A 72089-nucleotide genomic window follows, 5' to 3' on the forward strand; every position below is an offset into this window, starting at 1 on the left:
GAGAGAATGGCCCAGCCTATCTGAGCCCTACTGAGTGGGATGATAGGACATCCAGGACCTCTTGTCATGTGCCACTTGTGAACCTCTTCATGAGTTCCTCATCCCCTCTTTGGGGTCTTGGCTCAGTGAAGATTTGTGTAGATGGTTCCAGGGATAAGGGAGGTTGGACTGCTGCATTCCTACACATTAGATTTTACCTGTGGATTTAGAAAAGGGTACGTCATGCTCTAAATGCTGGAAAAAATCTTTTATTCAAAACAACACATAGAACTCCTTCCCACTCACTTGAAACACAGAGTTAGTAGAAGGGAACCAAGGATGAAAACAATTGTAAATATCCCAGAATAGCTGGGATACAAATGGAATAAAATAGGAAAAAAAAAGCAACATAGCTAATCTGAAGCCTCCTTAATCCTGTCAGGGTTTCTGTATGAATGAACTGCAATTGCTTCAGGAATACAGGTAATGCCAAAATCTTTGCCAGCCTTAAGTAATATATTAGAAATTAATGGGAAGGGATTGGAAAGTTGGGTGTGAAGCAGCTTGGAAAATTTCCCTGGTGCCCACAGTATGTTATTTTGAGGCGTCTGGTAAGTCTGCTGTGTGGAGGACTGCTGAAGCCCCCACTCCCGAGTCATTGCAGGGGCCAGGCCACTGCTTGGACTCACTCCACAGCCCCTCCATGCAGAACCCCTGCCTGTCAGCACACATACCATGCACTGGAATCTGCAAGGTCTCTACAAAGTGTACTCCACATTCTCTACATCAAAGGAATCCTTTTGCTGCAGAACTGGGACTTTTACAACTCCATTCCACTACATTAAAAGGACTGTATTGAGGATCTTTGCCATTTGTGCGGAAGACTTCCTTTTTGTCTGCTTAGTTGGGGTTAAGCAAACAACTTATTTTTATATGGCCCTCAAAACCAGCTTGAAAGCACCAGAAAATCAGCTGCAGTGAGCTGTGTTCTGCTACCAGCAGCAAAACAGAGGGAGACTTCAACATCTGTGATTTTATTTACAACAACTGTGCCTAGGACAATTGCTACAACTGCTGGATGACAAGCACAGAATTCTCTTTTGCCTGTTCAAATTCAGTTCAGCAGTCCAAAAAGACTGGCGTGATCATCTGATGGTCACCCACATAAAAGAGGTTTGCAGCTCTAACAGAGACTCTCCACCATGCAGACTGCTGTCACCAGTACATCCTCCTGGCTGTGTGGGTAGCAGAGAGCATCCCTGTCACAGCTGCAGGGCTTTTTCCTTTGGGACAGACACACCTCGGGTGATTACTCACAACACTGCTTTATTTTGTTGTTTATTTATTCCATGGCTAAATTCACAAACAAGGTTGGGAATAGTACTTGTAAGAAAGAAAACAACTCCCTGATGAACTCCAATCTCATCTGTCTAGTAGAGAAACACATGTTCTTGGGGATGGGGATTGGCTTCAATATGTCCCCCTTTGCAGCAGCAGAAAGATCTCTTTTGTTCTTTATGTCTTAATTGATGTCAGGCTATGACACAAACTGCACACAGCAGGTTTTGGGACCCAACACCTTTTCTATAGCAGGATTTAGAATGTTTATATAACATGGGATTGCTCATTCCTAAAGTCAAGGAAATTAGTAGAACTTTAAAATGCAAAAGATTAACCAAAACATAAAAAAGAAAGAAAAACCTTGTATTCATTAATCCCTTCTGGTGTTTGTTTGATGTCTTTCCCAAGACCTGTTCTGGCTGTCTGTGCTTTCTGATTCATGTTAAGCAGCAAAGACACTCAGTCTAGATGCCCAAGGTTAGCAAGCTGAGGGCCACCAGCACCACCTCCCCCTTAACAGGTTTTCTAAAGAATTTTTTGAGTTGTGGATATTCCAGCTAAATTCTACCTGGAACCGGCAAATTCCCAACTTTGGATGAGAAGTGCAGGCTTTGCACTTTGCTTTGCAGGGCAGAGTCATAAGACTGATTTAAATCTGTCTAGAAATGATTGTTTCACACTTGTCAGCAATCTGCTGCCAGGATAGACTGGACTGAGTGTGTGTTCAAGTTGGAAAAACCACACAAAACACAACTGGCTCCCAAAGTGTCCCTGCTGCTGTTCTCATGGAGTGCCAAAGCTTCTTGCTTCAGCGCTGCCACTATTGATCTATGCAGGCTTGTCACTTGAACTGCAACATTTTTAAAGCTGAATTTAAACAGCTCTTTGCTGTGATGAGGAGTGTTCCAAAGGTCCCCTCAGTCCAAAGGGGATTTGCAGAGCTCTTAAAATACCTTGTTTTATTAGACAGATATAAGATACTGCTCCCTGTAAACTCAGGCAAGTGTCATAACCAGCTCTTTAGGAAAGTTCATAGATTAGGGAGGAAAGGAGATGAGCACAAAAGGAACACATTCTTGTTTATGTTGTAGTAACAAACAACCAGCAGTTCCTTTTACAACTTGCTAAGGCACCACAGACCAGCAGCCCTGCAGGGCTTGGCTGGTGACAGCTGTGGCTGTGTAATGACCTACCAGGGCATGAATGAGGGGCTGCATTTTGCTCCCCTCCACCTTAGTTCTGGAAGGAAGATGATGTTAAATCCAAATCCTCTCCCATCACTGCTCTTTAATGGCAGGTGCAAGCCCAGAGGAAAAAAAAATACTTCATAGGAGAGGTGGGAACCTGCCTCAAAATGCTGTTTGAGCTGAAATATGTGGATTTGCTGTGGGTGTTCAGCAACTTTCACAAAATCACAGAATTTCAGAAAAAGACAGTATCTTACTCTTCCACATACCCTCATTCAGATCAAATAACTTTCCTGTAACAGCCCAAAAGCTTGATTCTGTGCTGCTTATTATTGAGTCTGCCTTTCAAAACCAAAGCTTGTGTCAGAGTATTACTGGGCCATCTACTTGCCTAAGGCATTGAGCATCTTTCACCTCTGCACACAGTTGTCATGACAAATCATTCCTATTACAAGCTTCTCATCTCCTAATTTGCATTCTTCTCCACTTTCTTTTATATTAAGTGTTCAGACTCCTGCACACGGGAGCGGTTCCAAGTGGTGGTGCCAGAGGGATCCATCTGAAGAGGGGCTGTTGCTGAACAGTGGCCCCAGGCAGGAGGGCTCCTGGCATATTCCTGAGAGGATCACCCTGTGTGACATGGATTGCTGCGACAGACCCAGCCCAGGCTCCTTGTCCCCCTTTCAGTGCAGTGTCCCTGGTGGGGGAGCGTTACCCTGTCACTTGGGACTGCCCTGGCAATGGGAAACATCTCCCATGTGGAACCAGATGATGCCATCAAACCTGTACATGGACACCATGGCCTAAATCAACCTCCAGGGACAAAATCCAGGGATAAAGGGGAGGAAAGCATAAGTTCCATGATGAAAAATGTTCCTCAATGTGACCTGTCCCTAAGAAGGGACCAGAAATGAGTGTCCATTTCCGCAGCTGTGACTTCCCCAGGGTTAAAGAGGGATAAAACCCAAACGCACCTGGGCTGGGCACTTCTACCTTACACCACCTCCCACATCCTCCCTGAATCTCAGGCAGCTCAGCCCGCTCGTCCTTTTCTACAGCTGCAAAAACGTCTACAAATCCCTGTTCAGCATTCCTATCACTTTTCTGCTCCTAATTTGATTTTCTCTTTGCCCCGAAATTCAATTTTCCGGCAAATTATCCCAGCTGCTCGCAAGCGTCCCCCGAGCGCTGGCAGCGAGCTGCGTTCCTTTGTGGCACACGCGGCTCAGAGAGGAGCGACGGACACGCGGCGGCGGGGCCGCCCTCTCTGCGAGGGAGCTGCCACGCCGGGGCTGGCGACGGCCGACCAGGGGCTGCCCAAGGGCGGCAGCGCCGGAACCCCTCCGGCCCCGGAGGGTGCGAGCTCGGCCGGGCAGCGCCGCGCCTGAAGGAGCCGCGGGGCCGGGCGGGGCCGCGCAAGATGGCGGCGGCAGCCCCGCACCGCCCCGGCTTTGTACCGCGCTGCGCCCCGCGCGCCGCCGCCCGGCAACAGCGACACCCAGCGGCGCCTCAGCGCCACCGCCGCCGCGCCCGTGCGTCACACCGAGCGTGACGTCACGGCCGGTCCAGTCCGGTCCGGCAGGGCCAGGCCCCGCGCTGGGTCCGGGTCTGGGCCGGGCCCGGGAGCCGCCCGTGAGGGCCCGGGGTGGGCTGCCGGCACTGCGGGGTGTGGGCCCGGCACCGGGCACCGGAGAAGGGCCCGTCGTCACCGGGGCGCTGAGCGTTTGGCTTGGAAGGGAGCTTTAAAGCCCCTCGAGCCCAACCGCCGTGCACTTCCCACCAGACCAGCGTGACCACCCTGAATGTTTCCAGGGCTGGGACGTTCGCCACTTCCCTGGCCGGCCTGTTCCAGTGCTTCACCACCCTCATCATAAAAACTTCCTTATATCTAATCTACATACCCTCCTTTTGAACCCTTATCCTTTGTTCCTTTGTTCTTCATTGCAACAGGCCCTGCTAAAAGGTTTCACCCCATCACAATCTGCAGCTCTGAAGTGCAGTAGGTGGTGGGCTAATACAATGTGACAAGCACAGGATTCTTATTTCTATGCTTTTTACAATTCTGTTCCTTCTACTGACAATTTTGAAATTCTCTGTTTTTGAAAGCCTAAGACCTTTGATAGGAGGGCTATATTCCTTCATCTGTTTAGGTATTTGCATTTTTTGCCCAACAAAAATATGTTTACAGTTGCATATTTCTAACTGCACATTTCATGTTTGCATTTGCCTGACCCTATTTATGTAATATAAAATAAAGACCAGTGCTGAAATAGGAGTCGATCTAATGGATCAGGTCAGGGATAATAACCAGTGAAGGCTGATGAGTCTGCAGAGAGTATTAAGAGGATGTTGCTAGAAAATTAAAGGATCTCTTATATGGCAATTACTGAAAAAAATACACATCTGCAATTTCCAGGAAACTCAGAATCCCCATGAAGTTTAGTACCAGCTCTCATTCCAGGATGAGATAGATTTGACAGCACTGAGTTTGACTGAATTTGCTTTGCTGTCTCAGCCTCCATTTTTACAAGTCCCCAGTGTCTAATAATGCAGCTAGTCTGGGTTTCTGTTTTCTGCTGGAAAAAGTGTCCTCAGGTGACAGCTCCATGTGTGCTCTGAAACTCCGTTGTTCTAAATACAGATCAAGCTCTGATTCTGTGTGCTTTTCTATAAGGTCTTTATTGGCACCTTTTCCTACTGAAGTATTAGACTGGGAACTTTATTATAATCAGCTGAAATATTGTCTACTGTTATGCCAGAGTTCACTTGGATTTTTAGTTTTTATCTTCCTGTGCTTGTCCTGCCAATGGCTCCAAACATTTTCCTGGGATGGCACCTCCTTTATTGTCTGCTGCTCATGTCAGAGCAATCGCTCCTGTAAAATTGCCTTTGGATGAAGTGTTGTCTTTTTCTTCATGACAAATTATAATTTAAAACATTTAAATGATTCTTTTACTGTTCCACTGAGATTTTTGTTCCAACTCACAACGTTGAAGTTTTATCAGTGACTCATCCCAATCAGTCCTCTGTACCAAACTGCAGCAAACTTTTGCAACCAACCTTTTTCATTCCCCTCAGAAGTGTGCACAGTCCAAAGGGAGCCAGTTTGCCCTCTCAGCCCATCCTGTGTTACACAGGCAGGTCTCCAGCATATGTTTGCTTCTGCTGCATCCAGCTTGCTCCAACCAGCACTAAGGTGGACCCACGGCATGGCAGTAATGGATGAGGTTCCACAGCTGCAGCACAGGGATGCAGGATAGGGATTAATGGAGGGGAGTGATGGAGGCCATCATGTCACATGGTGAATCCATCACTGATTTTTATAACACTTTCTTCTTATAATATCCTTGTAAAAAACTGTAGCCCGTATCTTGGTCTCTTGGTGGAGTGTGCAGTCTTCACTGTCTGTCTGTGTGGTCCGTAATTAGCCGTCTTCACCTAGAGTAAAAGGAAAGCTGTTAAGAGTATAGGAAACCAAACTCAGAAATAAAGCCAGCCTGTCTTCCTTGTACTAGCAGGGAAAATTCACTCTATTGCAGTAAATTTGCATGTGTGGGGAGATGCTTATTGCTCCAGTGCTTCAGGCTGAACACTTTTCTTAATTCCCTTTTACTCATGTAACCGTGGCTATTTAAGCCCAATCTTTACACCCCTTGGTTTGATGTGGAAGAAGCCCCCAGCTCTGTTGGAAGGCCTGAGGTGTGATCTGCAGGTGGTTTGCTGCAGCCCCACTCTCAGTGCCGGGTGCCCACTGCAGTGGTGGGGAATTGCCAGGATCACAGGCTCGGGGCAGCTCACCCCATACCCCTGAGTGCTCATCACCCCTCTGCACAGCACAGCTCCTGCAGCTCTTCCTCAGCCCAGAGCCTGCTCCAGCCTTGCTGCCGACGCTGAGAGTGAGGGATAACAGTGTCTAGTTCTGGTAACTGGTGCTAGCTTTCTAAAACTATTTTAGTACAATGGGACTTGATGCTACTGCAACTTGATAATAATAGAAACCAGTGATACATGCGAGTGTTTGAATTATAGGGCTTATTTCAAAACAGTAGGACAGAAATGGCCCTTTTCTCAGCCCCTCCAGCTTATTGAAACTGGTTGTCTTTTCTCGCTTTACTTAGTATACCATAACTGCTATTTACATATAATTTATTATAAGCACATGTTGAGTAATAGACCATCAAGCTTTTGGAGCTTCTATTTTCAGTTACATTGTACTGCTGCTGAATAAGAAATGCAACTGCTGAAATTTGTTTTCAATGGTATGTTGATTAAAAGCTGCTTGAGTTTAAAATTTCCAACCATCTAAAATGAAAACCTTTCATATGCTTCATCTCCCTGGCTAGCCAGAGAGTTTGTTTCCTACAGTGTATAAATTATGGATTTTGCTGTTTATATGTATCCATCATCAAACTAGGTTAAATTCTCAATTGGCAGTGTGAATTGTCGTGCAGTGAAGCTAACTAGCTGGAACTAATTTTGAAATGGGTATAGCGCATAATTATGGTAACCTAGTGTACAGGGACTGATCTACCTGAGTCAGTCATATCTGATGAGGAAAAACATGAATAAAAATTACATTGAAAACATAACTGCCTGCATATAAACTAAATCCTTTTTTTTTTTTTAAGGGATTTAAGTTCCTTTACTAGGTGGAAAACAAGTGTCAAAGTTGAATATATTTCACGCTAGGTTCTTCAGTGAACGCTTTAAGCAAAACCATTGGCAGCAGTTTATGGATAATTTTGCCTCTGCAGAGGGGAAAAAGATGTCCATGGAAAAAGTGAAAACCTTCAAAGAAATTTCATGGTTTTAAAATTGGCTTGGTCAATTCTTTATTCTTGGTTATTCTTTAAATAATTTAGGTTTCCAGTACTGGGAAAAAATTTAGCAGGAAAGAAAATGTTGATTTCCATAATGGGGAAGTTTTTGATAGAAAGGAGGTTGCCAGCAGAAGGATTCAGCAAGGATGAACTCAGCAGTGAAGCATAGGAAGGAAATAGGTGAAAGACATGGAAGGAGGTATGAAGGGGAAGATAATTTAAGGGGATTAAATACAGAGAGATTTGCCAGTCGTGCTGGAGTTTGTGGATATCTGAACTAGGGAGGGACTGGGGGAAGGGATGAAGCCTTTGAACACAGAGAAATTTATGGACCTCTGAAAGCAGAGATAAAGATAAGACCTTTCAGAGATGGCTGAAGATGAAAGATACACAATTAATCTAACTTTGGGAGATATATCTAGCTAAGGGAACTGCAAGATTTAAAACTTCTGTTGCTGCTGCATGACACGTGTTACAGCGTTGTGTCTCCCTGGGAAACAGTCTGTGGCTGGATGAAGAAGGATTCCAGTTACCTTCCAGCTCCATGCCTTGCCAGGTTCATACTGTTTTTCCAGTGTTATTGGCCAACCATGAGCTTTCTGACAAACCAGAGTAGTCAGGCTTTGCTATACTGTTATTTTTTCACCTTAAAAAGAAAGGAAGAAGCACTTGCATCTAATATTTACCATGAATGTTGCTCATCAAGAGCCCAGTCACTGAAAGGCTCTGTAGGTGTCTGACTGCTGGTTTGTTATTTGCATGCAGTGGTAAGACAGGTGCTGAGACTTTCACTGGCCCTCAAGTAACAAAAGTACTTCTCCAACAGCAGTTATTGTTTGTTTTAGTTTTATGAATGCCAGGGTAGCAAACAGCATGGGAAGAAACACAAATCAGAATGTAACAACTGTACAAATATGCCCAAATCATCCTGGGGAAGAGGGAATTATAGACTGCATGCAGCTTGGCTGAGCTGGAATGGATCAGAGAGTTCGGAGTTCAAACTTTCACAGTTGTGGGTACCTAGGTTTCTTGAGGAATTATTCACGGTTGTGTTTGAAAGTCACAAGTAAAAGCAACATGCCTCTCCTATGGAGGAAATTATTCCTCAGATTATGATAATTCATGATCAGTAAGCATTTCTTGATACTCAGTATGTGTTTTTGCTTCTCAGTCGCTCTCTGAACTCTGATGTTTCATGAGAGTACTGCTGAAAAATGCCTTTCCTTCACTGGTGGTCTTCTTCAAATATAGGCTGTTATCATATCCCCCATTAATCATTTCTTAGCCAAGCAATTTATATTTTTAACTCTTCTAATGTCTCCCCATAAATCAATCCTCTTAGTCTTTGGATCATGTTTGGTGCTCTTCTCTGAACTCTCAAATTTGTCAATATCCAGAAATGTGTATGGTATTCCAGATGGAGTTGTACCAGCAGCATGCAGAAAGTGGTATTTGTTCCTTCCTCAGTGATGTGACACTATTTACCCTGTCCCATACTGTACTGGCCTTTTCACACCATAGCACATTACAAATTCACGCCATTTAGCCTGAGCTATCTCCCTACATCTCTTTCATCATTATTGCATCTGAGATTTCACCTTCCTGTAATTCCTTCTCAGATGCATTCCCAGGCTGCATTATTTTCCAAGTTTATTCTCCTTTGATTATTTTGTTTTCATGGTTCTATCTTTAGGAAATTCTCTATTATTTTCTTTGTACACTGTCTTTCACACTCATACCTGTGAGTTTCATCAAAGTGCTGTGCATTCTCTTTTCCAGATCATCAACAAAGAAGTCTAACAATCTCTATTCCTAGCAGTCTTCCACATGGCAGCCAGGAGACAGTTCCCACCACCTTGCTACATTGCAGCTTATTTCCTGTAATTTCATTACCTCAGCAACTTGAAAGCCACATGGAAATGGCTGAGCCAATGTGAATTACTTTCTCAGCTAAGATTCTGTGACATACAACATTGTGCCCCTATTAAAGCCCATCTGCACTAGGATAGTCCACTGTCCTTGCTCAAGGCCCAGCACCCAAGGCTCACTGAAGACAGAGTGACCATTAGGGACAGAAACTGTCTGCAGTACTCTTGCTGTTGTTTAAGGTGGTAATGTTAATATTTCCCTCTACTTTATTTTTCAGTTATTTGCCTTGTGAAGATAAAGGAGTTTAGCTAATTCTTTAAAGTCCTGTAGAATGCATGTTTTCTAGGTTTTTTAATTTGTTCACATTTCCCCAATGTGTTTCCCTATATGTCCTTCATTAGTTGTTGCAGTTTCTTTCACAGAATCCTCATCCCACTCTCCCTCAGTGCTTCCAGCATTTCTTCCTTTTTTTTCCCACTGAGGAAATACTTGAAAAGGAACTTAATGTCAGAGCCATTTCTGAATCTTTAATTTACTCTTCTCATGTGTGAAAGGATCTGTTCTCACTAGCATTCCTTTTCTTCAAAGAATACTTATTATAGCCTTTGAAAGAACCAAGGTCAATCTCCTTGAACTCTTTGCATAACATGAGATTTTGTAATATGTTTTTTTCAATTGGTCTGGGAGGTTTGAATGTTTTGGGGAGGGGTGTCAATTTTGGGTTTGGGATTGTGTTTAAGGTGTGTTTATATTTGACTAGCAATTCTTGATTGATCAGATAGTCAGAAGAAAATAATTTATTTATTTAGTTCCACATTTCTGTGAGGAAAATGAAATCCTTGTTGTGAACAAACTTTTGCTCCATAACTTGATACCAGGTTTTTTTTTTTTTTTTTTTTCTGAAGCACTGGAGAACTTACACTGTTTGAAATTAGCATAACTGACCTGGATTTCTTATGCTAGACCTGAAAGTGGATTAGAGTATATCTGGTTTTTCTTCATTTCATAATTTCCATGTATAATTACAGTTAGTGATCTCCAGAATAAGATGAAATTGAATGATTTTGCACTCTTTAAATTACACAGCTAAAAAAATCATTAGAAACATAGCCTTGGATGACAGTAACTTCTTCAAATAATTGATGAGAGAAGAAGTAGAACATGATAGCTATCAGAAATGAGTCTTGGCTCTCAACACAAAAAGGAAGTAAGAAACACAGTGAAAGACAAATTTATGTCTCATATTGCCTCTGTGACACTTCTTTCAGTTTGAAAGATTTTGGAAAGTGATAAGCAATCAACATAAATGTCTTAAGGAGCAGACAGGTATTACTATCTCTCCTATTAAAGGTGGGAAAGCAGAGGGATGGCAGTGAGGCAAATTGACCACGTGGCGTGAACAAGACCTATAGTGAGGTTAAAAAAAAAATCTCTTTCTTATTCTGTTTACCCAACATTCTTTGCCACTTAGTGTGATATATTAAAAAAAAAAAAAGCACACAAAAGAAATAGGAAATAATGTTGCAGGGGATTCCCCTGCTGTCAGGAGACTGATCTAATAATTCACATTTCTAATACTTACCATTCTGAGTTATATTCCTGGATAGAGCAATTTTTTTGAGATGCTGTTTGGTTCTATCAACATCTAAGTACGAGTTATTAGGGATATTCTTACAGTGACTAATTTGATCACTGTGGGGCTGAGGTAGGGCTCACTCTCTCAGAAGTTCATGGAATATGCTGTAATGATTGCCTGTAGTCCTCCCAGATGTGGCAGCAGTGCACTGTAGCTGGGTTAATTGACAGAACCATCATTTCAGCCCAATGCATGTTGTCCTTTTCCCATACTGCTGGATGCAGCTCAAGTTCAATACTGTCTATGCAAAGTCTGCTCTTGATTTCAGTGTGCTATGAATCCACTCTGCTTAGGCAGAAAGGACTCAGAGCAGCATGTTTATTCTGAGTGTCTCATCTGATGTTCTGCTGCAGCCTTGTGCCTTAAAGGTGAATCTTACCAAAGAAATTGATAAAAAGTGTGAAAAGTACCACACTTAGCAGGTCAGGTCTCTGGCTTTCATTTGGTTCCTTTTAAACAGAGGAATGTCTAATTTTATATGGAATGCAGTAAATATCAATGTTGAGTTAGAAATACAATTAAAAATACTATTCTTGGCTTACTCAGAGATGAGAAGGAAAGAGATGTCAATTAATAGTAGTTAAGAGCCTACATGTAATGAATGGCTAATTTCAGTCATGTTGTTAGAAAATAGGTGACTTCCTTATAAAACTTTATCATAGTTGGCACTCTTTCTCTTATTGAAAAGAAACAAAAGAATGGTCTGGCATGAAGCCTATGCTGCATTTTGCCTTTAATGGAGATCTCTTCAGATCTAAGTTTTAGGCAGACTCATGAGTTACATTGCAGCAAACTTCCATTTTTATTGCTTGTTATGAATGTGAGTTTTATGGAAAACAGGACTCTCAAGCTAACAGCTTTTGCTCTTATAAAATTTAAAGTTTTTTTTAAACCTAGGACTAGCAGAGTATTATTTTCACACAGTGTGCAAGCTTGAGAAATGAAAGCACCTGAAGAACAGCCTGCATTTAGGTGACTAAGAGCAAATGTGTGTGGTCTGAAGATGGAGCAGGCAACGTTTAGGTGTTGGCTGTTTTGCTGGCTGCCTTCATTCAGAATAGGTGTTGTGGGGGGCTCCTCTGCCTTTCCCCTGCACAGCTGCTCAGGAGATGCCATTGGTGTGTACACAGCCATAAAGGTTTAATGCCTCCCAGGTGTGGACTGCTTGAACCTCATGGCTGGTTGGTGCCAGCAGCAATATTTCAGCCTTGTTCTGTGCTGGGTCAGGGTTGGTGGTGGCTGTGGGCACGAGGAGCAGCTGGGGCAGAGTGAGGGGGTCCTGCCTGGCCCCAGCCCAGCAGCACAGCTCTCATGGAGGTGTGCCAAGCTGATTTTGTAGGTCTGCAGTGGCTCTTCTCTTCTAGTCTTCATACAGTTGCCTATGAGTTGTCTGAATTTATTGTTAGAAAAACCCCTCTGTTACTTGAAACATGTTCTTCATGCTTTCTGATGTTTTTTCATTACACTGGAAAGGAATGTGGTTATATTAACATTTGATTATCTCTGGTGGTTTGCCTCTGCCGTTGCATTTCTGTAGCTGATGTTTTCCTTTTTTGGGCTGAAATGTTTTCCCCTCGTTGTGCGGCCCCTGTCCCTCGCTGTGTGCGCAGTAACCCCTGGCAACACGCGGGACCTCGGCACAAACACGGTGGCTGGAGCTCCCCGCGCTCCAGCGCACGTCTGCGGCGCCCATCCGGCTGGGGACACCGCTCTGGGCTGTGTGGCCTGACACGCTCCCTCTTGAGCTGCCAGGAGCCCTTGTCCCTGGCTGGGCTCTGTTCCTCAGCAGCAGTGCAGCGAATGAAGGTGCTGTGAGCCTCTTCGTGGTTCACACCATGGGCGGTTTTCAGACTCGTCCATCACTGGGCTTATTTTGTTTCAGCATGTTTTGCTGACATCAGTAATGACACAATGAGGTCAGCACTGAATTCTTCTGCAAATCTGTCCTTTAAGGAATTTGTTTTTCCCCAGTAAACCAGTAAATAAATAATCTGGTACTCTATAGTGATTTAGTTTCTTGAGACGCTTCAGCTCAGCGGTGCTGTGTGGCTTTCAGAGAAGACCTGGTTTGGGTGGCTGGGTTGGCAGAGGAGCAGCAAAGTTAGGTCATCTGTCAAAGGGCTTCACCAGCAAAAGGATGGATTTAGGTTGGACCCAGGCACGTCCTGGATCTGCAAATCCAATTCAGTGAGAAGCGTTTTGTTGCTTTTCCCCTTCTGCTTACGCATCCAGAATGCACTGAACAGCCATGCTGGTTTCCAATAATGCTTCTGATAGTGAGGCAAGGAAAAATGTGGTGATCTTAAGGAAGGGTGGGTGGCGATTTCTGTTGTTGTCTATGTCTGTGCAGAGACAACTCGAATTAGTGGAAACCCCTGGGAGTGTCTGAACACAAAAGTTGACCCACTGAGTATTTTGCCATCTGCTTTCTTTTGGAAGAAATATTCCAGAGAAAGTTGGGAAAAAGTCATGAGTGCTTAGAGCTAGCATTGTGATATTATTTCCTGAAGATTTATTGCCTTTTGATGGCAGTCTTTCAGCAGAAACTCATGAGTAGTTATGTTGTGAAGGAATTAGGAACTTTTGTGGCTTGTCTTTAATTTACAAATCAGCAAGAGTATATCTCTCTGAGGTGACATGTGATCTTGAGTAATTTACATTATATGACACGGCAACTTTCTCCTGTGTGCAAATTGCCTTCCAGGAATGTGACAAAATGGCAGTCACTCACATTTAAGTGTTGGCTTATAACACAAAGTTTAGAGCCAATTCAAAAGTTTTTTGGACTTGTGAGTGGTCCCATTAGAAAAGAAGAGATCCAAAAACTGAATTTGAATCAAACTGGAGTATCGTCTGTAATTTCAATTTGTTTGCTCATCTTGTCTTTCAATACAACATATATTTAAAAAGGCATTTTTGTGTTCGGTATTTCTTTGTTTAGAAGCACCCTTTTGCATATTTATAGCCTTCCATATGTCTGTGCACATTTAATTTTTGTTACATTTTTTGTCTTATTTTATTTTCCTTCAGGATTGGAACAATATGTTAAATATGCATATTCATGCTGTTTCTCTCTACTCTTATTGCCTAATTAGGAGAATATTTTCCTATTTGTGCCGGGAAATAGAAGATTTCTAAAACAGTTTCATAGATCGAGACTTACTGTTAGGTTCTGTTTTGGAAGGAGTTATTCTCCTGATGAAAATACAACCATTGTATCAATTTATTATTCAGTCTAACTCCCTGAATCCAATGTTTATGGCAAAGGATCAAGTCAATAAGGCTTTATGACTTTGTCACAGTAGAGTCCTTTCCTCATTCAAGGAATAAATCCCAGGCCACACAGAAACCCATTATGTATTCTTGATATGTAAACCATTCTAGAATAAAATTTAATAACAGTAATGAAACTAAATCAACGTGACAAATTTCAAATAATGCAGTGGAACATTTTTTTATCCTCCAGCTGTTAAGACTAACTGAAATGGCAGAATTATGATGTGCAGAGTTCTGCAGAAAAACGCTGTGGATTTTGCTGCTGCTTCTGCAACAAGAAACAACCTTTATCAACGAAACATCTGCTGAGTTCCTGTTGCAGTCACTGGCAGCTGAAACTACTGCACAGTAAATTACTCTCCCTATTCCATCAAATTTATTTTTTATTCCTCTGATACTGGTGGTGCATGCAGTGCACCACCAGTAGTTTTTAGAATATTTGTGGTGCATATATGCTTGCTCTTATAAATAAAGAGGTAAACAATGACAGGCAAAAGTCCACATCCAAAAGGTTTCTGTTTCCTACCCCTTTCATATGTTTAAAAGGAGATAAAAACTAGATTTTAGGAGTGTCAATATCATTTTAATTGTTGAAATAATCTGCCTCAGATTCTACGGCAAGAAAGGTCATCTCGATAATAAGCAAATATTTTTGGGCACATTTTTGATTGATTCAAATCAGTGCATAGTTTGGACCTGGCCTAGTTTTTGGTAAGTTCTTTCTTGTCTATCGTTGTCGGCAATGTTGTGAAAGGTGTAGATCTCCACCAGTGAATGCTGCTGGAGAGTGAGCTAGCAAAGGCTGTGTTAACTCACAAATCATGCTCCCAGAGCTGTGGAGGTTGCTGACATGATGGATGGTGCTGCAGTGTCAGGTAGAGCCCAGCTTAGCCCCCCTTCAGGGGCTCCTGAGGCTTCGGAAGGCCTTGTGCATTGGTTCCATGTCAGGACTTCCTATAAAGTCAAGTCAATCCCAGTATGAAAGGCCCATAAAAAGAGCCAATTAAAGCACAGCCTTCCTTTGTGCTGTCAGATAGCTGCTGCACATCAGACCTGGCTGCTGTTGCAGAGGGCTGGTACACATGGCTGGGTTTGCTCCACCTGTGGGAGTATGGAGAAACCAGATCCTCTGGAAATAAAACAGTCATGGTATAGGTAAGGGTATAGTAAGTAAATAAATAAATATGTAAGGGGGTGGGGACGTCATCCACATGTCCCCCCCATGCCCATCATTCTGGCAGCTCTTGCTCCACTGCAGAGGGACTGGAGGGGGCAAGAGCCCCCTGGGACTGGGTGGCTTAGGCACACGATGCTGTTGGATCTGCAGCTGTAGGAAGAGGACACATGGCTCACGTGCTTTTAGAACAAAGTTTTGACACAAGTTTGTTCCTTCCTTGAGGGGAAGTGGGGAAGGTGGACTGGCCTCAGGGAGAGTTTTGCATGTGGACCCTTGTGCATTTACCCTTCCTGTTTACGCATTACTCCCATTGGCACGACAGTTAAAAACAATTCAGATCCTGGTAGTGTTTTTAATATATATGTCCTGCAACTGTAAAGGGATATTCCCTACATATATGATTCAGTATTTTTTTAATTACTTGATGTACTTTTGCCTCTGTGGAGCCTTCAGCTTGTTGTGCTTGCAGAGCTATTTATATTCTGTCTTGCCTTGGGACTACTTTCAGAACAGTTGGTATTCAACCTTTCTGAAGAAAAGCCTTTAGGCTCTGGAAGCAGGCAATAAAAAACTAGAAGTCACACAACACAACAAATAATACTAGTTGCACCAAATCCTATTAATTATTTTTAAGTGTCCTTCAGCTCAATTGCAGAGGAAACTATTGCCTCTTGGATTGGAATAAAAGCAGAGAGGCTGCATGATGGGCTGCTGTAACCCTTCCCCTGCGCCCTGATGGGAATGGAGAACAGGCTTGCGTTCACTGCCCTCACTGTGGACATAGGGTCAATGTATCAGAAAATAGCCAGTCAAGCTGCTAGTTTCAAGGATTTTCATGCCCTGATTGTGATTTTTATTTAACTGTTAATTTTCCTTTTAAGATTGATAATAATCTCCTTATTGTATTACACACACAACACAATTTTATTTATTTATTTTTTAAAAAATCTATAAAGGAAGAATTAAAATACTCCTGAACCATCTACCCAGTTCACAGAAATGTTAAGCAATGCACCCAAATGTGTGACAGGATGGGAATCTGCTCTCTCTAGGATTTCACAAGGGGATAGGGAGTCACGTGTAGTCACAATGGTATGTTTTCTCATAAAACTAGTGAGTCATTGCAACCAAAATGATTTCAAGGAAGGGTCATAGTTTCAAAATTGTTTGATTTAGAAAGTAGTGGGAAAATTTTTTAATTTTTGAAGGACTTGTGTCAACATTTTCTTAATGGAAAACAAAAATTGTTTGAGGTTACATTTTCCTTTGAAACTCAGGCTAACTCAAGACAAGCTTAAATATCCAAAAAGGAAATGTTAGCCTTTGGAAATTAGTAAAGATGCATTTGATTCCCTGTCATGTTTTATTTTCAATTTTGCGAATTTTGATAGCTCATATTTTTTTAACACAAGGAAGCCTTTCTTGGCTTGTTTGTGATTATACAGAATCTGAGACAAATTAATTGGGAGTAAACATTCAAAATGTTATTAACCTGACTGTGCTTTGAATGAGGTCTCCTATGACTGACTCCAAAGTAAGAGACATTTGTTATTCATATTGTCTGCCTCTTCCCTGGGGTATCTCTGGGGTAGCCCATGGTCTCATGCATGCATGTTATCCATCCCTCAATGACATTTTGGAAAAAATGAATTCTCAGTGAATCCTTTTGGAGAGTTCTGAACATCCTGAACTTGTTACATCATCTCTTGGTTAGCAGAAGCTGTGAAGATGCTGTCCAGCTCTCTTACTTTCACTAGATAAGTTTCTGTTTTGGGAGATGAAATAGGCACATTGTAGTATTGTAGGCACATGGTGTATTGTAGATCAAGTAGTAGGAAGTCTAAGAAAAGGTTGGGCTTAACTGTTTTGAAACATATATATATCTTAAAAAATATGTTTATAATGAGATATAAATTGCATCTGTTATGTGCCTAGTGTTCTTGCAGTCTAACCTGGCAATTTTTAATATTCTGCTGCTCTGCTTGCTCATAACTGTTATCCACTCAGACTTGTGTTGCAGTGCCAGTATAATGCAAAATAAGCTGTGTGCAGGTACAGGGACCTCACTGTGACTGGTGCTCTGGCTGAAGTGGAAAAGGCTCTCGTGAGCTGGGCAATATTAGTGTATATTTTGCAATCCTTTTTATAGCTCAGCATTTTGGTTTTACTAATCTTATTTCAATTTCCATGGCACAAATCCACAGGAAGGCGGGCCTGTGTTTTCAGGAGGTTGCCTGGGAGCTTTCCCATGCCACAGGAACCACCAAACCTCTGACCCAGTCACAGCATACTTGTGGTGGGGGCTGTGTGTGACTGTGGCCTGTGACAAGGACAAAACTCGCCCTAAGTCCCACAGAAGCTTAAACTGCAGGGTACTAAATTCCATTTTGGAGAAGGCACCTTTAAATTTTGATTTCCAAAGATGTAGGACAGCCAAAGTGTTTTGGTTGCAAAAGAGCATGACATCCCTGCCTGACAGTCCCTCAGAAGAAGGTCCATGCTCAGAAGTAAAGGTACTCAAGCATTCCTCTAGCTATGAACCATGAGGCCAGCAAAGCCAGGCATTGATTCCTGGACTCATCCAGCCCTGTTCTATAGTATACCCAGATTTGACTTTAAAATTAACTTACTGACCAGCAAGAGATCTTTTATAATTTGTAGTTAAAGCTGTGCCAGCTAGAACTTTCATTTATTTACCTTTTATGTAAAAGTGAGGCCATGTGAATAATAAAGGTTAAAGAAATCCTCATTATAGGAACTATTTGTATAGCTCATTCTATCATTTTCCCCACAAGTATGAGGTAAGAAATCACCCTCTTGTGACAGCTATGACTAAGAGGACTCATTTGTTGCAATGTCTGAACTGCTTTGCAGGTGTCATAGCAAACCAGAATAATTTAGCAGGGTCTGGTAATATACAGCCTTTTCTTCAATGACCTTCTCTAGAAAATCCTGATTTTCTCTAGAAAATCAGGATTTCTGACTATACATTCTCATGTTTGAAAAATCCAGACTAATAGATTTTAAAATCCCCAAATGTTGTAATTTTTGTTATAATAGTCATTAAAGAATGGCTTGAGGTTTTTTGATAATTATACTGTTATTAATCTTTGAACTTTTATGTGGCTTTATTGTTCTCTAACCAACTGAGCTTATAATTCTATTGCTATATTTGTGGTTGGCCAGGCATGACACATTGTACCACACTAACTTAAATTTTTTTTCCAATCTGTTATTAACGGTCTAGTGGCTTTTTTTTAATAGCAGGAATCCTATAACATCTTGTAGTTGACTCTTAAAGTACAGAGCAGAATTAGTATGTGGTGGTAAAGTTCCAGCCTCTAGCAAAACCAGGAATATGAAATACGAAGGAAAACTAGTGTTTCTTACTGACAGTCTTCTAAGACAAGGAGTTAATAATTGTTAAAAACATAAAGGAAAGTGAATAAATTTGTGGTTGGCATTTAAATATGCTTGCCTAAGTAATGACTACATGCAGTTTAATGTAATTATATTAATTATAACAAATGTTTTTATTATTGCCATGATGACAAGTACACATTCTGAAGTGGGCTGAAGTTCTCAAGAACTTTCTTCTGCGATTTTCACTTTAGACAACACTGGCACTAGTGTAGCAGTCAAATTTGCAGCAGTGACAATTCAGCTGGACATTTCAATGTCAGTGTGAATGCCCGTATCTCTGCTAACCTGTTCTTAGGTGCTCCTGAAATTGCAGGGTTCTGCAGTCGCACAGAACCCCCTAGAGGCTGCTGAACAAATGATCACGGGTGGTGGCGGGTGCTTAAAAAATCAGTTGCTTCCAATTGTCGTAAGAATTTAACATCCTGTTTTTGTCTTTCTACAGCCTCGGTTCTCTCAGTAGTTCCAAAGTTGCATTCCTGCATGTTTTTAACAGGATGCAACTGCCATTTCCTTATTTTGTATGGCTATTTTTATTAGATTACAATTACTTTACGTTATGATTGATTGAAGGCTAAAACTCAGCTATTCATTTGATGTTCATACCATCAAAAATATTTCTTTGAAGTTAGAATTCTTCTAAAAACGATATTTCCCCTCAGTTTTGAACACAGTTTGCAAAATTAATGAACAGCCCTTGTAGTGGAGTGCTGTGTTCTGTTTATGCACAATCTGTATTGCTTCGCATGAATTAAGCTCATGTTAGAAAGGGATGAAATCACTTGAAATTGTGTAAAAAAATCTGCTTTGTTAAAAAGACATGCTTGCTTTAAAGACTACATAATGCAATGTATGCACACCTCATTTATTACTCCATGCTTTTCTGCTGCTGTAAAACTGCTGTGAAAACAGATCATGCTAGCAAAAATTTTCTCAGTTTCTCGGTAAAGCTAAATGAAATCAAATATAAAGTTTGTGATACATTAAATCACAAATATAAATATATTCTTTACAGCCAGCTGTTATGTCTAATGTGCACATTTTAAAATGGAAACATTTATCCAACATGCTGATTAGCAATTTCAGTTCTGAAAAGCCTGATTACATTTAAGATGCAAAAGATTAAAATGACTAAACAGATAATGTTAATAGTTCATCTTCCTTGATGGGTTTATATGTTTAAAATCACAAAAGTTACACCAGAACTTCTCGCATAGTAAACTCACCAGAAATAGTGTGGTTGTAATGCCTCTCACTGCAAGTTGTAATTTCTTATGGCCACTGTTTGAAGGAAAGTTTCTGGCTGAGAATGCCTGTCTGTGTTTCTTTTATGATATTTACACACACACACACACACATGTACATCTAATTTAAGCTACAAAACTACATAATAAATGGTTGCACTAAAAATGCCTGAAAAGAATAATGAGCAGTTATCTTAATTAGTAGTAGAACTCTAACTCCTGTAGAAGTTCATATTTGCTGTTAATAATTCATTTTTCAACTATTGTGCTCTGTGAATACAATTAATTAGAAGAAAAAACAAAGTCTGGGTTTACATTTTGTCTAATCCAATCCTGGTTACAGCTTAATTCTCCTATTTTTATTATCTATTTCTTATACATTTGAACATGCAAATGCAGAGATAAAAATATTGCTGGCCTTTTTTTATATGTTGGCAATCAGTGGTTCAAAAGTTCATGCAATACCATATGTCCTAAGAATATTTATCTAAATCTAAAATAATATGGAACTGTCAAATAGGATCCTACATGGTAACAAATGATGGAATGCAGGGGAACTCTTAGATTTAGCCTTTTCTTTTTTATCCTACAAGCTAATGCAATAAGACCAATAATAAAAGGTTGTGTAGTAGGCCAAAAGTCTGTGACAGATAAAAAAGAAATGTTGGAAACTGATGAAGCTTTTGCACAATTAGATTTTTTGAGGCAGTGCTGTAAGGATTGTCCAGGGCCTGTTCAGTTCTGATTGATGGTAAAATCATAACTACATCATATTAGCTGTAGAGTTCACTGACAGGTTACTGCAGATTAATATTGCTACTGCTGCTCCCTTACCATCAAACCGGTGGAAATATGAATTGAGCTGCTCCTACAACAAACCCTGCATATTAAGAGGAAGAGTGTTTTACTGAACCATCTCCATTCTGTCCTTAGGGAAGGGGATGTGAACAACATTTATCTCCCAGGTATGCAGATATATAGTAACATACTAATTAGTTTTTCCAGGGGACTTTGATGATGCTGACCACTTAGCAATCATGCACCCTTAGTGTTGCTTTGAGGTTTAGTTTATGATTAAAATGATAGTTGCAAATTATAATGAATGGTATTTTTCAGTGATTGAGATATTGAAGTCTCAAGCAAAAAAGCAATAGCATGTAGTAGATACATGCTTGTTGGGGAAGATGAAATAAGAGATATTTTAAGGGCTCAGGCTGAGGGAGATGCTTCACCCCTTCAGTCTTGGCTGAAGAGATAAGGCTGGGGTAAACTGGAAGTCAGCCCAACGTGCCTGGCTCTGGTTGTGAAGTGAAGCCCAGGACTGTGCATCCCCAGTTGCCATGGTAGAGGCAATATTCTGTGGGTTTGAAGTCACAAAGAGCTCTCTGGTTTTTGGTTTTTTCTCTGTTATTGGGACTTTATTCTGTGGGATCTCCTCCCACCTGGCACCTCTGACACCCTCCAAGTACCAAATTTGCTCTCTGCCTCACAGGTCTTGAGAGATAAACTCTTTTTCCTAGGAGGAAAACCCAAATCTGGCCATTTCCTCTGCACACCCTATAGGTATTTTCTTCCCTTTCCCATTGCCAACGATTGTGACAAGTACTGTTTCTCACCATTTCAGATGTGACAAAAGCATACTGACATCCCGTGGTAGGCACCTCTCACCTGCTCCTATCCCAACTCCTCTATATATTTAATAAAAATCTGCCTAAACCTGTCTGTTTCCTTCCTCATGGGCCAACACCGTTTCAGAATGCCTCTGGCTGCTGAAAAAGGTACATTTCCATAAAAATAATTAAAAAAAAAAAAGTCCACTTGCTTCTGCAAAAGGGCAGCTAGAGGAAAGGTACTGCTGGTGGGTAGTTGCAGAGGAAGCAAGGTACCTACTGTTGGAGCTGGCAACCATGGGAAACATGGGGCACCAGCTGCCCAAAGCAGCATTACTTCTGCCCTCTGCCTTGAGTTTTGAACTTTGCTTCTCCCCTGACCTCCTTACTGAGCTCCTCTGCCTCAGTTACCTTGTGCAAAGTGAGAATAATGCTGCCAGGAGCGTGGCAAGAAGCAACTCCTTAGTGCTTTCTGGGATTTGGAACAGGAAATGTACCACCAAAGTGCACAGGTCTATAAAAACAGTTCCCCAAGTGTAACGTGGGGAATTTGTGATTTTAAAAATGTAGCCATGAATCTTAACTGCAAATCTCAGCTGAGTTAAATGTATTTTTTGTCAAGGAGACATTGTTTTTTTTATGATAGCTACTCTGTGATTCATGAGTCAACGTGCTATACAAATACCAGAAGGCATAAGTGAATTATAGGCATTTCTCATGAGTGGCACAGCAGTTCTCTATTACCCAATTCAGTTAAAATATCCTATTTATCATACTTTTTTTTCCTTTTTAAATGGATGAATCCTGCAGTTTTTAGTTAAGTGAAAAATCTGTGTGAGGGAACATGCTCTTTGGCTGGAAATGAGTTTGGATAAGAACTGCAGCTTATGTTATAAAAACAATTTAAGAAAATTACATATATATTAGTCTCGCTGTAAATTATACATCTTCAGTGACATTTAATAGCCTGTCATTTCTATCAGTTGTACATTTATTTTGTAAGACATCTAGATTCTTATACCTATGTGGTTTTGGATATTATTTCCCCTTGACACAAATAACATTTAAATTAAAGTGTACTAGTCCTTTAGAAAAGTTTTGAATGTGTTTGTCTGAGGGTATAGGAGGTTGGCAAATTTGTGATGAGGCACTGTTCATTGAAAAATACCTATCTGTTAATATGAAAAATGCTTTGTGAGTCTGCAAAATCTTTCAGGGGAAAAAAGCCAGGTGCAGAACAGAATTGCTACTTCAGTCCAGAAAGAAGCCAGTGTGAGGTTCAAGTCCCTCCAGGAATTTGAACCTGGGCTTTCTACATTCAGGTGGGTGCCCTGGCAATGGGACAGGCTTAGACCATGTGTCAATGGGTTTTAAAAAAAGTCAGTCTATTTTGCTTTTCTTTCCAGGGCAGCATGAGAATTCTTTGGGTTGTTTGAAATTTTCCCGGACAGATAAAGCTGTTTCTTTGAAATCACTTCTCTGCAGTCCATATTTTCAAAAATTTTTAGGAGATGGGATAAGCAGAGTCTCTTGCAAGTTAAATGCATCACAGGGGCAAATTTATCCATGACATAAACTTGTTGACTTCCAAGTTGGTATTACTACCAGCAGGATTGAATTTGGCCAGTAGACAGTATTTATGCAATAAAGAGCAACATAATTAGTAAGGAGAGGATCAGATGTTCATGTGGGGACAGGGGGAGGAGGACATATGGGGGTGAGCTGTAGAGAAGCAAGGGGAAGGCAGAGAAAGGAAAAGGTCATAGCGTGAAAGGGTGCTGTGAATTCCAAAAGTGTCTAATTAGGTTTCTGGCTGTGGAATTTGCCTTTGCCCCAAGCCAATAAGCCCAGCTGTTTTACAACAGGGCTTTTGCCTCCTAGCAATGACTGCAGACAATGTGTGACCTAAACTGCAAGTGTATTTATAAGGACAACTTCCTTCACTCTTCTCAACAGATTCCATAAAATATGTTCAAATGTTATTTAGAAGGTTGCATAACTGTTTCAGTTTTTTATGCACTTTTCTTGCTTTTGTTGGGCATCTAAATGCAATTTGGAAAAGTCCTAAAAAGTGGGGAATGGCTCTCATTAAAGGCACTCTTCTGAACTTGCAGTCTATTGCATTATTTTTAAAAAGTGTCAGTCTTCAAAATTAAATGTTTGATGGAATATTAAATTTGATGAATCATTGCCAGTTTCCATGTTTGTTAGCTTTTATATACCACATTAAAGCATTCATTAATGTCACACAACACTGCTTTGATTGAGTCCTAAAAGGTTAATGACTTGATACAGGCTGGTATTCTGAGCTTTACTGTTTGCAGGCGGCTTGTGGTGAATGCGAAGTGCTTTGAAATTCTAACAAAGAGAAATCTTTCATTTTTCTCTGTTTCAAGTCCAGAAGGTCTTCTCAAATGATCTGGATTTGCTAGACAAACTAGAATTAGCACCATTAAACTACAATAATTTTTTTGTCTTCTTTTTTTTTTTTCTCCTTACAGGACTTAAATAAATTTAACAGTAAAAAGCTTCATATTCATACAACTCCTCAGAAAAGGGTGGAGCAAGGTACATACAGACCCCATGTTTGCTGTCCATCTACTGTTGGTTATCTTTAAGCTGCCTTGTCAGTTGATTTGGGAGGCTGCAAAGTGATGAGCCAGTCCAGAATTATTCCCTACTCTTAGATATGCCAAATATTTTACAAATTATCAGAAGCTTTCAGAATAAAGTTTTTTTAGTGTGGTTGCTGTGGACGCATCCTTGAGGTTATGCTTTGAACAAGTCAGAGTGCAGGTTGGAGATTAAATTTATATTTTGCCCAGTGCCCTGTTGGCAATGGCCGAGCTGGGTAGGCTGGTCAAGTACAGGCAGTTTTATACACTTCAAAAAGCATTGCCTTTATGTCACCTGAAAAATCCTTGGGTGAGTGGCCAGTATAGGCAGAACAAAGAAGGAAATAACATTTCCAAAGTCTGTCCTCCTAACTACACTGTGTCCAGATTTCATGAAATTTGAACTCTCCTGAGATGGAAATAAGCTTCTTGACAAAGTCATGTGTGAAGTTAATTTTGCTTTAAGATGGTATTGAGGTTCTGCTCTGAGGGGAGTTGTTAGTAAAACAAATGACTCTAACTGTTTTAGTATGGAAGACAAATCAAAGCATTTCCATGAAGTAACAGGGGTGACCAGCTGTAACTTAACCATTTCCTGAGCAAATACAAGCTGCTCTATTGGAGGGAGAATAGTTCCCATGTTAGCCATTGTACGGAGAAAAATAAAAGTTCATATAAAAGAGCCCACCAAGGGTTATATGGCTGCAATTGTTTCCAAACTGAAACAACTTAGTATCTGTTTATGATTGTCAGTATCATGTTATATTGTTCTTGTAGAATCCATAAAACATAAAAGTCTGCAGTATTGCCTCTAAACACCCAGCGTCTGCAGCCAGAAGACTTCAGAGCCGATGCACTTAAACAGAGGGAGGATAAAAAGCAAAAGTTAATAAAAAGTGGACCTTGATTTTATTTATAATTGTAATGTAATTTTGATGAGGTGCTTCATTTGAACATAGAGGAGCAAAAAGCCAAGCCAAAGCTGATGAGATTAAGATACTTAAACTTGCATCCTTTAAATGTTTCTTTATTTTATTCAAGCAATGGAGATGAGAAGAAAGAAGCAATAAATCTGAATTCCAACTTTTTCACCATGGCTCGTGTTTCCACAGTTCAGAATGGTGCCCATTAGTTTTCTGAGCCACTCCAATGTATAGCATGCTATCATATTAGCACCACTTACAGGAGAAAATATTCATCAATATTCAGAAAATATTCATTTGCATTTTCACAGTTACTTCCTTTGCATTGTGTATGGCAAACGATGCAGAAACAAGTGGGCAAAGATGTGATTCTCCACATAACTAAACTATCCCTTGGAAGAAACTAAAAAACCATTCAGTGTCTTAGAGACAGGGATTTTGTCACTCAATACAAATATAAACTATTCTCTTTTTTTCAGATAATGCCAAAGTGTTTGAAAAACAATACATACTTGGACTTGAAAGCAAGCTGATGGAAAGACAGAACATTCGTTTCTTGGTAAATCAGATATATTTTCAAGCTCTTATACTGGCCAACTACAGTGGCTTTTAATTTTCTGATTTTAGCAGTTCCAGATTTCTCTATGTTATTTCTGGCAGTCCAGACATTTAGGTTTAAACACATTTAGTTGTAAGATACAGACAAACTGCTCACAAGGTATACAGATACCACGTGGGTATCTGCAGTCCACAAACACTTCTGTAGGAACAGGACCACGATGCTGACGACAACACCACCACCACCAAGAGAGACAGAGGGAAAGAGGGAAAGAAAAAAAGAATACATCATCTGGTTATTTCTATCTTAAGAGATACTTCAAAGCAAATTATGCAGAATAGCTCTTATCAACTGCAGCTGCTTAGTAGGATTGTCATGTGAGCAACACAGTTTGTAGGATAATGGATTTATGTCTAGCAGGAAGTCAAATGTGTGGCGACTTCATGCAGATTCTGTTAGGAATCATGTTGCTAATATTTCTTCCCATCCTGACAATGTCATAGAAAAACAATGAAAATTTTATATTTGAAGCCCGTATCAGATGACACAGGGAATGCAGATGAGAGTAAGCTTTATTTCAAGGGCAGATTGCATTAGGAATGATTCCTTTTAGAGTTGTCCTTGCCAGAAGCAAAGCTCTTAGCTTTCCTGATTCAAAAATAAGGGGCATATCTTCACATGGAGGAAGTGTCACTGTTCTCTAAAAGCCAAGTCTAAGATGATAATTTATGATTTGGCTCACATACTGATGAGTCTGATAGATGAGTTTATATTGCTCACTCATAAACAAACCCAGTTTGTTTCAGTTCTTAAATTATTAGTTCTGTATAATCACAGGTGCTCCAAAATTGAAAGAGAAAAATAATCATACTTACTGAACTTGGAAAACTCAGCACTTCCTATTTTAAACCAGTCGTTATGTCTCTCATAATGATTTAATATTTTATTATCCTTGCCTACAGTGGTCTTTTACCATGTCCATATAAACTTCATTTCTAATGGTCTCAAGGGACATACTTGGTATTTCCAGAGCAAAACAAAATTAAATCATACACCCAGAAACCACACACATGCACACATGGTCCCAAAGTACTGTAATGCTTAAGGCTTGATCCAAAGCCCATGGAGGTTTCTGTGTGGGATCTGGGCTGTGCTGACTGACAGATAGGTGCTGTGACATGCTGAACAGCAGCTGAGCCTCTTGCCTTCCCCCTGGCTCCTCTAGCCAGCAGCACTTGTGGGGTAATTCAGAGCTGTTCAGCCTCTGGAGATGGCACTTTGTGTCAGCCCAAAACAGCCTCATCTGGCGACCATCACTGGTGAAACACACACCCCAGGGGGTAAAAATGCTGCTCAGCCTAACAGCAGGCTTTAGAAAAAGGAAGACTAAAAATGACTTGTGTGGGGAGAAAAGCCATAGAAATTGTCTTAACTAATTGTTTGTTTTTATAAGCTTATGGAAAGAGAAGAAGTGATCCAGCAATGTAAATGGCAAAGTATGTGAAATGGCTGATGAATTTAAAGATTGACAGTAGGAACTGCATTGAATTGTTGCAACTGATTCTTATTTGTACTGCAGCAGGTTTTCCAGGAACAGTAGAGGTGTGGACCACTTACTCCAGAGAGGTCTGAGTTTGAATTGGGAACCTGTCCTGCTGCAGTGGGGGCTGGGGTGCACATGTGGCATGCACGGTCCCAGAGCACGCACACCCACGCAGCTGCGCCGCTGTGTGCCTTGGCATGCAGATAATCAATTAGCAGCTATGTCCCTCTGCATTTTCATTTCCTCATGCCTGTCTCCAGCCATGCTACGTGTGTTACATATGCTTAGGTCACAGAAGGGTTAGGGACATAACTACTGGATCCCAAAGGACAGGTGGAGCAAAGCTAGCGTAATCTCTGCATTCAGCTCTTTACTATTATTCTCTGATCCTGAAAAGCCCAGTGAACTTGGAACACACACTTCTATCCAACAGCTGTTTGCATATCAGAGGCTAAAATCATTAAGAAAATTTCAGAGAAAGACTTCATGCATGGTCAAAGCAGGCAGGAAACCAGAGTCCTTTTTTTGTCATGGCAGCAACTCTGAAAGACCAGCTCAAGTTTTCTGTGCAGGCTGCTGGAGGTTTTGGGCTGCAGCTCTCTTCCTGTGCATGGATTGTCTACTCCCTGCCATTTTCTGTTTGCAGCTCCCAGTACAAAGAAGTTCCTAGCAAAGCAGAGCACTAGAATTGTAGAAATGTTTAGTGCTATTAACTGTAAGAAGTAGCAAATATCCTCATATATTCCTGTCCCTCCTCGTGGGAGCTCTGCCTATAAACTTTGGTGTTCTGAACTCAAAAGTATAGCCCTGGAATTGGACCCCGTTAGCTCTTTTTGACATAAGAGTTGTATTCTCTCCTGCAGGCTGGTATCTTCCTTTCTTCTCTGTAGGAACCTCAAAGTGCTTCTGTTTTACAGATATGTTTCAGGCATGATTAGATTCACCTCAAAGGAATGGCATTTAACTGAAAGAAGGCCAACTGGTATTTTTTAACCATGCCCAAGAATCCATACTTCATAAATAACAACTGGTGAGCCCATCACCATGTGCAGTCAGAATGCCACCAGATGAACTTCAAGGAATAAAGCATCTTTTTCACACTGTGTTTAAAGGACAGAAGACATATATTTTAGAAAGAATACCTTTTTCCTTTCCCTTCTCTGATTCTTTTCCATAAATTTGTCCATAAATTTTTTCCACTGAGCTGTTTTCTTTAATTTAATATATTTTAAAGACTTTCACCTCAGTTTTTGCACAATTCAGTTTCTGCATAAAATGCAGATTTTCTGTTTGAGAGAAGGAATTTCTTTTGTAAAGATGCAGTCCTGATTTAAAGACTTCAAATGATCTACCACATCCTGTGGTAGGTTGTTCCAATGATTAATGGCCCATGCTAGAGAAAATACGACAGCTTCCAACCATTGGATCTTATTGTGCCTTTTTCTGTTAGACTAAATAGCTATTTGTTATCAGAAATCTCTTCCTTATGTAGATACCTGCAGACTTTGATTAAGTCACTTTTTAACTCCTTCTTGGATAACCTCAACAGATTAAGGCATGTTTTCCTGACTCTTTTTCTCTTTGAATGTGGGGGGTTTTTTAACCTTTTTTTTCTTTTTCTTTTTTTTTAAGTTTCATAGTGTATTTCAAGAACCAACCCAATATTCCCACAAGCATTTTCACTAATGCTGTTTTCAGGCATGGTATCCCTTTCTGAAATCCAGTTAAGGCTGTGTATCTTCTTGCCTTCACATCCTCCTCTGTAAATTGTATGAAAAATCTGTGTTCCTTTGTTTAGCTGCCGTGATTCCCAGATCCCAGCTGAGGCCCTGAGCTGCTCTGCTGGTTCCTCTCCTCAGCTCTGGCTTTCACTGCTGCACCTTCTAATGCCATGCAGTTGTGGAGCCCTGGACTGGGCTGCTGTGAAAGCAGCCAGGCTGTGAGAAAGAGCTGCATGAGAAAGATCTGGAGAAAGCCTTGTTGTGAGGCTTTTGTCCAGTGGCTTCCAAGCTGAATTTAAGGTCAGGCTTCTGCCCCTAGTCCTTGCTGAAGTTACATTTTAGGTGTGTCTGTGCCTGCCTCCTACTGTGCCAAGCCCCAGGTGGCCTTGCTGACCTGACTTCCTTGCTGGACCCTAGACCAGCCTTGGCTCTGTGGACTTGTCTGGGATGTGAGGATTTGGCTGACTCTGGTTACTATCACTACTATTACTCTGGACTAGCCCTGTTCCTGTATGGGTGATGTGTTTCTGCCCCTGCCTTGCTGTAACCAGCAGCTGTAGAAAAGGAGAGGAACAAGGCCCTTGAGGCTTCAACAGAGCATGGTGACTAATAGTTTTCAGTTACTCGATATCTCTTTGTTTGGTTTAGTCCATTCAATGTGACTATGTGGCTTTGTTGAGGCTTTTATCACCAGAACTTTCTATTTCATAAATAAAAATAAGACCATGCTTGTCTGACAAGACTTCCCTGAAAATGTGCCAAGATGAAGGTTCTGCTGCCATCATTTAATTATGTACTGATTGTCTCCAGTGTTAAGCTTTCAAGACTGGGATGATACCTCTTTTCATCTTAATAGGTTGAATGTCTATTAGTCATCATGTTGACCATTTTAAAACATTAGCATGACTTTAGCTTCTTTTATAGTCCTCTCAGACTCTTCCAGCTTTAAAAGAAGTCAGTGTATGTGGATCAGAGTGTTCCCTGGCAAGATGCTTTCATACCCAAGTAGAAGTTGGCCAGCACCATTTATTTGCTGCCTGGTAATATTTCTCTGCTGGCTGATGGAACAAGAAGACGCTCCACAGTCACTTCAGGATCTACGAGCACTCCCACACACCGAAGTGCTGGCACAAGCATGAACTAAATGCAATCATCAGAAGGACTTTAAAAGGAGTTAAATATTTGCAGAGAGATTAAAAGATCGGATTTTCCATTATTCTCCTCTGTAATGGAGACAGAAGAGTAGCCCTGGCTCTAAGTCCTCCCTGTATTATTGTATTAAATACTGCCTGCCATGATCTTGTTTAATTTATGCCTTACTTTACTATCCCAGTGCAAGCCTCATCTAGAGTTACCACTGAGCCCACAGTCCCCAGACCCCTTCTTGAAAAAAGCTGGAAGCTTCAGCCCAGCTCTGGTCCAGGTGGGATCTCCCAGCTGCGAGGGGCTGCCTTCCCACTGCCCGGGCAGGCACAAAGCACCCTCAGTGCTCCTGACAGCTCCTGACCCTGTTCTGAAAAGCACTTCAGTTCTCAGGGACAGGGCAGGAAATGCTGCAGTTTTGGGTTGTGCAGAGACATTTTTGCTCATATTCTAGTTCAAAAACTGGACAACAAACCTAACTGTTTTGTTTTGGTTTGTTTTTTCTGTTTGTTTTGTTTTTTACAAAAGAAAGCACAGTAAAACTAGCCCCAGAGTGAGAAATTAATGGTGAAATAATTTGCTTTAGGAGTTAGAAGATGTGAGGAAGTGGTCAAAATAATCCAGATGACTCTAAAATAGAATAAGCATGAGAAATAATTGTAGTCACCAGAAAGCCAATATGGGGAAAATATTTTATGTTCTTTTCCCTTTACTTTGTTTTACTTGGAAAACTTTCTGAGTTGAAGAATATATTGAGAGATTCCATAATATATTAGATAAAAATGTATTCATTAACCACTTGCTGTTATTAATGTACACTGTTAAAAACTCCAGGTATCCTTTTCCAATCCATAACCAAAATTTCACATCTCTGTAGCTTCATCTCTTGAGCTTCACTCACCATTTTTCCTAAGTGGAACTTTACTATTAATTTATTAGACTGTGCCAGCGAGAAAAGCAAAGGCAGAGGGAAACAAACTAATGTTCCTAATAACTCATTTCTTAGAACAAAATCCTCCCATCCTGCTGTAGTAAAGACAGTCATATGGTAGAGGTTTGTGCTTCTTCTGGGATACAGCACTTGCTGTGTCTGGGTTCGATCAGGGTCCCGTTGCAGTCAATGGGAGTTTTGTGCTAAAATGTATCTTGTATGCTGTCACATGGGCAAATGTCCACCTCAGGCTACAGCAGAAGCAAAATCACCACATTTGTTTTCACTTCTGACCTGCTGAAAGTAGGATTATATTACTTGTATATTTCACTCTGATTCTTCTTTTTTTTTTTTTTTTTTTTAACTCTGATTTAAACAAAGATACCACTGTGGTATAATCTGATACCAAGTACTGTGTGAGAGGCTGGACAAGTCAATTACGACTGAAATTGCAGACTTCCTTTACTGTTGCCTTGCTTTTAACTCAATGTTTTTCTTCATAGGCAATCAACATGTAATTTCCTTTCTTCAGCTCATACTTTTGTGTCTCACGAACACCAGCAGTGGCACTGTTCACTCTGAATTACCAGATTTTTCTCACATTGTGCCACTTCCTTCATATTATTTAACTCCATCTTACCCCTGCACAGATATATTACAGGAGAAAAGTGAACATAGCTTCTAACAAGTTGTCAAATGAGTGCAGCAACACTGAGACATGCTGAGACATTAAACACCGACCAAGTCAATTTTCCTCTATACAAAATGCAGTTATTAGTATTTTGCTGAGATAACTCAAGGGGCAGAAACACTCTTCCAGTGTCTGGTTAAAACTGATTTTTGCCTGTGACCAGCATGAATGCTGACCTTTGGCTTCTTGACTGATCTTTGCATCTCCTGGAAGGTTCATGGAAAGGTCACAGAGCGGCACCAACTTCCTCCGTGTGTGCCTGTGCCTGTGTGCCTGCATGTGCGTGGGGACACCCTCCTGACACTGGCTCCATGCAAGGCTGGCCTTGCCCACTGACAGCTTTGGTTTCATGTTTGTGGAAATCTGGACCCACTTATACCAACAGCAAGCCAGGCTAAAGGGCACATAATTTTTTATTTACCAAGAACCTTTGTTTGCTTTTCGCTGGCGATTGCTCCCCATTTAGCTTTAAAGTTTGTTTCAGTTCAGATACATCCTTAGCTTAAGAAAACAGTGCTACACAGAATATCTTTTTTTGTAAAAACAAAAGGACTAAAACACGACTAGAAAACTACAAAAGAAATGGTTAACTTTTTTTTTTCCTGAAATACATACATATTGAAGAGAATGGGTTCTTTCCTTAGATTGCTTTGTCATAGGCACATCAGAAAATTAAAAAAGATTTACTGTATATTCTTTAGCTGATTCCTTTCACTGAAAAGTTCAGTGCTGCCTGTCACTGCAAAAGAGGGCTATGAATCTCATGAAAGCTGCTTTGCTGACACCATCAGCTGTACAACATCCGCTTCCAAACCAGACCTCCAAAAGCAGCGCTGTTAGAGGGTTTTAAATCTCTGCTCAGAAGCTGTATCTATTTCCAAACAGCAAGAATAGCTCTGAAATAGTGAAAAATGCACTCGAGTCATATTTAGAATGATTGTATGTGGGGGATATAACAATACTTTTCAAGACTGTAAGCACTGCGTATATTCATATCTCGTGCTATTTATCTTGCAGATATACAGCGCTGGAAGTCGCTGGCTGCAAGCTGGCAAGCTTGTAGCAGTGAGAAGGAAAGATCTCTCCGTTTGTCACTGGCCGTATATCACTGCAGCTGTGCCCTTTGATTACACAGAGGGCTCCTCCAGCCATTAATAATAGGAAACACTTTTTGTCTGGTGAATGCATCTCAACGCCATCCTCTAACACCTAGGCTTTGCAGTGAGGTAGAAGAGGCAAATTAAGGATGGAGCTTGTTCATTTTACATTCACACTAGATGTGTAAACAAGGATAACCTTTGTTTTCCTCAGAAAAGAAAATATGCCATTCTTTTTCCTACCACCACAGCAACTGATTTTTTACAGAAACAATATGCACTGCCAATTACAACTTGCTGAGGAAGTGACACTAATGAATCACAATAATGCTGCCACAGCATCACGGAAAGTCCTGTGACGCCAGCCTTCCAGATTAATTGCATTACATATAATAGCCAAGCCACATCTGCTAACCAGGTGTATCAGTGTAAAAGATTTTCCCAAAAAAGCAAAGCTTAGAGGAAATCAATATACAGAGAATGAAGTCCTAGGTATGAATACTGCATTGTCAAAATTAGATAGCTATCCGAAAACGTCACAAATAATTGATGCTAAGATTGGAAAATTCTAAACTGGTGTAAATCGTTTAGCACCAGAGAGCACTACAAGAGGCATTTCATGCTTGACCTGCAAAATGAATCAAAATTAATGCTAAGCTCATGTGGCATGCTGTTGCTCTTACCTATTGCAGCACGGTGTATCCGAGCTGCTCCAGAGAGGTGTTTGCAGTGAGTGGAGCGTGGAATCTCTCTGGGCCTGGCCTACATTGATCATCTTCCATCTTTGACACAATAGGAGAAAGCTATAGACCATTTGTCTTAACAATGCTCTTAGTCATGTGTCAAAACCTTGCTTTAACCCATCCCAATTTTCATTTAAGATTAGGCCTTTTGAGTACTGAAAAACCCAACAAGAAACAATGAACTCCCTCAAAGCAAGCCCTGCTCTTGCTAGCCATTACTTTACCTCTTCTGCTCTTCAATTGCTAGAGACAGCCACCCCATCACTCAGGCCATTAATGGATTTGCACTGGAAGAAAGGGTTCCACAAAATGCAGCTGTTTTGGAGGTATTCCAGATGTCACAAAAAGCGGTATCATTCCCATCTCTGCGTTTATCCCAAAGCAGTGCCTTCTGTTTATATTTTGGAAGAATCCACAGTTGCTTCATTGATGGTCCTGTGGCTATGATATGTTCCTCTTAAATCTGTGCTGACAACTTATTTAGGTCATGGAGTCAGAGTTTAATTTCCTCAGGTTAGATTTATTCCCTTAACTGCAAAGAAGTAAGAAAGAGCATGCTTGTTGCTGAGTCAAACATGGAGCTGAAAATCTCCAAGGTGGAGCCTTTGGCCAACATGCTGTGCCTCTTTTTTCAGCCTCAGTTACTGGCTTCATGATATTAGAATTTGGAAGCTGAGGCTGTTGCAGGATGCTCCCCAGCCTCAGCTGCAGGCCTGCCTGAGCACTGCTGCCCACCTTGCTCCATGGGTGTCTCTCTTTACTGAGTCCTTTCTCTGGTGGACAGGCAGTACATCATTCTGGGAATCACAGAAAAGCCTTTACAAGAGAACCCTCCCTGAGTTATGTGACTGACATAACACCTAAAAAATAAAAAAAGGATTTTATTTTTATATAGGGCTGTTCTTCCACAGACACATAGCAGCCAAAACCTACCCTCTATCCATATAGAATAAGTAAGAATGAATTATGTGTGACCGGCTAAATTTCACCAAGAGAACAAACATATCAGTCAGTTTATATTTTTCTAGAAATCCAAAATACTATAGCAAGCTTTTTTTTTTTTACTATTTTTATAAACTACCTGTTCCAAATACAGTTGTTATGTTGGTCACTGAATTTAAATGATGAATTTCCTTCTTTTAAGGCTAAGAGGAAAAGATCACTAAGTTGCTTATCAGGAGATAGTGATAGACTTTGCAAAAATGCACGGCATCTTGAAAGTTTTGTCTCATATCACCATTTATATTCCTGAGAAATAGACATGTCTCACATTCTGTAGCAGTGTTTTGTGACATTTGGATTTACAATGCTCAAGTTTAAGTCTCTAGCCCTTTGCAGTCTGTCAAAAACAGCTTCTCTGTCCATTTATTTTTGTCTTCTGTGCTCTGTCTGAATATCTTTTGTAAATTTATACTTGACAACCCTCGTATTTCAGCAGCTGGCTTTGTTTCACAATCTACCTTGCTTGCTCTGTTGCATTAGCTGAAACAACAAATTTAATCCATGATGTCAATAGTAAATTATAGTGGAGATATAATATATGCCTGACATCACTAAGGTCAAGGCCATGGTGAAAATTTTGCAAATAGATCCAAAGGGTCTCCTTGTTGTGGTAGGTGCTTGCTGCACATTTTATATTATGAGAAACAGATCAGTGCCACACACTACATTATGTTAGCCTTTTAGTTAGAGCTTGCATGAAACTCCAGCTAATGTGAGAGTGCTCCCTCAACATGAAAAGAGATTCGAGAGAAGTCTGCTATGTCATTATATTTAATATTTCCTAACTGATAAATAATTAAAACAAGAATTACTTTACTGAGAAGATTCATTTAGAGCAAACATTTTCCATTACTCTAACTGTTTGAAGGGGTTGGGGGAAACATTTATTGCATACCTTACCTAAACTACCTTGCCATTAAAGTATCTAAATTACCTCAGTGAATTCTGAGCACAGAAGTGGTTGATGAATTGCTTTTTGCATAAATGCACTTTCCCTTTGCTAGAACTTAATTCTGTGTATAAACATACACACACACACACACGGAGAATGAAGCAACTACTGAACTCTCTCAAGAAGAAAATTGAAGCCTGGAATTTTCTGTGTGCAATGAAGTTTTTCTAAATGTTGCTTGTACTATAACATCCTTGGACTCTCTGAGGATTAGCCAAAAATGGACTCTTCTACAATGGCGAAAGAACAGTTAATGAATCATTTTCTCCTGTGTGAAAGTGCTCATTGCTGTTAATTTGTCCATTTTTTACAGCCAGAGCTTTCTTGAAGTAAAAATTAACTTTCAGCTTAAAAGTCCATTTATTGTCCAAGGGGAAAAAACTGTGTCAAGTGAACCATAAACAAGTTCAGTGTATGGCAGACTATAGAGATTTTCATTCCATTGAGCTCTATTATTTGTTTTATTTGGCATCAAGAGCATCAACAATCCAAGGACTTTCAATGTGCAATTCATCCCTTTAACTTGGCTCTAAAGTGTTTTCGTTCCTGAACAAAAGGAAGGGCCAAATTTACAAAGGTGCAGCATATACCAGAGCACAGGTATGGCACTTGGCTTTACCCATGCCCTGGCTGGATGTGTGGGATTTAATAGTTTCCTCCTCAGAAGATTGGTTTCTTTTTGTTCCTGGTGTCCCTAATGCTGAATGGAGGAAGGCTTATGTGGGTGGTAACTTTTGGCTTCCATTTCAGCTCAGTTTTAAGAGTGTGAGTAACCCCATGAGCTGCAGAAACATGCAGGGGAAAATACTTGAATCAAGATCTTTACATACAAATCCATACTTTTAAGAATAACCACCTCTGCAGGAGCTTTGATCTTCATGTACCTTTGTCTATGTCCTTTACTCCTTCATTCAAATCTATGCCAGACCAGGTTGACCAGCAGTAATTTTCATTTATCTTGTCACTGTTTTTTGTGTTCTACATGCAATGGTTAATGGGTTTAGGTCAGTTCTTGTGGGCCAGGAGTCAACACCACCTTTGGCCCAGAGTTGGTCAAAGCAGCCAAGAAATGGCATGACTGACCACATGATAATCCTTTCCTGAGGTTGTCTGGCAAGCTTAAGAGAGGCAGGATGACCAAATGGAATTACTGAATCTTAAGCTTCTGATCTTTGGGCTGGTCCTTTTGGAAGGGCAGTTTTCATTATTGATAATTTAATGGTCAACTGCCATGAATTGCTTTATATCCATAAGTAATAATGAAAACTCCAAATCCTGTGATAGTCTCTTGTATGCAAACAAAAAATAGAAGATGGAACCAGTGACTCAGTATGGGCTGCTTTAATGACTATTTAATCTCTCCCATAAAAGAAGTTTAAATAATGCTGTTACGTGCTGATACTCTTAGCACTTGCTTTGGTGCATGATGTATGGCCAGTGTCTGCTCCAAGAATCAACAAATGTGCATTATTCCATTAGCAGTTAGCTGTTTTCTACAAAGCTTTACAATTTATTAGTTATTTATGTTAATGTTTTAGTGCCTTATTTTACATATTTGTAATATTTCCTTTCCTCTGCCATGAAAAGAATAAAAAGTTTAGGTATTGCAGATCAGTTCAGCTTACATAACATTTACAAAATATTGTTTATAGAAACAGTTTCATAGATAATCCTTTCTGTGCTTGGGACTGCTGTTATAACATGTGAAACTCTTACTGAGATCAAAACAAGACTGAGGCTTTTCTAATACTCTGCTCCTTCTTTCCTCCTGCTTTTCAGGAAGGGGGAGAAACTCAAGCTGTATGAACAGAAATGCCACCAGGAAAATTTGGGAGAAGTGTAGGACATTGAAGAACAACAAAAGGCTGAAGATAAGAAGGTTTCAGTAGGAGGAAGAACTGACAGAGCAGAGTGTAGGGGAGCTCCAGAGGGTTTCTAGAAGTGTATCTATTCAACAAAAATGTAGCCAATATCACTGGCTACCCAGGAATTCATTCCTGTGCCTGTGTTATGCAGAAGGGGACCCTACAACTTGGACACCAATCAGTTACTTCTGGCTGATGGTCTTTCCTTGATTTCCATGGCACATGGTCCTTACAGCACTTACCAACTGGACATTGTCAGCGTCACGGCTGCAGAACAGACTTCTGAAATTCCTCTTTGGAAGATGTCTCTGTCACAGTCAGCATCTCAGTTCTGCCTGTACGAATGATTTAGCACCACGATGTCACTCTGGGCTAAGTGCAAGTAAAGGCACTGGGTTAGTGTGATGCTTTTAGTTCTGGCTGCTGACTGTATGAGGTCAATACTGGAGCATCTCTATCCAGCACTGCCATTTAAAAGCACATGTGTGGGGTGTCAAGAGTTTCATATTTCAGGGTGCAAATTATCTGTTGATTCCTTGTGTGTGACTTCAATTGGTATTTTTAGCCATGCTTATGTCCTCTAGTCACACAATATCTAATGCTTTTGAGTAAATCTACTGATTCAACTCAATGACCTATGCTCCTACATCACCTCAGCAAAGGCTCGAGTTCATTAGCATCTGCTGTCTCCTCGGTGGCCTGTGTGTAGTGAGTGGCCTGTTGATGCAGTTCCTAGATATCTTAGTGCTGCATTTTCAGATGTTTTTAGTTGCACTTCTGCCTGTGCTAGTGAACATGTCCCTGAACACAATGACAGTGAAAGAATATTTTAATAAAAATGTTAATACACTGTTTCAGACACAAATCTACTTTATCTCTAGAGGAGTTTCAAAACCTTTTGATTAGCTGAAAGCCACATCTGACTTCCTTTTTTGTGTCCCCACAATGTGACTCAGCTTAAGCCACATTGGTTCCTAAATCCCTTTGTAAAACAATGAAGGATGTCCTGCATATGTCCTTTAGTCCTTTTTGACTAAAGTCTGCATCCACACTGACAACTCTCTTTGCACAGCCCTCCTAACAGAGAGGCAAACAGGCTCAGCTTTGCTTAGGTGACATCAGTTCATCTCAGGGACAGAGACCTGGCCTTAGTTTCCAACACTCCAAATGCTCCCAGTCACAAAAAGCACCTGTGAATCACATTTATGTCTTCCAACAAATTTTCATATAGTTGCTTTTTCAGAGATTTCTTTCATTTCTGAAAGAATGTCTCAGTTGTAGAGAAATCCTTTTCTCTCCAAAAACATTTCCAAGGTTATGGATTATTTAGGGTTCAGTTCAGTTGCATGTAAGAATTTAAAGGTAAATTCATCTAAATTAAAAAAAAAAAATCAACCAAACAAAAAAATCCCAACAAAAAAAAAAAAAAAACCGACCCCAAAAACCAAACAAAAGAACCCCCCAAAAAACCCACCAAAATAACTCCAAACAAAGCTTGAAAATCTTCTCTAAGCTTCAGCTGATATCAACTTCTCAGTCTGCCTTTCATGTTTTCTGCATGGTCAGAAGGGAGGAATGTAATCCAAAAGCAAACAATTTTAAATGACCCATCTTATTCTACATAACAGTGGAAAAAATACCATTATCTTATAGCACCCATAATGTTCATGAACATCAGAAGCTTCTTAAGAGTCCTAATGGGATATTGGGAATGGTCAGGATCTGGTGGATGAGATGACAGGAATTTGTTGGTCAGATAAAAATCTGATATACAGATCAAGGGTAAATTAAAAATGCAGAGCAAAATGTTCATCTTTACAGAAGAAAACAAATGCCTACATTGCTGCAATAATGCTGCTTCTACCATTTTAGCTAAATAGGAACATGTCTGTCCCTCCTGCCATAGCACCTCCACACTGCTGCACTTGCAGTGGATTCACTCCAAAGGTGTGTTGCAGTGAGAGCAGGTGCAGGAGCAGAGGATGAATTTTCAGCTGGGAAAGCAATGTGTGCAAAGGTCATGCTTTCCAGAAGAGCTTGTATCAGGACCCAGAATACCAATGGCTTTTCTCATGCCAAGCAAGCCGAGGCTCATTCTTCTGGTTCCTGAACAAGAGCTACAAATACACAAATGCCCCAATGACACATGCTGCAGCCTCCTCCTAGACCTTCCACTCTCTCCAAATGGCAGATTTCCTGAATGAAAATATTAGTAAATCCTTCTATTAAAGAGCAAGAAAAGGAGAGTTCTGTTTTCTGCAGAAAACCCAGATGATTTGAAAATAAATATAGGGGAAATATACAGCAACCAAGAGTAAATGTTATTTCTCTTTGAACTTGTAAAACTCAAAAAAATCAAAAAAATCAAATAGTCTTAAAATGTGCTCTCTGTCTCTGGTCTTCCAGCAGCAAGCTTACTCAGAGTTCAGAATGTTGACAGAAATAAATTACAAATCATTTTATAAGGAAAAGAACAGGAGCAATTTTTGTCTTGTTTGCAGGGGTGTGTATCTTGCTAGGGCTTGAAGAACACTGCTTTGGATTTCTCATATAGCAGATAACTTCTTTGGGGAAATTAAGAAGCAAATTAAAGTGCTCTTTATGGCCACTGAATCACCCTGAAAGCATATATTAATTATTATGAACATGTTATTCCTACAGATGTGTGTGCTACTATCATAAATTATCATTTGTACCACAGCAGCCCCTTAGGCCATATCTGAGAGAGGAAAGCCAGGGTCTGTCTGGAGTGTGCACCAGCAGTGGGAGTGCCTGCTCCAGCCATCTCAGAGCCTCCTGCAGGCTGTAAAACCCAGATGTGCTTGGATTTTCTGATCCCAGCTTCTCCCTCATCTTCCTGCAGAAAGGACACTGAAGGGTATGGCTCTGACAGCTGTCAGAGTATCCCAAAAGCTGTCTTAGGGTTCCCAGGTACCAGCTCCCAGCAGGTACCATCAGCTGCCTGAAAAACACACTGGTGACCTGGACCCCTTGTTCTGGGAACCACAAAAACCAAGAGCAGTTTTCCAAGTTCCTGCATCAGTGCTTTACATCCTTATGTACTAGATGCTTGACAGATGAAGATCAGAGATCCACCCTCAAGAGTGTACAAGAGTCCAATGGAAGGAATAAATAAATTGAACTTCAGAAAAAATCTGTTATTTTTTAAAACTGGCTTAATACTTGGGAAGTTAGCAAAGCCACGTGAAGAAGTTCTGGCAAAAAACCCCAGTAAAAATACTGTTTTGTACTATTATTTATCTAGACAATGTGAGATTGAAATTGCAAAATGCACAACCAAAAGCTTGCATTTGATCTTGCTCAGGCATAAATGGGTAGATTGTTTTCCACCACTGGGGATTTTCTGATTAGATAATTTGTTCATGCTTCTTGGTCAAATCGAGACATTTTCAGGGGAGAGTTTCAATGGCTTCTCTGTCAGGAAAAGTTTCTTAGCTTTGTTCTGCAGTTGAAAAGATAAAAGATAAAAGATAAAAGAATAGGCAGACTTGGTCCAGCCTAGCAGAAGAGTCACAGACTCAAAACAGGTGAGATTTGCCTAGGAAGTGGCCAATGCACTCAAACAGTTCACACTATGACCTGCAGAACCAGGGACCATGTCTACCATCTGCTGATCCATTTATTTGTTCCTTTTTTTTTTTTTTTTTTTTTTTGCTACAGTTTCTCTTTCTCCTTTCTACTAACATTTTACAAACGCTGCTTTTTTTTCCCCCACAAAGATTCTTGCTTTTCCAGTCATTCCCCTCACCTCCAAAAGTGAGGAATTGCATGTGCTCAGTGCTGGGGTGCCACGTCAGCTCCTGTATATTCAAACCTGTGTTTTGTGAGCTCTCTCTAGTGCAGCTCACAAAGACAAAGCAACCCTCCATCCCTCCTGAAAATTGCAGCACATTTTTGTAGCAGCTAGAAACAGGTATTTGCCCTCCCTTCCCTGCTGAAGTTTCACTTACAGACCACCTCAGAAATTCAGGACCCAACTTATAGCATGTACAAGACTTTATGAAAAAACCCAAACAACCAAACCCTGTAAAGAGACCTTACATTTTGTTCATCTTAGCATTTGTGTCTGCTCTGCTGGCAGAGAGCTCTAATTGTCAGGGACACAATAGGCTGTGCTCTTATCTGTGATTAATAGACATGATCTTTCCAGAATGATAAATGCAGGTAGGTAAAGTCTCTGTGACTGTATCTATGCTACATCGTAGATTATCAAAACCCCTACAATGGGGACATGATAATAAGTACCCATGGTATCTAAAAGTGCTGGCTAAGAGTTCCTAGTGTCTAGAATTCAATTTTTATGATTTTTATGTGGCTTTGTGGGGGAATATCCTCCACACCACTGAAATTCAGTTTCTTAGCTTTTATTCAGCTGTCTTCTGGGGATTTACCCCACATTCCTCGTTGAGATTCCCTCTAAACAGGAAGAGGGGTCAGTGCCCTGCACAACAGGACAGTGAGGACCTACAGAAGTGTGCACCATCCCCAGGGTGGCTCTTTTGAGGGCAGAAGGGCACAAATGGATCTTACTCATGGAAACCAGCAACTCTCTCTTGCCCATTTGCCATTGGCACCACAGCTACAGTCCCTCAAAAGAAGCGATGAAACACTCACGTCCTTTATTTCTGAGAGCAGAGTTTCAGAAGGCTGAGGGCCTCTGACATCTGCTACAGAGATGAAATAACCACCACTATTATATCTCATGCCATCCAGTCATGAGGGCAGTCATGGTGATTGCAAATGATAACCAGCATGATTAGAACTCATTAAAGAGATTAAGAAACTGCAAAAGCTGTGGTATGTGAGATGCACAGCATCACACTACTGTGCAGATGGAAACATCTGCAGTAGAGATGGGACATTCAGAAATGTGCTACAAATTTTTCAGACACTCCTGCAGCCCAAGACTTGGGCCACACACTGCGAGCAGATGGCTCCACCATGCATCGTCATACACAGAAACACTGCTCTGTTGTCATGCAATGGTGTAGATTTTTGTTGATAGCAGGTTCATGGCATTTGGCAGTAACCATTGTGGAGCTTTTTCCCCCTTTTTTTGGTGTTATGGGTTATTTTTACAGAGTGGTGCTGAGATGTTGGCTCTGGTATTTCCTCAGACCACCATGTGAGGATGGGAAAGGAGCAGCGTAGCTCCTCTCTATTTGCATGGGAGCCAATGGCCAAGCAGGAGGTTTTGGCTTGCATACAGCTCTCTGAGGCAAGCTTGGAGATCAGGAGGTTCTTGATACTCAGATCCTGAGAAGAAGTTTTTTCTGTGTAAATATTATGTCTTAGCCTGTAAGAATTAACCATGGTGGAAAAACCTGTATGAGGTTTGTATTTGCTTTTTTACCTCAAGTTTGTGATAGACTTTCTGTCAGAGAAGTAATGGCCAGAAGAAGTGTCCAGTAAAGGCTGGTCATTACATATCTCTTAGATTTTTTCCTCTTAGAAATTTTCAGCTCTAAAACTACTGATAGTTTTTCTTGCAGTCTGCTTAAGAGAGAGGCAGACTATCCAGAACTCAGGGCTGTGTTAGCTGAAAGCTCCAGCTAAGTTACAGTGAGCCTGCTTGTACTGCAGGCAGGCCTGATTTGCCCAGCTGCACCAAACTTCTGCTTTGATACCCTTCTGGGGAGAGCTGACAGTTTTGTTCTGTGTCCTTGCAGCCTTATAACCCACCAAAGCTTCTTTTCCACAGGGGCAACTCTGTTTTACCAAAGTACTTCACCCTACTTTGGCAGACCCCAACTGGGAATCTGCAAAAACAAGAAGCAAAGATGGTCTGACAAGGGTTGTCCCTCAGAAAAATGTTTGAGCCCATGACTGGCTATGTCTACTTTAAAAGTGTCTTAAGACCTTTTGTTACATCAGGCTTTACCTGTCTAATTGCTAAGTTTCCTCCAAGGCTATGAGTTGCTACAGGTATCTACTTCCATGTCTGCATATCAACAACTTTTAATCTTCTAATGAATACCAACAAAATATGGGGAAGCTCATCTCCTAAATACTGGTGATAATGATCAAGATGATAATGTACAAACCCATTTAATGAGCACATTTATTCCCAGAAAGCACATAAGCCATGGTGTCCTGGGTGCAGAGATAGGGTATATAAACAGGTTTTTTTAACATGAATGAAGAGTCTTCTTCTATTTTTAAATAACAAAAGATATAATGAGTGAGAAGAAAAATTATCAGCTTGACAATTTGGTGGGCAGAAGTACTGTCAGAGAATCAACAGGGGGAGGAATCAAAAATATTAAAGAAATTTTGAAACAGCTGCAGGAAAATGCCCACTCAGAAGCCATGTGGGCATTTTTGGATGACATATGCATGGAATACCAATATAATTAGTTTTTTATCACCATGAGGAAATTTTAATAGGACAGGTGAGAAGACATTTCAGGAGAAGCTTTAGACTGGTCACCTGATTAAACGAATTTAAGCACACATTTAAGGGACTTGCTGCCTTGGGATCTTAATTATTACGGACAATTTCCATGTGTGTGTTTGCTTTTACATTGTCTCCTGCTGGAGAACAGCTGGCTGCAAATGGGCTGGCAAGGTAAACAGAAACAGGCCTGCAATGCCCAGCAACTCAGACAAGTCTCATCACCAGCACAAATTGGTTGCCAAGCTGACAAGCATGAAATGTCTCGGAAGGATCCACATTTCATAGCTGTTGTGCCTCATGGACTGTGTCACAGGCAGGCAGCAGACATTCAGGGCACAGTGACACAGTATTGGTGCATGTCAAATACTGAGGAAAGAACATAGATCCTCAACAATTCATTTTTCTTCTGAAACACATAGGTTCATTTGGTGTTTGCCAATGGACCCGTGCTCTGTTCATCTATGGCACAAGTGTCTGACTCTCCATTAGCAAACCTCAACAGCATATTATTTTTGAGTTAATTGCTGATTTTTCAACTCAAAGACTGATCCAAGTGATTCACGCGTTGACAGACCTATTGCTCTGTCTACATGCCTAAATTTTAAATGACTGTTTGAGGTGAATCTCATTAAACAAATACAAACAGAGCTATGTCAAGAAAAGGCTGCATAGAGCTGAGTCATTCCATAGTTTGAACAGTGAGAAGATGTCCATAAAGAGATGAAAACAGATGTACTAGGGGAAGGTTATCTATAATACTGAGTAGTGGAATAGATACTGGCAATAGAAAGCAAATACCTAATGATTGTGCCAAGCTTTTGAGCCTGACAAGATAAGAGAGTTACGATGACTGAGGAGACAAATGGGATGTGATGGAGAAAATTAAGAAAAAAACCACCATACTTTTCTTTTGGAGAATGATAGTCTAATGCAGTCATCTAGAACAAACAGCAGAGAAAGGAGCAGGTGCTGGATAAGGCAAAAAGATAAAACCCAGGCTTTGAGGGGTAGTAGGAAAAGAAGAAACTGATAAATGTGTGTGGAAATACAATTAAAAAACCCTCCCAGAATCACAAGAACCACAGTGGGGTAAAAGGGATCGGGAGATTATAGGTACCTCACAACCCTTACCTACCTTCTCATGAACTGACTGGGGTGTGTATTAAAGTACACAGGTAAGGAGCTTCTCCCCTTGTCCTCACTGATAATGAGATAAATGTAAGAGATGGAAGCCTGTTAAAAATGGCCTCAGACAGATACTCAGCAGATGAAATGCAATAAAAATAAAAGTTACAATATCACCCTTTGAGGAGTGGCTCAACCTATGAACTGCATGAACTGCCTGATGGTCCTGTCCATGCTTCTTCCATGGGTGTCATACCTGGGAAGCACTGTCCTTGCAGCCTTCCATTTCACAGGCAGCAGGACCCCTCTGACTGCATGAGTCTGGTCTCAAAAGTCATTAAGTTGCAATACACTGGCCTACTTTGCTGTCAGGACTGAACTATGAAGTGGAAAAATTTGAAATTATGTTCAAAGAGCAGAAACAGTGCTTTTGACCACCGGGGTTCACAGCATCCATATTGCAGTAATGAGACAAGTACAATTTTATGTTTTTCCTCTCTCATATTCCACAGAGACTTAATACTTCCCAGCTTCACCTAGTACCTACATGGAGAGAATGAATATCTACAAAACATTCTTGAAATCACAGGGACAAAAGCATCATGTGTGCATTTTTTGGAGCAGTGAATGACAGTGCAGCAGACTGTGCACTCTCAGACCTCTCAGTGACTGGAGGACTGTGCTCTGTAAGTACCAATTATGTTGCTGCAGCTCCTGAATGGCACCATTTTGTTGTTAAAGTGAACAAAGGATGCCTACGAGGCAGTGAAATGTAAGGTGCTGAGAGGAAAGTTTTCTGTGGCGTGCTGGGGGAATGTGGGCAGCAAGGCTAACATGACAGGACTTGATGAATGATGTTACACGAGGAGAGGCTGGGCCAGATGTGTGCATGCAGCGAACGTCTGTCCTCGGTGAGCCGGGTAACTCACTGGGAGGGAGCGAAGAAAAGCTCCTTTCTGTGACAGGATTTCATCCCCTCTTTTGTCAGGACCTTGCATTTAGAAATGCTGCTCTTGTAGCATGGTGGCCACGGGCTATACTGTGTTGACCCATTTTGACAGGAGGGTAACACAGTGGAACAGCTTCATCAGCAGACAGGAGTGACTTGGGCTCCCTCCAAATCAAACCTCAGGAACCAAGCTTGCTGATGATGAAATAATCATCACCTCAATTGTCAACAATTAGCCCAAGCAAATTTGACTCTAGCTACACACCGTAAACTCAGTGCTAGGAATTAAAAAATGTTGCACAATTAGACGTGTCTTGATCTTTTAGTCTTGAATCTAAAGACAAAAAAGTTTTATTACATTTGGGGAATTAAAAAAAATTGTTGATATAACATTCTGATAAATAAATTACTTGAGCTGAGTATTTTGCCTGTCTCTGGTTAGCAATGCCATATCTGAAATATTTTCTAAATAGGTAATATTTTATTCCACAACACAACTAACATCCTACTCTGCTGACTATTTGGATGCATTGTTGACAGCAGTGTGTGGGGAGGAGTAAGGTTAAAGTGGTAACCAGGTAGAACTTAGTTATCACAGCACTTCTAACACTAATCACCAAAAAAAGAAGTTAAAGAAGTTAATAAACTCTCCTCTGAGTAGAGATTTCCTTTACACTGTAGTTTTTCCATCTTTGCAAATGAAATGTACAGAAACATGTGCCAATTATAAGGTCTTTTTTGTATAGTTTTGCACTGAAATCTCCTGTGTTGTAATCTTCCTGTACTGAGAAAATGTTTTTTTTATGTTACAGGCCATCTCCAAGACTGTGGGAGAAAATATCTCATGAAGAGAGATGTTAGAGGTACATGGGCTCAGTGCCATTGTAATGTAACACTGCAGCCCACAGTGGTAAAATATAAGTGTTAGAGGTGGCAATGTAAAATATAGACAGTCTGTGGCTTCATACAAAAAAGTGTGTGTAAAAATTGCAAAGCATTCTGCAGCTTGCTGGTGATTGGATCTCTGGAAGAACAGCATTTTTTTTTATAGCTAAACATTATAGAAAGTGGTTGATTGCTTGTTTTTCAGGTTGTTTTCCCTTTTGACTCACAAAATTTCAAGCAGATTAACAATAAAATCAATTAATGTAAACTTTACATGACTCTTCATTGGCTGTCAAGGACAACTGGGATAATGGACCCACCAGATAAAGAAGCTTGTTTCCCTCCTGAACCCATTTTTTATCTCAGTGTATTACAGTGAGTTGTCTTTTCAGTGGATGTTTGATGAGAAATCATGTCTTTCTGAGCTCTTTTTAGGACAGACAAAAATGAATTGGTCCCCCTATAATGACCTACATCAGGCAATTTATCTAAACATGGTAACATAATCATACATAAAAGTTAGGGCAATTCCTTCTCTTAAACCACGTAGGGATTAACTTTACTTGTGTATTTATTTCAGTATGCTAGAGATGTCAATAATGGGACTTACTTAAAAGTGTTCTAACAGCTCCCTTTTCCAGGCTATTGTACTTAAGAAACCTTAAATTTTGTTATATCTAATCAAAAGAGGAAATTACTTTAACAGTATATGATAATAGTTTGGATACATTAAAATCACATATAAGCCCAAAATTGAAACAAAATCTGTTATCAGGACAGTATTTTATTGCAAAATACTCATAAGCAGCTTTGCATTTTAGTATTCTTATGTGGCCATTTAAATGTCAGCAGTTTTCTTTCTGTATTCTTGCTTTTCTCTGGGTCAGTGGCAGAGTAACAGCTGAGATTTGTATTTCTTTTTCTACTACCATGCTGTTATAGGCTCTTGCAGATATACCCTTGATTTCCAATTTATTACCTGATACCAAATATTATAAACTGACATTCACACATACAAAGGATGGGAAATGTGGAAAAAAAATCCTTGAAGCCCTTTTAGTGCTTTGAATCAGTGAAATAATAAAAACAATGAACTAGTATGTCAATCTCACTATTTCAGCTACAACACAAGCCAAGGCTTGTATCTCCCCACCCTTTGATGGAACCAGTGGCCTGCCATGTGTAGCTGTGTTCACTGGGCTTGCAGTGCTAAGTGCAGCACCAGGGTTTCTGCTGGCTCTGCTCATGCTGAAAAGTAACTTTCCTACTGCAGTCACCTGAGGAATCTGCATATTTAAATCACCAAAGCAGAATCTGGCCTTTGGCATAGAGTCTGACTATTTCCCACGGAGTGAGTGATGATCTACAATGCCCAATAAAACACAACTTTTCTGGAGAGAATGTTATGATTGTTACAAGGTCCAGATACACTTTGTCAGAGAGCAAGTGCAGCAGTAGGTGTTCACAGGCTGCAGGAGTTGTAAGGTATCTTGTGTTAGCACTTGTTGGCATTACTCCAGGAGGAGCCTGTGTGCCTTGAGTCAGAGCATCCAGCTCCGAAGGGGGTCTGCCAGCCCTGGGGTTCAGTCCTCCTCCCACACATGTCACACCCCAGAACTGAGAAACCCAGAACTCTTCCAAACTGGTATTTTCTCACACTGGCTGGCAAAACTGGCCAAGAAGAGCACTAAGGTCTGTACTGGGCCTCCTTAGAGGGACGTGGCAACGTGCAGCCCCCGATGTCCTGGCAAGCTCTGACAAATGAGCTCCTTAAGGCTCAGTCCATACTCTTTCTGACCCTCTTTTGTATTGGAATAACAGCCATCTGATGGGAATAAAGTAAAATTAGCAAACTTCTGATAGATTTTAAAGTGACAGTGTCAGTGCCCCTGAATGGATGATGCTGGAAAATGGTGTGGACACCATCAGCAATCATACATAATAAGGTAAAAATGCTCTTCTGGAAATGCCTAAGTATGTTGGCCTTTGGCCTTTGACAAATACTATGCAGGGTGGTTTCATCTCAGAAGTAAATAATGCATGTTTTATAACCATCAAATAAATTCTCTGCTTTCCCTCTTCAGATCACCATAAGAATAAGTGACACAGACAACAATTGTCCAAATAAGTAGACTGACTGATGCTTTTAACATTGATATTCTTCCCCCCCTCCCACATTTGGAAATCATAGAGAAGAAACAGCAGCTATGCAACTTCAAAGAACTTTCTAGCACTGGATGTCATTAGAGATACTACAGCTGTTCTTCCTTACTCTGATGGCTCTGGCTCTCAGATGCAGCACATTCTAAACAACAGTGAGCAGGGAATGGATGATGGTTTACTCATTTTAAGCTTTGGTGTAAGTACATATCAGGAGGCACATATACCAATGTATACCAGAAGGTTTGTGCCTACTGATTTGATTTCAAAATTCTGCTGACCCTGCTCACAGCTAAACCACGGGAGCCTGGAGCTGACCAAGATGCTTTACTGGTTAATGGGCTGAATGTGTAAACCATGAGGGAGGGGTGGATGTGTGCTTTTGGGTACTATGAAGAGCCCTGAGCAAGGCAGAACTTCAGGGTGGTAGAGGGACTCCAGGCAGTGTGACAGGATCCATCCTAAGCCTTTGGGCCAAGGGACCAAAAGCATTTCAGGAGGAGTTATTCAGCTTGTCTGCTATAGGAACAGTGACATGAGAAGATGAGACTTTACTGTGAGAGCTCCCATGGCATCATGACTTTGGTTTCATTTCTGTGTTACACTCCCAGGTACCCTGGTGTAACTGGCTGTATGGTTTGTATAAAAAAAAAACAGACAAAAATGGGTCTTAGCTTCACTCATACTAGTGAAAGGCCAAAGCAAGTATCTGTCACTGAGTAACTTATTTTGTTGTTCTTGCTAATCCACATCACCCTGTATTGCTTTCACAGAATCAGAGGGTTTCTTGAGAGACTCACCAAGATCATCGTGCCCAGCTACTGATATGGGCCATAAGCCAGATCCTTCTGCTCATTCCCCATCTCACCTCCTTCACAGGGCACACCACGTACGTGCTGATTCAGCAAAATACACACTGCTACCAAGGGAACAGAGTGACAAGAACGAGATGTCCCGGTACTCAACTGGGACATTCCTTTTGCCTGGGACTGCTCAAGCCCTGGTAAGTTTGCATTTCCTCTGCATATGGATGGACTCCCCCAGTGGGATGAGCAGGTTAGCCAGTTCTTTGTGTTACCATTGGGCTTGCCATTAATAGTTAATGTTGTCTGCCACTGAAGGCATTGTTATCAGGCCTCTGAGGTATCACATCTGACGGGCACAATTCGCACTTCTCGGAACTATTATTCCAAGCTTCCTGCCAGCTCCTTAGTTTACTCAGGCTTCTCATTTCCAAGGTTATTTTTGCAGCAATAAAGGCTGAAATGTAAGACACGATTCTCTGCCAGAGAGAACTGTGCCCTGCCTGCCTGCACTGGGGCACCACGGGGCATTCCACAGGCTCTTGGAAAGCCACAGCCCCCCCAGCAGGGACTCCCCAGCTCTGAGTACAAGCCCAGACTCAGCCAGTCACACTGATGTCTCTCCTTCAAGGCCATGATGAAGCACTTCTACCAGCCTGAAAGCCATGAATTCCCCTACCAATCTTTTCATTATGAAAATCTGTAATTTCTTTTTCAGTTTGCTGTTGTAGCCAGGTGGGTTGGGGCTTCCTCTTTACTCGGCTCCATGGCCTGCCCTCCACTGTTCTACCAGATCTCCATGTTTGGTATCTGCAGGCAGCAACTGGGAAATGAGAATCATCCAGCAGCTGATAATACTTTATTGAAGTGTGTAAATATAAAAGGCCAAAGACACAAAGGATCATGGGCCACAAACTGAAGGGAAGGTGAAACTGAAGGGAAACTAAACAGGAGACAAATGCATTGCTCTGTACTTCCAAGTCAGGAAATAAGGGCATTCTTTCAAAACAGCAGAAAAAGAGTATGGAAAAATACCTACAACCAGAAAAAAGTGAAACTAGTATTATCAGGATTATATTTAATGGAATGGACTCTATCTGGTATATATTAAAACAGTCCTAAGCAATACTTCTGTAGTTAAAGACGGGTCAGGTTTTTTCATTGCAAACACAAATTTCAGGGTGTATAGTTCAGCCTAAGCACGTGATAGAACTGCTGTGGCTGGGTGTGGTTCCTCCTTCCCCACACAACACTATCCAAACCAGCCATGTTGTTTTTACTTACAACAACAAACACAAAGAAATTGTATTGGGGCTCCATCCAAATATGGCTGATTTTCCCTTTGACAAGAAAGAGGATTTAAAGCAGAGAGGGAATGTCAGAACAAGTTCTTGCTCTAAGAAGATTCACTGCTTGCAATGGATGAGGATTGATTCACTTCCATAATTATTTCCAACACGGAGTTCTGTCAGCATCTGGCACTGTTAGTGGGATATTACTGGAATATACACAGTGAAGAGTTTAGTCCAATGAGGATATTAGCTCCCAAAAATGCTAGTGTGGCTTTTCACTTCAAGATATGCACAGTGCAGATTATGCTGAACAGTAGCAACTGATCTTGTCTACACTTGGAGTTATTCCTCTAAAATCATGTCTGGATCCTCCCTATTCCAGAAAAAAAAAAAAAAAGTGTGTTTGATGCTGTGCTTAAGTAATTTTCACTGTAAATTGAAATAACTGAGAGGAAGAAGTTTTATTCTTCAGTAAGTGAGTCCATACACAGCATTCTTTAAATATTTTTTGCATTATAAAGTTATATCCTACCACAACTCTGAATTGCAGATAATATTGTATTTATAAAGTGTACACTCTCAGGGGATAAGAAATATTGCTCAAAATGCCATCCAAATGTTGAAAATGTAATATTTACACTGGATAGGTGCCATCCTTGTCTGGCAGGCTAATGGATCAGAAAAAACTGACTGTGAAAAGACAACTGTGGCAGTGGCAGAGAGTCCAGCAGTTTCTTTTTCCCTCCCTCTCCTTTTAGCAAAATTGTACTTCCTGGTGTTATGGTTTAAATCAGATTTTGAGAAGTCCATTATGATGCATCTGTTTAAAATATCAAGGGGAAGCACAATTCAATAACACTAAATATACAAAAGCAAGGGCTGTGAATTAATACTGTCCCCCCCTGCTTAACTCACTGCCTCTCATGTTACAGCATCACTGACACACAGTTTCACATCTTCTAAAACATGTCATGAACAGCAAATAGCCTGTTGTGCCTTTCAATGTCTTCCCATGCCCTTGCATCATCTGCATCAGACCTGGTGGTCTTACACAGAGTAATCCAACCTTGTTGATTTTAAAATAATATTTTAGTTGAGTTATGCTGTAGTTACAGGAAATCAAAATGTTATATACCTATTTGTCTTTTTGGCAGTTTATACTTTGTGTTGCCATTTATATTACCTGGAGAAAAGCCCCCCAGATAACCCATGCAAATCATTTGTAGAGAAGCTAATTTCTATTTCTTCTAAAGCCAATTTTAAATCTCCTCCATATGGCTGATACAAAGTATTATGAGGCAGTTGATAAAAACGTGGCTCCAATGAAGTCAGTGAGTTTTGTGACTGACTCCAGGAGAGCCAAGATTTCATCCATTATCTCTTTCTTAGCATAGGGTCCAGCTGTATTGCAGAAAAAAAAAAAAAAAAAAAAAAAAGAAGAAGAAAGTAAAAATAAAAATCCATCAACAAAAGACTGAAGCTATTAATCAACCTAGAAAGATCTGGTTAATGTATTGCAAGGTAGGCCTCTGTTGGACGGTGCGTGCCTTTAAATTCTGCAAGCATTTAAAGAAACCCTGCCAAAAAAGTGCCACATGTGCAGCCCCAGTCACAGAGCCCAGATAATTTCCATCCTGCCTACTGCAAGTACTGCACTCTGCTGTAACTGGGCTTTCTTTCCTCACCCTCTGAGGCCCTTCTGACAGGCAGCCTGCAAACTTCCCTAGGCAGAGCTCCAGTGCTTGCTCGTCACAGCTGGAACTGCAAGGCAGCGTCGGATAATGAACGGCCGGGGATGAAGCTGGATGTAAACAACAGGAGTTCCAGCCTTGTCTAGGGCAGTGTCAGACATCTGCACATTGGACCTTTAATATCTCTATTTAAACATAACCTACAGTTGCCTGGTGTATCTTTATCTTTTGAATTTCACATCACATTGAGCTGATATAAAAATTCCATTGTGGAAGTAATGCTTCATACTCAAAACCACCTATGACAAACTAGAATGCTAAATTTAGGAAGAAAAGTTTCACTCACCACTGAAACCTGGATGCTGCACACTTAAGCACGTACCCCGATTCCTGTCCGTAAACCCCAGGGGGTAAATGGGATTCTTCATGTTGTGATGTTGTACAAGTACTTGCTCAGGCAGAGAGCAGCACAAAATAGCAAACAGCTGATCAGCCAGATGACAGAGTTATGTTTTTAAGACCTTATTTAAAAATAAAAGCGTTCTGCACACCATAGCCTAAAGACGGAATTCCCAGGAATGTTTCCAAAATCCTCCAAACATTAGCATTGATCTTGGAAAGTCTTGCAGTAGAGCAAACTAATTCCAAACCCCTTCATTTCACTTAAAAACTCTTCAAAGTTATGCAGGCATGCACACACCTTAGCCACATGTATGTGGAATTCTGTAGTGCTTTGCTGACTTTTTAATTCCTCGAAGTTCAAAGCTTTGATCACTGGGCTGCTACACTTTCTGTTTGCATTTTTGCAGCCTTTACATTATATTGGGTAAAAGAAGACTTAAAATTTAATTAGAGAGAAAAGAAAATCATTATTTAGCTTTCATTGAAAATGTGTGTGTTTCCATGGATCACCAGTACAGAGCTCAGATTTTAAAAAAATGCAGTAGACAATGTGATGTGGTCGTTTTCTTCTGCTTAAAAAGTACAACTTTCTGAGAGCATTAGTAACTGCAGTTATTACTGTAAAATTATGGAAGATTTATATAAAAATCTGACATGGAAGAAAAATAAGGCCTTTGCTCCTTTTCCAAATGGATTTTATTTCTGTAATTTGTCAGTAAATGTATAATGAATTACCAAGTAATATCCCCATTGTCTTAATCAGAGGTGATGAACATAAGGGTATACAAAACATTACAAGTTTTGAATCAGTGAGATAAATATGCATTTTAAGGCTGTATGGTCTGCACATGCACCGAGCCAATTATGTGCAAACAGAAATAGCTATTTTTAGAAACTAGCCTTAATTCAAGGCAGCCGAGCTGAAGCAAGCACTGCTCTATACTATACCTACAATTTTCCCGTTCATTCAGATGTCTCAAAATAACCATACTGTTTCTGTTTTCTCTTTGAAACCCTGCCTTAATACACAGTGTAGAGATCTAAAAGTGACTGAAATGCACAGAGTTCTTAGAATTTCTGCTAAAACTAACTTCACGGTTATTTTTTTTCCTCTTAATAAGAATGAGGCTCCTTGTTCCTGCTCGTATGTCGTCTGTTTTCCAGCCAGCTTTCCCTTACGGATCCCTCACTGCCCGCTCCCTGTCGGGGCTGCTCCGGCTGCACTTCAGCGAGCACCAGCTCAGGCTCAAAGACAAGCCGGGCTTAGGCAGCGAGTCACTATTTTTCGTACAGTGGCCTTGAACATCAGCCTTGCCGCATGAGAAGCAGATATCCTTTTCACCTGAACAAAACGAAACTTAATATCTTCTATAAAAATATCTTCTACCCACAATTTCCTTGTTTTATTACTATTACTCCCCTCCCTCCCTCTTTCCCCCCTCCCTCTCTCTTCCCCCTCCCGCATTAAGTTTCGGGCGGCTCTGGCAAGCGGTTCCATGTGACGGCAGCGTGGTCGCTTCCTTCCCGGCCAGCCACGGGCAAATCCCGACGGAGCATCAAGGGACGGACATCCCGAGGGGGAAGCGATGCCCCGAGAACCTGGCATCGCCTCCTCGCCGGCTTCCTAAATGCCCGCACCCCAGCAATCGGGCGCTGCCGGCCCCGAAGCAGCCGGGACACAAACGTAGCCCCTTCCCACGGGCAAGGACGGCCGGCACGGCAAGGGGGGAGCACGGCGAACGGCGGTAGTCTGTCCTGTCCCGTCCCGTCCCGCTGCGTCCGCCGCCCCGCCGCGGCCGTGCGCGGCGACGCTCGCCCAGTCCCCGTCCCGACCGCGCCTTCTCCCTGAGCAGCACCGACGGCGAAGAACATACCTGGCTCCTACGGCGGCCCGGAGGCACAGAGGGCGAGCTCTCTCTGCAGCCTCGCCCGCCCCCGGCACGGGACGCCCTGCCCCGGGCGCGGGGGAGCCGGGGCGGCGGCGCGGCCGAAGCCGTCGGGAGCCCGCTCGGCGCTGCCTGCCCCTCCAGGAGCCTTCCAGCCCAGATATACCCGTATTGTTTTCCTCGCACCATTTTTTTTTTTTTTTTTTTTTTTGATTTGCAAGAAGACGCCAAAATCCCCGTAAATGGCTCATTTCTGGGGCGGGGGGCGCTCCCGGCGGCCCGCGGGGGTCGCGGCGCGGAGCCCGGCACATTCCCGCTCCCACAGCGCCGCCTGGCGGCGCGCCGCGTCCCGCACCGCCGTCCCCGCGGCCCGCCGGGAACACGCGGGGATCGCCATAAACGAACCCCCCGTGACCCGTACGCAGTTCAAGTGCAATCTTTCTTTTTTTTCCTTTTCCGCGCCCCCCCCCCACTTTTTTTTTTTTCCCTCCTGGATCCTCTTTCAAGCCCACTCCACGCTGCTGCGCTATTACATGCTAATTTAATTTTACTATGGACGATATTTTCAGCATTTGCTGAGGACAGTAAATTTTGTAGTTTATGTTATTTCACTTTTTATGACTTTTTAACACTTAATAAAATTTTATTAGAGCACTTTTGTGTTTACAAGGCCACAAAACTCTTGGCAGGTTGTCAGAAGTCCTTTTTATTATGATCCTACTGATATACTGCGAGTAATGAAATAATCATGTCCAGAAATGTATCAAAGGCCAGAGGGATTATCCAATTTAATGGCTCTACAGATGCGCTGTGAGGGATACGGACAGGCAACGCGTCGACAGGCTAAAAGGCGTGTGCGAGGCGGAGGCAGCCCTGCTTAATTTCTTTCCCATTGCAGGCTGGTGCTGTGTTATCCTGGAGGCTCCGGGCTCGGTCAGGTGACTCCCGGTGCTTTCAAGAGAAATGGATTTATTCTGGCGAAAAAACCTCTTTTCTTTTTATTCTTCTTAGGTGTGCATCTAATGCTGACGCACTTGCTCTGGCGTTTCCAGTGCTTGTGACACTCAAGTGAAACACAATTTACTGGAAAACACCCAATGTCATCGTGCCATTGTGCAGCAAACAGTGGCTTTGGGCGTTAGGATTTAGTCGTGCAGCCAACAAATAATTACACAGAAAAAAGAAAGACAAAAATAAACAAACATAAAAAAATCAAAAGCAGAATAAGCTGCTGAGATTAAACACAAGTGAGATATTTAAGAGCACTCTGTGAAATTATTGTTCTTTGCTTTTGTCAAAAGCAAAGCTTTTGTCACAGCACAGGGTTGTAGGAGTGCTCTCATTTGAGCATGTGCCTTCCTTCCACAATGGTCTGTTTTTCTGCACTGCTGCAGTGCTACAGTCTGAAATACTGCAGCTGTTTTTAAGGCAATTTCCTTTTATTTTAAATAATTGTTCATTTAACATATGTTGTTAAGCTCATTCTTGCATCAAAAGGAGGCGATTATACTTCCTGACCCTGACAGCAAGGTGGGTGGCTTTGTTTTATAATTAATTTGCTGTGTTCAATTTCATATTTTTTTTCCTCTGCTCTTTCCTAAAGACATGCCAAAAAAGAGAAAAGGTACCAATAGTACCAGGAACACTTCAAGGCCAGTTTGGTCTCTTTAACACACATTGCTCCAAACTTCACAGGGACACTAGAAGTATATTCTTTCACAATTTTACAATTACTTGTGTAATTCCCTGTGATTTTAACCCTACCCCATTAAAGTCTCCAACAAGAACATATTTCATAATTTCCAAAGCAGAAAGAGGACTTTTTTTCTCCCAGCACAAACATATGTATTATATTCCAATATCTCATGATACTGCCAGTAGGGATTTCTTTTTAAGAAAACAGGCAATATCCATGTATTTTTAAAATATGCTTGAATAACTTGCAAGGACTTTACAAACAGATCTGAAGACAAGGTTAGAAGTGATCAAAGATTTTATCTTCAAAATCAGGACAATATATTAGAGTAGCACATGTTTGTATATTTATTCATATTGTGAATCTGACTCATTTTGGAAGAGTGCCTCCAAAATCAACAGAGCTTCAGGAAGAGTTACAATAATGTACAGTGTTAGTAAATATGCCAGAACTTGGCCCAGGAGCAGAAATATTAATCATTAAATGCAGTTTAGCTTCAGGACAGAAGTTTTGTTTTTCCAGAACAATATCATCTACTGTAAATCACATGTTTGCAGGTCAAGGTCAATTTAAACTTCTTAAACCTTTACCAGCAATCAAACTGGAAACCTGCAGGATGAAATGATGGGGTAAAAGAAGTGATGGACTGGAAACTTTAAATTTGCAAGAGGAGTTGTTGCTATTGTTCTTTTGAGAGAAAGAGCAAACTTTGAAATGCTTTGAATATAAATATGTAAACATGCCACACATTATTTAATCAATGAAGCATCTAACTAATTAACCCTTTCCTGGGGGGCTTCAGTTTTTTTCTGGAACATCAGAAAAGGCCTGAGGAAGCAGTTTCCACCATCATAGAAACAGAGAGGTAGGATTCAGTAACTGAACCTGAACTGGTGCCTACAGGAGGTGTGCAAGGCCGGCAAGACAGTCCTGGCTGAAAGAGAACAACCTTCGTGGAATAATTTAAGGAAGCAGCACGACTGAGGACGGCCCTGTCCCCAGGATGCACCAATGCCACCCCCTGGAGAGGTCCCTCAGACCCCAATGGGCACTGTCAGGGCAGTTATGTGGGTTGAGACATTCTCCTCCACCAAGGATGGCCAGAAGATGTTATGTGGAGAACGTGAGTCCAGGGAGAAATCTGTGGGTACAGAAATCTGTGACTATTTCTGCAGATAACCCCTGTTTCTGACTCATTCTCTAGCAGCCCATCAAGCAGGTGCACCAGTGAAATGCAGCACACTTGGCACACGGGGCATTGCCAAACCTACTGGTTCCCTGGTGAACGTGAGAAGATACATATTAATCATTTTAACAGGCCAAACCCTACCCCTATTCAAGCCAGTGGAACTTGTGCCATTGTTCACAACGAGACTAAAAGTGCAGTCATGATGAATTAGTTATTAATAGGCAGTTACCTGTGAGCTTTGTAATGACTTTTTACTAAGCACAAAGCTGGAGTACAGTGTTCTGTAGGCTGATGGACAAGCAACAGTAGATTAACAACTTATTTACATGCAACATGCCAACAGCATGAAACTCAACCAAAAAGTCCTTAACTAAAAAAGAGACGTGTTCTGTGAAAGCTATTTTTGTTTTAGCTGTAGAACTCATATGCATAAGAGTGGGATTTCTGCAGCTGAAGCCCATTCATTTTTCTGAAACAAATTTGGGGTTGATGATGAAGCCAGAAAGTCAAGTACACTCCCTATTGAAATCTGTTAAGGGACTTTAATCAGGTCTTTAATTTTTCTTTTTCAAAACTGCTGGCAAAACAAGTAATAGGTACTTTTTAAGGGCTGTTTGTTATTTTTATTTTTTGGTTGGCCAATAATTTGCTTGTTGAAAGCTGCCATTTCCCAAACCAAAAAAAAAATATGGGTCCCTCAAAGTGATGAAAACATTCCCTGGGCCTTGGTTACTATTACTTGAGAAGGAAGATTATAGATTAGATATTAAGGTAGTCCCCTGCTATTCAGGGAACCATAAGACAATTCTTTCTCTGTAAATTAGAGCACAGACTGGAGTCCACATCTGCCATGTCCCAAATGAGTGCCTAATGCCTAAGTGATGGGATCTTTCCAGTGAGGCTACTCCAGGGAGCTCAAGGGAAGACAGAAAATTACAGCAGAGTTTAATTAACCTGTCTTATGAATTTTTAATAAAATTCCTGAAGTTTGGGGAGTTTGTGGCTTGTGACTGAGGCTGGAACTCCAGCCTAGGTCGTCAATTGAGAAAAACACACATTTCCTATCAAAACTCTATCCTTTTCTTGATGTAGTTATCTGCTACAAAGTTTAGTATGCTGCAGATGTATTAAAGAATGAAAGTACCTGAAGATAATGATATAAACTTAAAGTATATAAAAATAAGACAGTTGAAGTGCTACCTACATTGTAGTTTCATTACAGTTTAATGGACATACGCCGATGAGCATTGTGCCTCTGTGTCCAATCTGATAGATGTACCCCATAAAAGCTTTCCTCAGAAGAAAGTCAGATAAGTGAAACTCAGTAGAAAAATAGCTGTACTTTCTGCAGCTATAGATTATTCAATCAATGAAACTCCTATCTAACTCAATATTACCCACATCCTTGGATTTACTTTCTGAACTCTCATCTGAAGTACAAACTGGCTTCCTCAGTTTCCTCTTATGAGTGTGGTAATTCTGAAAGCCTAGGAACCCTTCCTGAGGAGTAAGCAGAAGCTCCAGACTATAGTTTTTGTGGCTGAGACCAGATAAAGCATAGCAGTTGCAGTTCTCAAAACAGAGCTTCAGATTTCCTTGAACATAGTTATTGTTTATAATGCAATGTCATTGAAGTTCTTAAGCTGAGTGGTAGTTATGCAATCATTTAATACTTTCTATTATTTCATCTTAGTCCCACTTTTCTTCTCCTTTATTTTCACTCTATGCAACTATATATCATAGTTCTATAGTTATCTATCAATCTAGCTATCTAGCTATCTATCTTTCTCATTACCTTTTCTCAACAAATTGTTAACATTTCTTTTACTGTCTCTTTCCTGGTAACTTATGGAGACAACTTTACTAATGATAAAGTAGCAAGAGAGAAATGGAGTCTAAGATGACCACCTTAAAACACAAAACTCAGAATATCTACAAGGAATCAAAGATGCAGTTCTTAGCTGGAGGAATTAAAACAGCAAACCCAGCTGGAGAATTTTCTACCTTACACTGGAAAGTCCTACCAAACTTCTATAGTCATCCTGATGACCTGCTAGGGATTAGGGTCTATGTTATTTAACACCCCTGTACCTGTCTTGTGCCTTCTGCATGAGAAGCATTGGCACAAGTAACAAGCATGGCAAGGGTGCACCCAGAGCCACTGGAAAGGGTCTGGCTGCCCAAGTGCTGCTCTAGTTACTCTCACAGGACAACACCCTGCAACTTGCAGAGTACACCATTATCCTCATAACCATTTTCCATGGAGAAACACAGGCACTTGGCTTGAAGGTATTTAGGTTCCTAGGGAAGTCCTTCCAGCTGCTCTGTTCTGACAGGACCTGCCTGACTTCTGTTTTTCACTTTATCTGCCTAAAATATCCTGGTGAGTTTAAATAATATCTTCAAGGTTTTACAGATCTGAGAGGCAAATGAGGAAGATAAATTCATTCCCCTCAGGTTACCAGATTAGCCCTTAAGCAGGAAAGGCAGCATGAAATCTCCAGCAGCAATCTGCCCTCACCTGAGTAAAACATGGTGTGGCAGGGGTCTCATGGGCAAGTGGGTGCCAGGGCAGCTATGGCAGAGGGATTAATCTGAGGTGTTACATAGGTGCCAGGGGTTTGGGATGTTCAGAAGCAGTGCCTGCACTGCAGCCAGTGCACAGGGAAGCCTGGTCCAATGGCTTTTCTCTCCCTTTTACTCTGGATGGAGAGGAAGGTCTGTTTTACCCTGGTGGCTGGGGACAGGGGCCATTTCAAGCATCATTTTTTGACCCAAATTCTGCCTTTAAGAGAGCATTATGGAGATGGCCTTCAGGCCACCCTGGTCTCTCAGAACTTCTTCCTGTCTCCTTGCATAGTCCCAGCCATACTGTGGGAAGTTTGCCAGGGGAGAGGGAGGGCTGATACATCTTGCAGACTTTTTTTCCATCTTGATCTGTGTGCATTTCTTTCCTGATGCACTCTGAGGCAAAGGTGAGGAGATATTTATATTTCTCTTATCAATGAGAATGACCAGGATCTTAAAATACCATTTAGAAGTGCTGAAACAATGAACATTACACTGACAGTAGCTCTTTAAAGGTTTCTCATGTAAATAAAGACTGTCTCCAAGAAGAGTCCCATATATAATATTACACAGTAATCATTGACTTTAAAAATTATTACAAACAAAATAAAATTCAACATGCCAAAATGGATTTGGATTGTGTGACCACTCAAATCCCATTAAAATGACAAACTTGAAAAAACTAGAATGCTTAAAAGTCAGCACTCGTTCATGTGCTAGTTTGCAGACTCCAGAGGCTTTATTGAATTGTATATTATTATATATTACATTCTCATTAATTATTCCCCAGACTTCAATGCTGGCCAAAATAGGGCCACCCCTAGGCCCCAGGTCCCTCCCTTTGTGTGATCTGGCTTTTCAGAGAAGATTCAAACCTGACAGTCCTTCCTCTCACATCCATACTCCTGGTAACTCTTTATTTTCCATGGGGAATTCTAGGGCCTTTATTCACACTTAAAAAAAGCTGTGGTTTGAAATGCTTTAACACTTCTACTAAAGCAGCAGCTTCTTGGTATGTAGCATAAACCTGGGGCCTTTCTTCTTGGCCTTAGAGTGACTTGGGGCACGTCTGTGCAGTGCTGCAGCTGTGCCTGGGGGTGCCCCACTGCCCAGCCCAGAGCACCACGCTGCCTGTGCCAGCTGGGGATGCTCAAACAAGCAGTGCCTGCTCTGGGAATGGGAGTCAGACAGGCACTGACAGGCAGGGCAGGAACAGAATCTACAGAGATGGGTTTTGGTCATCCTTCACCATAAAGGCCATGCAGTCAGTCTGGCCCAAGGAATGTGCAGGGGTCTGGTCAGTTTTCAGGCTGGTTGAAATGAGTCTTCTGTGAGTAAAAGTTTTAGCAGTTCATCCAGCAGGACAACTTTGCGCATCAGGTTGCTGTGATTTAAGTGACATCCTTTTTATCACAATGACATTGAACCAACCTGAAAAATGTTTCAAGGTACTAAATCCTTCAAGCTTGATATTTGGAATGGTGTCCTCTTTCAAAATTGGAATTTTCCCATCACTGATGACATCTTTGTATTATGGAGTCTCTTATCTTTCATTCTAATAATATTGCACAGACCTGTCTTTGTGACACACTGAAGACCTGTGATAAAGTGATGCAGTGAATTTTCTCACTGGGATATAAGAAAGAGATGTCTCCTGGACAGCTTCTGTTCTTTTTTTTTTCCCTTCATAAATTTTACAAAATCCTGCTACAAAACAGGAGATAATTCAAACCAGATAAACTTGTTATCAGATATCAGATATTTTAAAGACAGTAACCATATCACAGGAAGAAGGTGGTCATAAAGGCATATCAAATATATCCAATATCAAATATAATACTTATTTTTAAAGTGTCTAAATTTTTTCTTCACATTATTCACATGTCTTCACTGCTTCAAATCGTTACCATCCAAACACCCTTCAGCCATTTCCCTGTAGGCTAACATTATGGTATGGTGATTGCAGGTCATTTTAACAGCAGATTCTTTTAAAAATATCACCAGAACCAGGTAGGACCTGGTCTGCTGCCCATGAAAAATCAATTAAAGCTTTGTACTTCTAAAGCCTCTGAGCTGCTTGGTCTCATAGTGAATATTAGTAAAAGATAGGAAGATAAGAGCTGCTTCCTTGAAAGCTTTGCACTATTCTCTGTGTACTCCTCATTTAAACCTGTGCTTGCTAAGTCAGTACGTCTGACTTAGCACATGCTTCTCAAAAGATACACAAAGTAGGATGCTGTGTGGAGAGAGAGAGCAATCTAAAAATTCCTACAAGTACTGTAAGAAACATACATTGACATCAAACGTCAATGTGTATAATATTGTACATAATAATCAATTGTATTGATTATTGTGTACCATAATCTCTTGTATATAATAGTCAATTCAGACTCTGGGGAGAGAAGAAGGTCCATTTTTAGTGCTCATTTAAAAATGTGTTTAGTTGGCAATACACCTGGGATAGTCACCCTGTATTACAGAACTTGCTGCAAATGCTCCAGACATACAATTTACTCAAAATATCAAGTATCTTTCACTACAGTCCAGTTAACCTCTGTAAACTAAACAATTACTTAGGGGACATTCTTCACAAGGTGAACTTCTGGCAGTGGATATATAAACACCCTTCATGGGCTGAGACTTTTTCCACTAACATACTTTGGTTTTGGTGCAGTTAAAAATAAGAGAGGACAGGGTGGAAGGGTCAGCCTCTTCCTGACATCTAAAATCTTTATCAGTAACAGCAACCCCTCGGCTGGTGTCAGTGATTTGTGGTATTGTTGTTTATCTGTGTATCACTCACTCGGATGCACTGTTTAGATCCAAAGGTCTTGGGACCATTTGCAATCTCTCCTAGGCTTGCTGTACCAGACAGGGCAGACATCTGGCTGTCAGTTATAATTGCATCCTGCACCAGAAGTTGTTTTTAAACACTCCTGATTCCCTTTGAAGGCGGAGCTGTGAGGCACAACAGTTTCAAGCCATTACTGCAAGAGGCAAAGTCAATCCATGACTTTAGCTGAGTTTGAAGATTTATGAGAGATGGTGGGGAGGGGGGCCATTTTACAAAAGGGTGGCTGTTTGAGCCTGCTCAGGTTTTAATGATACAGCAGTTTCCTTTCCAGGCCATACAACTTATTCTTTGAACGCTGACAGAAATAGTCAGAAATATATTTGTGGTGTTGCCATGTTTACTGTTTCCTGTTGTCTTTCTTTGGAAGTATTTTAACAGAAATTAGGACTTCACATAAAAACTCTACAGGCTCTGGGATGAAAGGATTTACTATTAGGTTTCCTTCTCACTCTAACTTGGTGGACTGTGATTTAAACCCTACAGACTCATGACAGGATATGATGCCAATTAAAAGCATGAAACCCAATTTTTTGACAGAATAATCACATAATCCCCTTTCTATTATCTGGCTAAAGGAGTATTGACAGCACCTTTATTTCTCAGCCCAAATCTTGTATTTATTAGGCTAACAAACTGCTCTTGTTTAAATTATACAGGCCAATGAATATTGTTGAATGTCCAGGCGCAGGACTGCATTCAATATTGTAAAGGGATGTTTTTCCCCTGGTAATTGTCACACTGGGTCAAGAATGCACAGAAATGTAAGTGGACAGCTGGTTTTGGTTGAAAGCAGAGTTCTGATTTGCTGTTTAATACCAAATCAATTTTAAAGTAATTTAATAACAAATCTTATAAAATAAAACACTGCAGTGAAAAATTCAGCTGGAATTTCTTCAAAGATCTAAATTCAGTTTGCATGAAGTACATAGGAAGTTCAGGGAAAAAATGTTCCTGGAGTACAGAAAAGAAAGAGGTTAAGTCCTGCTTTTCTGAGTTGCCAGTCATGATTTCTTGAGCCCAATACATGATCTTCACTGTTTTGTGAAAGCAAGACTTTTGGTAGGATAGACCATGCTGATGCACCGCTGGAAGTGGACTAGCCCACTCTGGTTTTGACCTCATCTGATGCAAGTGAAGAGTCCAGGGGCCAGTATTTGCCATTCAGTTCAGCCCCTGGTGAACTACTATCTACATTACATATGGGTTTTCCCTGGAAAACCCATTTCCCTGGGTTTTCCCTTCTGTGCTGCAATGTCTGAAACGAGGAGGAATCTCTCTCTCCCTGTCACATACATGCTCACATAAACTGGAGCCTGCAATTTCCCTAATCACTAAAATCCCTTCTCCCCACGTGTAAGTTGTTAACCTTCATTACATCCCTAGGGAGACATACACTAAGCAGAGGCCTGTTAAAATGAAAGTAACCATCCCTCCAAATTGCCAAATCATCATATTAAAAAGTCCCCTTCTTATAAAGCCAGGTTCATCATTTGCCGTGCCAAGCTAATTCCTGCTCAGAGTTGAATGTAATTACTTCTGCTATAGGATTTTATTTTAAAAAAATACTTCATTTGCTTCAGCAGCAATACAACAGTACTTATTGTGTTAAATCTTCTTAAAGTTGCATGATTTAGGGTGAAGATACATCTTCCAGTTATTAGAAAATTCATGTGGAGACTGCTTTCACATGTATACATACATTGTTTTCTTTGAGCTTTGAGTTAATTTTTATACTGTGTGTTTTCCAGATGCACATAGGATTTTCCTCTCATTTCCTGTCTCATTCCTAATCTAAAATCTATTGCCATTTCAGAATAATTAAAAAAAGAGCAGGGCTGTTGAGTGAGCAGAGGAACTCGGCGCAGAGGTGGGTGTGTTAGTTGTTCTGAACCTCCATTTTCTCGCTCTTGCATGGGGGCTGCAAAATGGTGGCTCTATGATTTTGATGAGCAGGGCCCTGCGTTACACTCATTGTGCACGCTCCTCTTGCGGTCACGAGAAATGCCCTCGCCCTGGCTGAAAAAGGCCGTCCTCTCTCGCCAGGGCTCGCCTTTGTGCCTCATCCCCTGTGCTTTCACAGCCCTCGGTCGCTCTGGATTGCTGGGAATTCCTCTGTGAGATCTACAAAGCCACTAAATGTTAATTTTTAATTTAAAGTTTCTCGGGAGTTGCCACAGTGCTTGTGTGCATGACATACAACCCCAAATGGTAAGAGGACAAAATCACAGTAATTTTGTGTCTTGTGTTTATTAATAGAGGACCAAATGTCACACAGGCAGCGGTCTCAGGACCAGTTTGTAAGGAGAATGAATGTTTTGCTCGTGAATAAATGGTCCCTCCAGATCAAGGTTGAGGTCATTGGCAAGATCTAGGCATAAGCTCATTCTAAAGCTATGTGCGCATGCAAATAAAAGAATTAATACTTGACTGTCAGTATTGGTCTTTCATAAGAGTTGTGTCCAGCCTAATTTTTTTCCTAAAAGAAAAAAGTTGGATACAGTTTATTCAACACTGCAGCATAAACATGTCGCTGGCAAAACAGCAGCCAAAGCAGGCAGTGACCTTGGCTACCACTAGCTAGCTATCAGAGAGCTCCAAAAAAAGAGGGTTGCGAAAATGTTAACGAAATGGAAATTGCGTGTGATTGCCCCTAGCAGGATGAGGATCCTCCTTTGCCTGGGAAGAAATCATTTCCTTTCAGCAAGGTACGCAGCCACCGTGGCACGTTAGAGAAAGCAGCCTGACAGCGTGCCAGCTACCAGGGATGAGACACAAATACACTGCCAGCTGAGACTCTATGTGTACTTTCTCCCCAGATAAAATAGATTCACGGCAACAGTATTTATAGTCTGCACAACAATATTATTTTTCTCTCTTTGGTTTGCAAAGGTTGTAAATAGAAAAAAAAAAAAAGAAATGACTAAGCTATTAAATCTAGGAATAACAAGGCTCTTAAAGCCAGGTTTATTATACCGGGGTAGGTAAAAGCTTTACGTTTTTTGATCTGCGGGTGTTAAATATCCTGTCTGCTCCAGGATCCCCGCTCGGCTGTTATTTATCTCGGAATCCTTGGGAAAAAGGAGCGGGCAGATGTCCCTACACTGCGGGCACCACCTGGCGGCGGGCCGGGCGCGGGGCCGGGCCGGGAGCGGCTCCCCGCGGGTCCCGCAGCCCCCACGCGGCCGGAGGGGCTCTCCTCTTCGGAGGAAAATGAAATGAAACGGTCCCTAGTGTTTTGATTTTACTGGCTTCTAAGCGCTCAAGCCAAGTGTTATCCAATTTTCCCCATACAATCTGTTTGGAGAGCTAGCAGTGCATTTCAAAATGGCTTATTTTGATGACATGGTCATAATTCTAAATAATTTGATTTCCAAATATACACATCATATGGTGGCCTTGCCAGAAAATCGTTCTATTGAAAGTCTTCTGTCTTAAGATTTAAACTAAATAAAGGAGAAACGATTACATGATCCAAGCACCTTTCTGGGGGAAGGGAGCGGGGTATGATGTGTTTGCTGGGAAAAAAACGCTGAACAAAGAAAATATTTTCCAAACCAAAAAGCTTCTTTCTGAGGGTCATGAACTGGAGACATTGCGGGTACTGTCAAAAATCTAAAGAGGAAATGAAAAATAGCACTTGCTCCTTTTGAATGCATGTGTGTATTTTCTTTCCTTGATGGCTGGAGGAGCCTGCATTCTAACGAGGCTTCACAGTGCACTAGAAAATGCAGAAATATGGCATTATCCCTTGGTTACATCAAATCAAAAATCAGAGTGTGTGTTTAACATACAAGAACTCTGTGTGTGTGTGTGTACCAGCCTGTATCTGCAAAGCAGAACTTCCATGTATATATATTGTATGTATGGTGGAATTTAAATCTTCAGTCTCCAATAAAATTGTATTCTGTAATAAAACTGCTGCACCTTGACTCCAGACTACACTCAATCCCAAATTAAACACCCCATTTACTCTACTGTAACAAGCAGAAAGGCTTGCTACAGTGAACACTATTACAGACAGGAAAGGCATATTATCATTCTCTTTACTTTTGTACATATGACAGCAACACCTAAACAGCCCCTGTGAGTCATATTTTTCTCTAGTTCCTGGCTCCTCTTACAAGAAAGGATTGATGAAGGGAAAAGGTGAATTGAAACACGATACTTAATTTCACATCGCTCCCTTAATTATTTAGGGAGATGGACAGACAGCTCCAGACATTTAGAAGCAAGCAGGTAGCATATTTTACTACAAAATGTCTTCCTGGATTTCATGAATAACTCAGTGTCATAAACAGAAACAGCTGGCGTGCTGAAGGCTGTGTAGATTTCTTTATGCATTATATATAATGTAAATGCTTCCCACATAATGCACACGAACTATCTGCTTCATATCAATGTTTGTAACCCAAAAATACCATAAGCAGTATACCAGGGATACAAAATTAGGGGACTTAAACTCGTTAATCCAGGTTATATATTTAAATGCCGTTGTCTAGTGGACATTTATCTATTGTTTAAAGGTCTAGCTATTTCAGATGCATGTTCTTGGGAGCTAATTTTCCTATCTTTCTCTAGGAAAGCCATTATAGCATTTTGATGTTTTTGTTGTGGTTATTAAATTAGAAATGGGAGCTCACTGAGGGTGGCAGGAGGAGGGAGAGGCTGTGTGACCCAGGGGAGCCCTGCACGCTGCGCCGGGGGCTGGGCCGAGGCTTTCTGCTCTACTCGGAGGGAGATTCCCTCTAGCGGACTGAGGGGGAATTTTATTCCCCTTTTCGTGCCCCATCCTGGTCTTTATCTGTTAAATGCAAGGTACCTTCTCTAAGGATATTCTCAGCTATTAACCTTCATGCATGAAGCAGGAGCTGAAGTTAATGAAGAAGGTATTTCTAATCCACTGTGGTGATGGGAGGCACAGAAAAGTCATACTAGTAAGCCAAGAATATGAATCTCCAGGCCTCTCACAACTGAAGATAATCTGAAAAGAGCCACAAGTTTGAAGTTTTTTTAGGTCATATGTCTAAAGTTAACAACGAGGGCTCCATTCCCAGAAATCTGATCTAAACCCTTTGAGTCTTGGGAATTTTGACTCCAGATGCAGGTTCCAGCCCTGCAGATCATCCTTATCTTTAATGGAACCAACCCAAACAACCACACATAGATTTGTTGCCATTGCAAAGGACCCAAAAAAGAAGTTGGCTCTCAGCCTGTAGCTTTGGGGGAATTAATTCCTTTAACACAAGTAGTCTGAGTTTGGCTCACCTCTGTTTAAAAGCAGAGTAGCCTAGGAAAAAGAAACAGGCCAGGAAAGACGAAGAATAAAGCATATGACTGAATTTTAAGTTTTCCTGGGCCCATGCAGGGCCTTGTTCATAGTATTGCTGGGCTAGAGTCTCTATTAACATCTACTGTAAATTTTGTTCTGAGGGATCAGATTTCTGGAGCCTGAGACCAGTTATGATACATCAGAGAAAGCCTCATAATAGGAAGCTTTATTGCCTTCTGCTAAGTGAGCCAAGGGCAGGGGCTTTCCCTTGTAAGCATAAGGCTGGGAAGGGGGGAAGGGGGAGGGAGGCATTTTTTTCTTTTTGCCTGATGTGTTTCATCCTTCCCCACCTCCAACATCAAAGTGTTTGCTAGGGCAAGTCAGCCCTGTGATTCTGGAGCTGTGTATTTCCCCTCTCCCAGTAGTTTCCATGCCCATTTCCTATGCCCCAGCTGCCAGAGCACTAACTCTGCTGCTTTAATCACTCCATTAATCAAGCCTCTGCAGTGATCAGCACACTAGCTCTCACTGCCACAAGGAAGCCTGTTACTTCTTCAGGACACATAATCTCCCACTAGCCCTCCAAGGATTTTTACTCAACTGAGCCATATTGATCCACCAGCTAAAAAGGGTATTTCACTCCATTTTGAATCAGCTGTGTTTTTAACATAATGTAGCTCACAAAAGACAAACCCCAAGAATAACTATTGTATTAAGGGCACTATGAAGGTGAAAAGACACAGCCATTTCATAGCCAAGCTTCACAGACAGTGTGATTTCATTAAACAGGCAAACACTGCCATCAAATCAAAGAGCAGCAGATACAAACAAGTCGTTTCTGCTGGCTCCTAGAGAGCCATGATTGCATCCCCACGGGCACAGAGGACTGTCATATAAAAGCATGAGTACAGACAGACTCCAGTCCAGTCAGAGTGGTTTATTGACTACTATTTTGTACTGGGTAGTGCCAAAAGATGGCAGATCCTATTATGCTAGGAGACTGAAAAATTTAAAATGTAGCCATAAAACAAAAGATCACACTAAAGCCATACACAGAGCAAAAAGAAATTACAGGAAAACTTAGTAACCTTCAGTGGCCTCTTACACTTCTGACTCTTGCAAGGGGAGCAGTGTAGTACTTGAAAACTATTTCACAGGGCCTTTTGGAGAGCAAAGACTGGGCACTCTGCTGACTTGCAGAATGAGGAGGTCATTTCCAAAGGTTAAGGGGGAGCAGGGAGATCCTGCATGCTCAGGGAAGCTCCTGCTTGGTGCTCCAGCACGCCTTGCCTTTTCCTGAGCAATCCATTTCTGAAGCCAGGAAAATCAGGAAAAAGGAAGAAAAAACCCCAAGCCCTAGAGCTGCACCAGCAAATACTCTCATCACTACCAGCATCACTCCAGCAATATGTGAGAGCAAAGGCAAAGGCATGGGGTGTGAAAACAGTAGCAGAGAGGAATTGAGCTTGGAGTTTGAGAATCCTAGCCTGCTGAGAAGGACAAACTTCCAGTTGTGTCAAAAGATCCAGCAAAGAGCAGGTTCTGCAGGACTGGAGACTGAGAGAAGTGGAAGTGACAGCAGTCTGCTTGCTGATGGCAATGGGGGGACACATAAAGGAGACTTATTGATGTTTGACAGTTTTGAGTCTTCAGACATGAGCACATTCTGAAACTGCCAAAGTCCTGTTTATATTGCTATTAACTCCCTTCCAAATCCAGACCTGAATTCTTCAGTGTGGGCCAGAATTGAGCAAAGCACTTGTCTCACATAAATGCACACAGGCACATGTGTGTGCATTCATGTGTGTGCAAACAAACACACACTCACTCTTGGGGTGGACACCTGCAAAATGATCAGCAGCAAATAGAAGTAATATCTCAAACAGAGATACTTCATTTCTGAGTATGAACACTGATGCTGTATAATCAAAGCAATAGTTTTGCAGAATCCTTTCACTTAAATATTTACTTTTCTATCTGCTGTGATGGTATGTTTAAGCTTTACTTTCTGTATATTAATGCTCATTTTCCTGTTTAACTTCTGTAGCTCTTGGTTGGTAATGTGCATCAAATCCAAATGACAAGTTTGCATGTGTATACTCAATGAACAACACAAATCATTTATCCCTTGGGATAAAGGACTTGAAAATGCAGATGGTCTTGATACAGTCTGATAAGAATGTAAACAGGAAAATATCTTTGTTGACTTATTTCTTAGTAATCAGTAATAATTAGTTATTGTCTAGAGATTCATTATATTATTTCACAAACCTTGCAACAAACAATAGCGAAACAAAATCAACTTTGATTTTCTTAGGATTGCAAAAGATAACATCAGATAACTTCCTTAGCAAAACAACAAACCCTCCATTTTCCATTGTTTTTTTGGTCTACGTCAAGTTTAAAGGCAAAAATCGAGATAATGAAAAGCGTCACAGAATTTTATCTTGCCTCTCACTTCTATGGTTTTGAAACCAGGCTATTTAATTCTTTTTGTTTTAAAGTTGCATACTTCAAATTACCACCCTCATAGATGTCAATATTAAATCTGTTGTGTGGTTTTAGCTCTGAAATTATTTCCCTTTCTCACCACTTTTGGATTGATTATTTCCACGTTCTGTTTCCCCATTTCAGAGGAGGAAACAAACCAAAATCTTTCCCTCTGTCACTGTTCCATAGGCTGTTTAGACTCCAGATAGTCAGATTTATCTCTCGAAATGACTTAGCAATTTTTCCAGAATGTTTCAGTTTGTGGATTAATATTGGCAGGAAAATAATCTCTGTATTTGGCTTTAGCAGCACTGTTGTATAATTCTAATCCTTTCCCTGACTTCCAGAGTGAGGTAATCACAAAGTTACTCTGAGGCTTGGCACACACAGCTGTCCTCACGTCAAGGCAAATCAAACACAAAAATGATCCCAGGGAGAAAATGCAAAAGGATATGAGCATGGCTGAAAAAGTGAAAACATCCAGGGAATGTTCCTCTTTCAGCCCTTTTTGCAGAGCTGTGAACTTGCACTGTCACAGACTCTGCTGTTACTCCTTGTGGCCCTATCAAGCCTTTCTCCTCTTTCTTCCTTGCTTGCTCTTCTGCCTTTCCTCTGCCTAGATCTATTTAGTGTCCATCCACCAGCCTAAAGCAGTCTTCAGACATGGTTAGGGTCTTGTTCCTACTGTGTGTCACACATTGATAGAACACATTAAGCACGAATGGCTTAACCAATTGGTCATGTACAAGGTTGTTGTTGTTAATATTATTGATTAATAATTTTGGTATAATTTCAGGAATACCAGGGATGTGTTTTTGTTTTTCCATGTGTAAGGCAAGTAGCTCTTAGGCAATGTTTTTAAGTGCATCTGTTAGTGTGCATTAAAATAGAAGGGAAATTCTATTTCCCTCAGACAGTCACCATTGAATGCAGACTAAAGCTATCTGAATATCTGTGAGGCTAAGAGGTGACTTCAAGTCAGGGCAGGTGGGATTTCCTGAGGCTGGGATATAAGCTTGGTTAAAAAAAGAGATTTTTTTTTTTTTACTGCACATATGTTGTGTGAGT

General features: G+C 41.1%; 1 long non-coding RNA gene across 1 annotated transcript; it reads right to left on the minus strand.

Annotated features, from left to right (window-relative positions):
• Window positions 1-4245: 4245 nt before the first annotated feature.
• On the minus strand, window positions 4246-55019 carry LOC127059806 (uncharacterized). The gene is made up of 3 exons (XR_007777962.1): window positions 54944-55019; window positions 37587-37716; window positions 4246-5945 (listed from the first exon to the last, which is right to left on the minus strand). It is a non-coding gene; the product is annotated as an uncharacterized LOC127059806 (long non-coding RNA).
• Window positions 55020-72089: the final 17070 nt, after the last annotated feature.

Source organism: Serinus canaria, chromosome 7 (genome assembly GCF_022539315.1).
Source record: "Serinus canaria isolate serCan28SL12 chromosome 7, serCan2020, whole genome shotgun sequence".
In the NCBI taxonomy this organism is placed as follows: domain Eukaryota; kingdom Metazoa; phylum Chordata; class Aves; order Passeriformes; family Fringillidae; genus Serinus; species Serinus canaria.